The sequence below is a fragment of the Chrysemys picta genome, chromosome 13 (assembly GCF_011386835.1).
Source record: "Chrysemys picta bellii isolate R12L10 chromosome 13, ASM1138683v2, whole genome shotgun sequence".
Lineage (NCBI taxonomy): Eukaryota > Metazoa > Chordata > Testudines > Emydidae > Chrysemys > Chrysemys picta.
In genome coordinates, this window is record NC_088803.1 from 18334172 (window position 1) to 18406260 (window position 72089).

General features: G+C 48.7%; 1 long non-coding RNA gene across 1 annotated transcript; it reads left to right on the plus strand.

Annotated features, from left to right (window-relative positions):
* The first annotated feature begins 598 nt into the window (after positions 1-598).
* LOC135975273 (uncharacterized) lies at positions 599-19244 on the plus strand. The gene is made up of 2 exons (XR_010592199.1): positions 599-1011; positions 17224-19244. It is a non-coding gene; the product is annotated as an uncharacterized LOC135975273 (long non-coding RNA).
* Positions 19245-72089: the final 52845 nt, after the last annotated feature.

The following is a 72089-nucleotide window of genomic DNA, read 5'->3' on the forward strand; positions in this document are numbered from 1 at the left end:
GCTGTCCCAGCCCTGGGCTCTGTGGCAGTCAATGAGATGTATTCACATGGGCCCAAAGAGTCAGCAGTGTTAACATGAACCTGTTGCTGCCCAAGACTAAACATTGTTAAACAAGGTTTATGGTTTGATATCCAGAGCCCTTGGCCCGCTCAGTCCCATGGCAAACACACCATTGTTGACGTCACTAGGCATAACCCTAGGTAACTTGGGAGGGTGGAAGGCCACTAAGTGTCAATGAAGCCTTCCTGCACTAGGCCTAAGTGAACCAAACTCTATCCTTCCATGTTTAAACTCTAATCAACCTCAAAAGCCAGGTGCAATTGGAATATGTAAGCAACCAGTTATCTGTGTGCAACCCCCTGCTCGAGCAGTAATAATGAGGCCTGCATGTTTCTGGCTGAAGGGAAAAAGGACAAGATAACGGTTTAAAGAAGTTACTAACAAGCTAGGCTTATAGCTGCCAAGAATGACTTAACTATTACCAGGGACGGGAGGGGCAGAGGGAGGAATGGGGGGGAGAAAGGGAGGGCTAGAGGGGAAAGGGGGGGGTGAGGCTTAACTGCAAAATGTATAAAAGAAGAAAAACTGTTCCTGTTAATGTGCTTGATTTGAGACTTGTCTGTCTCCTTGCACCGCTTTGGGATCCCAAATAAACTTTGTTTGCTTCTCCCCCTGGTGTGTTTATTGACGCGAAGCACACCGGGCAACGAACCCACTGTTGCTGTCCTCGAGCACACCTGTGCTGGCAACAGTTTTGGCGCCCAACGTGGGGCTCGAGGCTGAAATTTAGCCTTGCCCGGACCCCTCTCGGAGGTCGACAGATTGCGGTGACGACCGACGCCCAGCGCGCACCGGTGACTTTACCGGGGGCCTCGGCGAAGACGTGGTTTGGTCGACCCCAGAGGGCACAACGGTGCAATGCGCTCGAGTAGTGGAGAAGCAGCTGCGGGCGACGGTGGGGAACCGGTCCCATGGATAGGGCGACGGTGCAGAACCGGACCCTTGGATAAGGTAGGAACAGTCCAGTGGGGACTTTATCTGTCTTGACCTGGGGACGCCCAGTGTCTACCTGTTATGACCTGGGGACGCCCAGTGTCTCCCTACGGGGCAGGGACAGAGTATGGCAGGCAGGGCAAGGTGTACACCCTTGGAATGCATTCTGGTGAATTGGAAAGTGTTTGGATCGGATCCGTTGATTAAAAGTAAACTGAAAAGGTTCTGTACAGTAGACTGGCCTCAATATCAGCTAGAGGACCAGGAAAGGTGGCCACCGGAAGGATCACTTAATTATAACATGATCCTTCAATTACTTCTGTTTTATCAGCAAACGGGTAAATGGAATGAACATATGTATGTACAGTTGTTTATGTTGCTAAGAGATAGGTTAGATATTTTGCAAAAGTGTAATTTGACTCCGACAGGTTCGGTAGTAGCTACTGTTAGTCCCCAGAACCCCCCCACAGCTGTAATGGCAGGTCCGGTGTCCCCTTCGGCTATCACACCCCCACCATATAAAGACAAGGTGTCTCAGGTCCCAGAGATTGCCCCCTCGGTGGAATTTTATCCGTTGATCACTGAGACCGTGGTGTCCAGACATGGCTCAGATAGGAATCAGGCCACTACTGTGCAGGTCTATACGCATGTGCCTTTTAACCCGGTGGACCTAGGAGCCTTTAAGGCACAGGCAGGGGAATTCTCTACGAACCCAAGCAAGTTTATCTCGGTCTTTGAAGGGTGCCTGGCTAGCTGTAACCCTGACTGGGATGATTGTAATGTCCTTATGCGGACCCTGCTGTCTGAGGTGGAGCATAATCAGGTTGTGTCTTAAGAAAAGGAAAAGAGGCAAGCGAAAATGATGGTCACAGCAGTACAGGCCGGTGGCAGGGGAAAATTCCAGGAAGGTGGAAGGGGCCGGGGAATAAGAGGACGTGGGCGCCCTGGCTCACAGGAAAGGTGTCTGGGTCGCAACCAGTGTGCCATATGCCGGAAGGAGGGACATTGGAAAAATGAGTGCCCCGAAAGGGAAGCTACCCCTATAATGACAGCGAAGGATCAAGAATAGGGGTGTCAGGGAAGATGGACTATCCTGCCCCTGGAACCCCGAGTAAACATGAGGGTGGGAGACTTGGACATCAACGTTTTAATAGACTCTGGAGCTGCACGAACCGCCGTAAACCAACCCCTGCAGCTGCCTGTGTCAGAGTCCCTCACTGTGGTGGGTGCCACAGGGAAAGGAACCAAGTGCCCAGTATATGCCCCAGCGGAATGTGCTTTGGGAAACAGAACTCTATCTCACAAACTGGTTTACCTCCCTGATTGTCCAACGCTTCTACTAGGACGGGACCTGCTTTGTCGCTTAGGAGCCACCCTGCATTTCACCCAAGATGAAATAACCCTCACCTTACCCCCAGAGAATGCCTGGATAATGACCCTTGCAATTGAGCCCTCAGCCATGCAAGCCCCAGAGTGGAGCAAGTGGGAAGACAAAAGGAGGGTTAAAAAGCAGCTTTGCTGGACAGTGTTGGCCCAGGGATTTAAAAATTCCCCCACTCTGTTTGGCCAGGCCCTGGCCAGAGACTTGGAGGAGTGGGACAATGAGGACAGGGTCCTCCTCCTGCAATATGTGGATGACTTGTTAATGGCTGCTGTGGGTCTCATCCCTTGCCTTAAAGCCACTGTGAGCCTCGTGAACTTTGTTGGACTCCTTAAAAGTGGGTGTGCTCGTCCTGGTTTGTTGCTCCAAAGCTCTGTATAGAAGTTATTTTACTGGAAGGGTGTATAATGGCAATGTGTATGTGTTCATTGTTGGGAAAAGGTGTATAAGTGAAGAGTGGAAGTTTCCTTTGTAAGTTAAAAGAAGCCAAGAAGGAGAGAAGGAAAAAGAACAGAATGAGTTAACTGAGGGAAAAAATATAGCTAGCAAGCTCAGTCCAAAGATAAGATGCTGGCACCATCCAAGGACACTGCCCAGAGCTAAGACTTGGCCGACAGCCAAGAAAAGGGGGGGCCTGAATGGGCCCAAGCAACTATGAGATCTGCAAAACACTGTCAGGCATTAATGAAATGTGTTAGGTTTCTTTTCGCACAGATAAAAGAAGTGCTAACCAAAGACCCTAGCAGCCCTGCCATTCATTGAAACAAGGAGACTGAGTCTACGTAAAGTCCATCAACGAAAAACTGCTTTGGCTCCACAGTGGAAAGGCCCTTTCCAAGTCCTGTTAACCACCAACACCGCTGTGAAGTACCAAGGACTGCCCATCTGGACCCAGGCTTCTCACTGTAAAAAGACCCCTCCACCTCGGGAGGATTCTCCAACTGATGATAAGCCTATTTAAAGACAGGGTGATGTGCTAGTAACCTCTCCCCTGTATGATGCTGAACCACACTGTTTCAGGAAAAGAGAAGAAGGAACACTTGCTTCACTGAAACCACAAAGTCCAGGAATTCCTGACTACAAAAGACATTAAGAACTGACCCTGGTGAAGAAACAAAGAATTATACGCTGGCAGGGAGGCTCTTAGACCCCTGGCCTCCCAGGTACAGGCTGAATGTCTAGTCTGCCAAAAGAACAACCCTCGACCAGGAGTGTCAGTGCCACCAGCCACTCTGGAACCTACCCCAGGCCCAGGGCTGGTTTGGCAAATAGACTTTACTGAGTTCCCCCAGACCCAAGGATTCAAATACCTTTTCGTCTTGGTGGATCGATTCAGCGGATGGCCTGAAGCCTTCCCACGCCATAACAACACTGCCAAGACGGTGGCTCTGAAATTTGTCAAGGAGATCATTCCCCGCTTCGGACTCCCCCAGTGGATGGTGTGAAAGTGAAATGAATTATATTAAAGAAATAGAATGAATTAAAGAATGCTGTATGTACCTTTTAGTAGAAATGAGAAATGCTGCAAGCCAGGGGGGCAGGAAAGCAGACATTAACTGCTTAACTTGCCACTTAAGGGCAATTGGTGAAGCATTAGCCTTAGATCGATAAGAGTTAACAAGGAAGCAGGATATGCATATTATGCTCCATGCATATTTTACAATTTTGCTCTCTCTGTCCCTTTGTTTAGTTCGCACCCTTTTATCTGTATAAATAAGACTGTTTGAATCTTGCATGGAGGCTCACATTATCTGAATGTATTAGCAGAGCGCTGTGCTAATAAAACAGAGTGGTCTGACAAACTATGAGTCCTGAGTCTAACTTTGACAATTTGGAGGTTCCACCGAGATGGCAACCGTCTTCACTGGGGCTGTGTGATTCCTGACCGTTTTTGTAGGACGACCGTGGTAGCCGGCACCTGGGCATTTGGCCCGAGCGGTCCTCCTCCTGAACGGAAGGGTGCACGACCACAGTGAGGTCTACGCCATCGAACCTGTTGGTTCCCACTCTGTTCTGGTAGGGATCCCGGGATCTGACATCAGGAATCTGGTCAGGTAATTATTTCTGTGTTTTGTCCGGACTGAGGACTGTTCTGTCTGTGTCTATCCGTCCTCCTGTGGAGTGTTTGAGTCTGGGTGCCATCTCCGTCCGGGGATCGGCCGACCAAGGGGTTCCTGTCCCCGCGGTCTGAGTGAGTGAAATCTGCACAATCGCAGCCGCACCGCACCTTGGGTAAAACCCTTGGTGTGAAAGCAAGGGCGACTGAGGCAGTAGCCTGTGGGCTCCTTTTGTGTGTTGCACCGGGCATCGCTCTGACGAACCCGAATTTCCTTCTTGTGTGATTGGTGTGTGTAAAGTCCTCCTGTATTGGTAACCAGACGTCTAAGTCGGGACAGTTCCCTAAAGGAACGCCGGCTCAGTTTTAGGAAGGGTCCGGACTCCTATAAATTTCTGGAAAAATGGTCTAGGCTAACTCAGGGAGATCCCAAAACTCAGTGGCCACTGTTAAAACCTTGGAACAAGGACCGAGTGGACATCTTAAAAAAAACAAACTCGGTCAGCCTAAAACTAAATTGGCTAAAGGAGAGGTTAATTGTTTCATGCAGTGGTGGGAAGAGGCAAATCGTAGGTGGACAAAATCAAAACTCACCTCTCTCAAATATTCAAATAATAAATTAAAAGCTTTATTAAAAGCCTCCTCTCCCACCACCAGACTGAGCGCTCCCCTTCACCCTGTTCTCTGACAAAAAAAAAAAAAAAAAACAACAACAACCCCGGATCGATCCCAACTCCCTTCATACTCCCCTCTCATTGTAAAAAGGATAAAATGCCCCTTGTTCTGTTCCCCTTCGTTGTCTGCCTCAGAAACTGATTCTTTAGTGTTCCATTACCAATTCAGCAAGGAGGGTGGGCTCCTCAACTAGCCCCCACCCTTCCTGGGCCCTTTCCTTAAGCATTTCTTTCAAAATTGTGAAATGACCACAATATCACTCACAAAAATGGTTCATTGGAAAAAGCAGGATTGGGCCCAGACAAGCAGGCAAGCAACAGATAAAGAAACTAAAAAAAACAAAACAAACAAACAAAAAAAAACAGGTTGGAAGCCCTAAGGGCATAGTGTCAGGAGTAAGTGCAAGTATGAACCCCTGGAACAATACTTACAATGGTGAAATCTGAGTTGACAAAGGTGTCATTTTGGGAAATAAACAAGTGATTTAAGGAAAGAGAGTGAAAAGTTAACTCTGCAGAGACTGGAGAGAATTAAACAGTTAAACTTTGTGAAAATGTTAAAAAGGATCTTGTTAAAAGAATTCTTGGTTTCTTTGCAGCCATTCTAAAGGAAAAATGGGCCCTTTTCCAGAGGAATGTCTGTAAATAATCCAGGTAAAGAGACTATCGAATTAAAATCATTTGACTACGGACAATTGAGTCAAATTTGCTAAAAGAACATAAGGGGGGTTCTATTGGAACTTAACTGCCCCAAATGTATAAAGGTAATGTCATCTATGTACAGCTATGTAAAAACAAAGCAGTGTAAGAGGGATGTTAAGGGAGAGAAAATGTGTATGTATCTGTCTGTCTGTGGGAATATGTGAGGTTTGTAAAACTCCTGTTTTGTAAGTTTAAGATAAATTGGTTTTGTTTTGTTTATAATGCCACTAAAAATCCATTTGACTCTTTAATTCAAAGCTGCAAAACTGACAGACCTTTTTGCCAGACACAGGTAATCAGTGTTGGTTGACTTTGAGATTTGGTATTTAACCCTTAAGGGGTAACTTGATTCTTTACAAAATTTAAATGTTCTCAAATAAAGACCAAGTCATGACTGCAGCAGGACAGTCAAAATCAGAAAAATAGGGAGAGATTCTGGATTCTGTTTTTGTAACAAAATAGCAAATGAAAGCTGTAGGAAAAGAATAAAATCAGTGGCCCTCTGAAGCAACAGCAGGGGTGAGGTGCACAAAACAAAAGGAAGAAATGTTAGAAACACTGAGCCTTAAAATGGCTCTGTGTAATCAGACTGTCACTTTGATAAGGGTAAATAAAACTCTGTAAGAACAAAAGAAACAGTTACACTTATGTAAAAATTAATATGGCTAATGTTTTAAAAGTTAAAGTATAGAAGGAATGTGCAGACATGTGCAGTGTATATTATAGAGGGGGTAAAAGAAATGCAAACGAAACATGCTACTTAATTAAAATCCTATTCGGGCTCCAAAGGAGCCACAATAGACTGTGTTCTTTTTCAGATCTATGTGTGTTTTGGAAGCAAGAGTTAAAAGTAATCAAAACTCTGGTAAAAGTTAATTGTGTTCCTTTTAAGACAGAGTCTCTGAGCTCTGCTAATGGTTTTGAATCCAAAAGCCAAGCCTGTGTGGATGCAAATTATCTAACTGATAAAGGAAGTGAGAGAACTGCCAGCACAAAGAAGTTGCAGATAAAGAACATACCTGGTCAGCAAACAAATTGTCTAAATAAAAGGCACGGTATAACACGATACCTTTAATTAAAATAAATTTAATGTTACTACATACCCCTGTAACAATGTATAGTGTGTATGATTTTTGAAGAAAAAAAATCCTTTATGGTAATGATGCTTTTCAGCTGTTACCTGTGAACAAACTTAAAGCTTAATACAGCAGGAAAGACATTGTAACCTTGGTCTGCTGTAAAGGGAAAACTGAGGTACACCACCTCATGGATTTAATGACTGAACAGTGGGATAATTTCCCCATAACTCTTAAAAGATAGAAGCCATTGAAACCTGGCCTGCCTATAGAACAAAAACACAGGAAAATATGGAGGTAATTCCTCTTGTTTTGCCTGCAATCAGCAAGGGTATTTGTAAAAGAAAGGAATATTTTAAGCAATAATGAATGCCACCCCAAAAAGGGTAGAAAAAATATTATTTTTGTCTTTCAGGAAAAGCTAATATCAGCTACAGGACAACCTAATAAGAAACAAATAAAAGTGGGTATGCTTATCCATCCATACCTGTTGCTCCAAAGCCCTGTAGTAAAGACATCTCACTAGGATCCTGTATGTGGGATAAAATGAATAATGAGACCAAAGTACTGTATAATGGGCTATGTGTATGTGTTAATTCTTGGGGGGGAAAGTGTTTTAAAAGAATGGAAGTGTTAGCAACCTTCCAATAGACAAATGTAAATGTAATGTAAGTACTGTGTTTACAAAAGATAAAAAGGTAACATAGTTCCTAAAACTAACAAAAGGGCAATGTGGGAAACCGAACCATTCATATTATACATGCAAATGGCAGCATGTTAAGAATTGCCACTGCAGAAAGACATAACAGCTTACCATTGGTAGAGTGTATTTTCTGAATGGTCTCCCACAACTACTGGCGTACTAATGTTACTAACCCTAATTGTTTTTGATTTTAAATTGTATGTGTTTAATTGTAACGTTGAAAATGTGCTGTTGGATAAAACAAATGTATGCAAAGCTAGAGCCACAGGCCCAAATCACCTCCCAGTATTTTCTATTACGTGGACTAAATAAGAAGTGACACTGGCGATTAATAATCTTGGTGTCAAAAGGGGGATATGTAGGAGCAGGATCTTATAATGTCCCATAGGAATTAATGTATGATTTGATTTCATCCCTGTCAGCCACCCTTTTTGAATAGCAGAAAGGAATGACAGACCAGAACAATCCTTATGACTGATTATGGTCACCCTTTTGTTTTAGAATAAGTTATAGTGTCTACTATGGTTTCCTATATGTATTACAAAGTAGGCCTCTAGTTAAATATACATATTGTGTCTATGTTAAGTAGATTAGAGGAACATTGAAGGCCTGGGTCTCAATGTAAATTGTCTTGGTTATTGACTGTAAAACTTAGCAAGGTTTAATTTGCAATGCCTTTTTTGCTCCATATAAAATACTACTGTTTGTATTCTCAATCTGTGTGAATAAGGAATGTCTGCATCAGGAAAAGATAAGGTGTGAAGGCCATTGTTATAGCCAGAGTCAAGGAAGAAGAAGTAAAGAGACTTAAAGGACATCAAAGAATCATCAGGTACTGCTTACTATCCAGATGGCTGTTAAACTGTCTGGCATCACAGCGTGGATACATGCTTCGCAGTGTAAGAAGGCACCCCCCAGCAAACCAATCACCTCAGGACCACGCAGAGTCAATTTTGACTCCAGAAGAAGATGTAGAGGAACAGCCTGCAATACCTTACCATCTACGCTCTCGTAAGGGTTGCCAGAAGCAGACGAGGACCTAAAGCAAGGCCCAAAAAGAAGCAGTAGTGAGCCTAGCGCCTGCTGCCTGGTGGATGTAAAACCGTGACTGCGGTTCCCTCAGTTGAGGTTGTCAGAACCGGAAGGGCCTTGCCTGCAACATGTGCCTCTGGTGGCGCCTGTTCCTCGGCTGCTGGTGTCTTAAGGTCTGGGGAGTCCACAATGACAATTCTTTTATCCAGCAGCAAGTGTGGATAGCTCAGACTCTTAATATTTCTAATTGCTGGGTCTGCAGCCACATCCCAGCCCACTCTCAAGCTGGTGTTCCTGTCCTGGCAATCCCACTCAATTCCCCAGACCTCACTGGAGGACCTCGTCCGTTTAACAGAACATGGAACAATAATGACACTTGGGAAGCAGTGGGAATAAATGTATCTAAATGGATAAGTGTGGTGGAGGGAAAAGGTCATTGGTGTTGGGTGTGTAATGGGACAGGGCTGGATCTGGGAAAAAGTCATTGCCTTCAGCATATTGTGGTCAATGGTGTATGGGATTATTCAAACAAAACTAAAGAGTGGTGGGCCGGGTATGGGGATATGAATTTTTTTCTCAACCTGGGATCAAACAGAAAAATCAAGCTCATGTTCCCCCTACAGTAACCTTAGTGAAAACAATACAATCTTTCAATGCCATGCAAATAACACCACTCCTCGTAAGGAGAATTACCCTGTGCCCTTCGGAGGATATTACTCCTCCTTTGTAGGCACCTATGTGACAAATGGGTGCAACCGACCCTTCCCAGCCTTAATAGGCCATCATTGGGTTTGTGGGACCAAAGCTTATACTGTGTTACCAGCTAACTGGTCAGGTATCTGTTATCCCGCCCGACTCTTCCCACAATTCCGAGTGCTAGGGTCCTTCCCACGAGAACGCCTCCGTAATTTCAGGCGAAGAAGAAGGGACTTATCAGATGCCCAATGGTATGTAAATAACATAAGCCCCTTGACCTGGGAAGAGGCCATTGGCGGTTCCCTTATCCCACTTGGGGGAGTAATACATCATGCAAAAAGGCTCCTAAGGTTACAAACAGTAGTTGAAATAATGGCAAAAGAAACCGGAGAGAGTTTAAAGACCCTGGCCAAAGAAACAGGGGTGATCCGACAGATGGCCCTCCAAAACCGTCAGGCATTGGACATAGTGCTGGCGGCCAAAGGAGGGACCTGTGCTCTCATTGGAAAGAATGTTGTGTGTTTATACCTGACGACACCAATGAGGTAATAGATCGTGCTAATCACTTAGAACAAATTGCATATCTTCCCCATGAAGAGCCAAGTTCTTTATGGAAGTGGCTAAGTAACCTATTCAATTTCTCTGGCACAGGAAAAAGACGGTTACTCACCGTTGTAACTGTTGTTCTTCGAGATGTGTTGCTCATATCCATTCCATTAGGTGTGTGCGCGCCGCGTGCACGATCGTCGGAAGATTTTTACCCTAGCAACACCGGCGGGTCGGCTGTGGAGCCCCCTAGAGTGGCGCCTTCATGGCGCTGAATATATACCCCAGCCGACCCGGCGCCCCCTCAGTTCCTTCTTGCCGGCTACTCCGACAGTGGGGACGGAGGGCGGGTTTGGAATGGATATGAGCAACACATCTCGAAGAACAACAGTTACAACGGTGAGTAACCGTCTTTTCTTCTTCGAGTGCTTGCTCATATCCATTCCATTAGGTGACTCCCAAGCCCAACTTAGGTGGTGGGGTCGGAGTGAGACATTGCTGTGTGCAAAACCGCTGATCCGAAGGCAGCATCGTCCCTGGACTGCTGCACTAGTGCATAGTGTTCTGTAAACGTGTGGACTGACGACCAAACCGCAGCTCTACAAATGTCCTGGATCGGAACTTGCGCCAGGAAAGCCGTCGAGGAAGCTTGGGCCCTCGTGGAGTGAGCGGTGAGGTGTGGTGCTGAGACACCTGCCAGGTCGTAGCAAGTCCGGATGCAAGACGTAATCCAGGAGGATAGGCGTTGTGAGGAGACCGGTGAGCCTTTCATTCGGTCGGCCACTGCAACGAAGAGTTGCGTCGTCTTTCTAAAGTGCCTTGTGCGGTCAATATAGAAGGCCAGGGCCCTGCGTACGTCCAGAGAATGCAAACGTTGATCCTGGCGAGTAGCATGTGGTTTAGGGTGAAAGACCGGGAGAAATATATCTTGGTTGATATGAAATGGAGAAACCACCTTAGGGAGAAAGGCAGGATGTGGACGAAGCTGCACTTTATCCTTATGGAAAACTGTGTAAGGGGGCTCGGATGTAAGCGCCCTGAGTTCAGAAACGCGCCTTGCTGAGGTGATGGCTACGAGGAAGGCTGTCTTCCAGGATAGGTACAAAAGTGAACAGGTGGCCAGTGGCTCGAATGGATGACCTGTGAGCTTGGAAAGAACCAGGTTGAGGTCCCACGTCGGAACGGGCTGACGTTGTTGTGGGTACATCCGGTCTAAGCCCTTGAGGAATCTAACGACCATCGGGTTAGAGAATACCGAGGACGCGAGTTCCCCTGGATGAAAGGCCGATATAGCGGCCAGGTGAACTCTAATTGAAGATATCGCCAACCCTTGCTGTTTTAGGGAGAGGAGATATTCCAAAATGAGAGGAATAGGTGCGTGCAACGGGGACGTGGCTCGCTGTTCGCACCAACAGGAGAATCGCTTCCACTTGGCCAAGTAAGTGGTCCGAGTTGAGGGCTTCCTACTGCTCAGCAGAATCTGTTGGACAGAGTGTGAACACTGTTGCTCTGCCTGGGTGAACCATGGAGCAGCCACGCCGTGAGGTGGAGTGATTGCAGGTCGGGGTGACGCAGCCGGCCGTGGTTCTGCGTGATGAGATCCGGATACAACGGAAGCGGGATCGGTGTCTGAACCGAGAGTTCCAACAGCGTGGTGTACCAATGTTGTCTCGGCCACGCTGGAGTGACCAGAATTACCTGTGCCTGGTCTCTGCGCAATTTGAGCAGTACCTTGTGGACCAGAGGAAACGGAGGGAAGGCATAAAACAGGTGGTCTTTCCAGGGAAGGAGAAATGCATCCGAGAGGGAGCCCGGAGCTCGACCTTGCAGGGAGCAGAACAGGTGGCACTTCCTGTTGTCTCGGGATGCAAACAGGTCTATCTGGGGAAACCCCCACCTCTGGAAGATGGAATGTATGATGTCCGGACGGATAGACCACTCGTGCGTCTGGAAGGACCTGCTGAGTCAATCCGCTAGAGTGTTCTGGACTCCAGGGAGGAACGATGCCGTGAGATGGATTGAGTGGGCGATGCAGAAGTCCCACAGGCGAATGGCCTCTTGGCATAGAATTGACGAGCGAGCCCCTCCTTGCTTGTTGATGTAGAACATGGCCGTGGTGTTGTCGATGAGAACTAACACACAGCGACCACGTAGGAGGTTGAGAAATGCCTGACACGCCAGGCGCACCGCCATCAGTTCCCGAACATTGATGTGCAGGGCTAGCTGGGGTGCAGTCCACAGGCCCTGGGTATGGTGTTCGTTGAGATGGGCGCCCCAACCCAGGGATGAAGCGTCTGTGACCAGGTGCAGAGAGGGTTGTGGGGCGTGAAACGGCATCCCTTCGCAAACCACCTTGTGATCTAGCCACCATGTGAGGGAGGTCAGGACCGAATTCGGGATTGTGACCACCATATTCAGGCTGTCCCGATGTGGGCGGTATATTGATGACACCCAGGTCTGTAGTGGGCGAAGCCGGAGTCTGGCATGCCTGGTTACGTACGTGCAGGAAGCCATGTGACCCAGCAGGGTAAGGCACGACCTCACCGTGGTAGTTGGGAAGGCCTTGAGTCCTTGAATGAGGCTCGTGATGGTGCCAAAGCGGTTGTCTGGCAGGATGGCTTGTGCACGTCTGGAGTCTAGAACCGCACCGATGAATTCTATTCTCTGGGTAGGTTCTAGAGTGGATTTGTCCTTGTTGAGTAGGATACCCAACCCGTTGAATGTGTGCACTATTATGTGGACGTGATCGCGAACTTGTTCTTTGGTGCGACCGCGTACCAGCCAGTCGTCTAGGTACGGGAACACCTGTATCCCTTGCCGACGAAGGTACGCTGCCACGACAGCCATACATTTCGTGAACACCCGTGGGGCCGAGGATAGGCCGAAGGGAAGGACTGCAAATTGGTAGTGCACCCTGTTTACCACGAATCGCAGGAAGCGTCTGTGAGGCGGGTAAATAGCAATGTGAAAGTATGCGTCTTTCATGTCGAGGGCGGCGAACCAGTCTCCAGGATCGAGGGAAGGGATAATGGCCCCCAGAGAGACCATGCGGAACTTCAACTTTACTACGAATTTGTTGAGTCCGCGCAAGTCCAAGATGGGTCGCAGACCTCCTTTGGACTTGGGAATGAGGAAGTAACGGGAATAGAATCCCCTGCCCCTTAATTCCACTGGAACCTCCTCTATGGCCCCCATAGCGAGGAGCGTAGAAACTTCCTGTATAAGAAGTTGCTCGTGAGAAGGGTCCCTGAAGAGGGACGGGGAAGGGGGGGAGGAGGGGGGAAATGAAGAAAACTGGATAGCGTATCCCCTCTCCACCGTGCGGAGGACCCAACGGTCCGAAGTTATAAGGGACCAAGCACGGTGGAAGTGGGAGAGGCGATCCCGAAAGGAGGGGGCTGGATCCTGGGGGATGACTGGGGCGCCGTCCTCGACCGCACCTTCAAAAGTTCTGCCTGGGGCCTGAAGGTGGTCTAGGTGGCCCCTGGTTCTGGCCGGGTTGAGGGCCGGTCCACCTTCTTCTACCACCTCGCCCTCGCCTCCGGGCCGAGTCCTGTCTCTGACGAGGCGGGGGGGGGTAGAAGCGCTGAGGCTGCGGCCTAAATGGCCTGCGCTGGGGGCCCACAACATGCATCCCCAGGGAGCGCATGATTGTTCTCGAGTCCTTGAGGCTCTGCAGGCGAGAGTCCGTCTTATCTGAGAACAATCCATGACCCTCAAAAGGCAGATCTTGTAGGGTTTGCTGCAGCTCCGGAGGCAAACCCGAAACCTGAAGCCAGGAGATCCTGCGCATAGCGATACCCGAAGCCAGGGTCCTCGCCGCTGAGTCTGCAATGTCCAAGGAGGCCTGCAAGGAGGTCCGAGCCACCTTCTTGCCCTCCTCTACCATGGCTCCAAACTCTTCCCTGGACTCTTGGGGAATCAACTCCTTAAACTTCCCCATAGAGTTCCAGGAGTTGAAATTGTAGCGGCTCAGTAGCGCCTGTTGGTTCGCCGCTCTAAGTTGTAGCCCTCCGGCTGAGTAAACCTTACGGCCAAACAGATCGAGCCGCTTAGCCTCTTTTGATTTAGGCGCTGCAGCCTGCTGGCCGTGGCGCTCTCGTGCATTCACTGATTCCACCACCAGTGAACACGGTTGGGGGTGGGTATACAAGTACCCATAGTCCTTAGACGGGACAAAGTATTTTCTTTCCACCCCTCTCGCTGTGGGTGGAATGGAGGCAGGAGTTTGCCATATCGTATCCGCATTCGTTTGGATCGTGCGGATCAGAGGTAACGCCACCCTCGATGGGGCATCTGCTCCAAGGATATTCACGATCGGGTCGTGCACCTCCACTATCTCCTCCGCCTGCAGGTCCATATTACGGGCCATCCTACGCAGGAGATCCTGGTGAGCCCGAAGATCTATCGGAGGGGGACCCGTACATGAAGTGCCCGCCACTGCCTCATCCGGAGAGGAGGAAGAGGATGCCTCCGGTGGCACTGGATCCAAGGGGGGGTCCTGATCCCCCTGCTCTTGGGCCGGGGCATCACCTGCACTTGGGTCCATGGTGTCAGGTGGCGTGGACACGGAAGACTCCATGCCTCCTGGCGGAGGCCGAGAGATGGTGGATTCTGGGGCCCTTCTGACCGAGTGACCCGAGCGAGAGGTCGATGGTATTGGAGCCCCTTGCTCCTGGTGGTACGCCCACGGGGTCCAAAACGACCAGTGAGATGGTCCATGAGAGTGGTCCTCTGCCATCTCCTGCCAATGGCCCAAGTTTCGTTCCTCGGCTTGCCCTTGAGGGGGGTATGCCGATCTCGACAGGTCCTCCGAGGAGCGAGACACCGATCTTGACGGCCATGGCGGTGCCGAGAGCGTCGAGACAATCCCCGTGGGCTGCGGTGCCGCACGGTGCCGGTCCGGAGATGATCTATCTCTGTGCGGTGCCGGCGATCGGTGCCGGGACCGCGACCGGTGCCGATGACCTCGTCGGTGCCGGGAGTCGGATCTGGACCTCGACGAGGACCTGGAGTATGCCCGGTGCCGGGAGCGGCCCCTCGACGTCGAGCGTCGACCGTAGCGGTGCCGAGAACTACGTCTGGATGTCGAACGGTGCCGACGATCATATCGGTGCCGAGACGTAGAGCGGCGCCGCGAAGAAGATCTTGGCCGCGAGTACGACCGGTGCCGAGACGATATTCGGTGCCGGGACTGCGAGCGGCGTGGGGACCTGCTTCGGGACCTGGATCGGTGCCGAGGTTCCAGCCCTTGTGATGGAGGGCGCATCAAGGCAGGTTTCCCTCTCGACTGGACCGGGCGAGTCAACGGTGCAGTCGGTGCCGGTTGTTGAGGCGGTGCCGGCTCCGTGAGAGCTATTAAGTCTCTCGCCGCCGCGAAGGTCTCTGGCGTCGACGGGAGACACTGTATCACCGCCGGCCTCGGTGGAGACGCTATTTGCACCGGACTCAACGGCCTCGGCGCCGGAGTCGACGGTGCTGGAGGCACCTGTTTTCGTTGCTCCACCGGCGGACGCGGCTCTACCCCCGGCACTGGGGGAGCCGGCGTCTTCGGCACGGACGTCCCCGTCTTATGGGCTTTTTTATGCCCTGGGGATAATGACCGGCGCCGAGGCACTTGCTGTGCTTGCGGTGCCGACGAGGTCCGGTGCCGGGGAGGCTTGTCTGACGCCACTCGCGTGGTCGTCATAGCCGGTGCCGCCGGGGCACTGCGCACCGAGGTGCTAGGCGCCGGAGCCTGGCCCGTAGAAGGAGTGTCCGGGCTAAGTGCCGCCTCCATCAGGAGTTGCCTGAGCCGAAAGTCCCGCTCCTTCTTGGTCCTTGGTTTGAAGGCCTTACAGATCTTGCATTTATCTGTTTGGTGGGACTCTCCCAGGCACTTCAAACAGGAGTCGTGCGGGTCGCTCGTGGGCATAGGCTTAGCGCAGGAGGCGCACTGCTTGAAGCCGGGAGCGTTGGGCATGAGCCCGGCCCCGCGGCCGGGGGAGAAAGGGGGAGACGACCCCCTTAATCCCCTGAACTGCAATAACAACTAGAACAACTTTAAGACTATTTAACTATTTAACTAGAACTACAACTATAACTATAACTGCGAATGACTAACTAAGCTAGGGAGAGTGGAGAACAGCTAAGCAGCGCTCCACAGTTCCAACGACCGTCAGGGGCGGTAAGAAGGAACTGAGGGGGCGCCGGGTCGGCTGGGGTATATATTCAGCGCCATGAAGGCGCCACTCTAGGGGGCTCCACAGCCGACCCGCCGGTGTTGCTAGGGTAAAAATCTTCCGACGATCGTGCACGCGGCGCGCACACACCTAATGGAATGGATATGAGCAAGCACTCGAAGAAGAACTGGTTGTTTCAGGGAGCCCTGACTATCCTGTGTGGAATCCCAGTGATTTTTGTATGTTTTCAGTTAATCTCCTGTTGTATCCAGAATTGTGTAAGGTATGCCACCCAGGTGACTACCCCAAAACAGAGTGCTAATATGATGATGTTAAATATCACTGATGAATGAAGAGATAAAGAACTATTAATATGTGGAACCCAGTAATTGTTGGTCTTTGCGTAAGCTTGACCAAAAGGAGGGATTGTGAAAGTGAAATGAATTATATTAAAGAAATAGAATGAATTAAAGAATGCTGTATGTACCTTTTAGTAGAAATGAGAAATGCTGCAAGCCAGGGGGGCAGGAAAGCAGACATTAACTGCTTAACTTGCCACTTAAGGGCAATTGGTGAAGCATTAGCCTTAGATCGATAAGAGTTAACAAGGAAGCAGGATATGCATATTATGCTCCATGCATATTTTACAATTTTGCTCTCTCTGTCCCTTTGTTTAGTTCGCACCCTTTTATCTGTATAAATAAGACTGTTTGTTTGAATCTTGCATGGAGGCTCACATTATCTGAATGTATTAGCAGAGCGCTGTGCTAATAAAACAGAGTGGTCTGACAAACTATGAGTCCTGAGTCTAACTTTGACAATGGAATCTGACAATGGAACACACTTCACATCCCAAGTTGTTCAAAAGATATCGGATGCCCTGCAAATCCCCTGGAAGCTCCACACTCCATGGCGACTGCAGGCCAGTGGAGTAGTGGAACGCACAAATCAGACACTTAAGCGGCACCTCTCAAAGGTGTGACAAGAGGCTTCCCTTAAGTGGCCTGATGCCTTACCCCTTGTTTTGCTCCACATGCGTGCTCTCCCAAAGGGCAGGTTAGGGCTCAGTCCCTTCGAGATTATGTTTGGAAGGGCATGGCCTATGAACGGTACACCGGTTCTGGCAGGGAAGTGGGAAATGGGGTGTGGCTTTTTATCTCAGTACATGTGCTCTCTGTCTGCTGTTCTCTGTTCTCTCCACAGGTATACCAGAGATTTGCAGCCTCTCCTGCTGGATGCCCCTGTCCATTCCTTGCAGCCAGGCGATTCCGTTCTCGTTTGGACCTGGAAGGACAAGCCTCTCCAAGAGAAGTGGAAGGGACCCCACACCGTCCTGCTGGTCTCCCACACAGCAGCAAAGGTCAAGGGACACAAGAACTGGATTCAATCACTCCCGTCTGAAGGCAGTGCCCGCTCCTGAACGGTGGACCGTCCAGCCTACGGAAAAGGACTACCAGCGACGATCTGGGACTTAAACTGTTATTCAAAAAAGACAATAAGGCCTGCTGGGAATGCCCTGTGGTCTCTTTGGACAGTCGCAGCGCACTCCCCGTGAAAACTCTAAGCATTGGTTGTGTTTATTTTCACAGGGCCGGCCTAACCTGGTGGTCTGGTCCCTTTTGTTTTTAATCTGCCTACTATTGGTAATTGATATTTTGTGGGTATTTGGGGAATTGTAATTGTTAGGCCCTAGGGTCACCTGCCCAGCATGAGTTCAGGTCCAGGGTCTGCCACAGTGGTACTCTTTGCCATAGGGACACTCCTTTCGTTACCTCCCGTTTCCCCCCAGGCACATGTGGGTTGGAAAGGGATCCCTACTAACTTGGAAACAAACACATATGAGTCCTTGAAGGTTTGCTTTGCCCAAGAGTTTAACCTCTCTAACTGCTGAGTATGCTCCCAAATCCTGCACCACGCAGCAGGGTTACCCTGGAGGGTGGTCCCCCCAAATTGGTCAGATATCTGTTGGGGATGGTTCAGTAGGGGAAGAAATACCTCGGGTACCCCCTTGTGACAAAACTGTACCATTAAATCCCAGTATGCATTAAGGGACAACCCCTGGCCGCCCCAGGCAGCGTAAATCTTTGTATGCCACCTCAGAGCCCATTAAGGAAGGAGACAGGTTGGGTATGATCCTCCTCCCATCCTATGGGGGTGGAACGGCTAACCCAATTTTATCATAGGCTCTCTGTGTTTCTCACCACATTCGCCAATGAAACCTTGGCCATAGAGAAGAGCCTTAACTCAGAGCTTTACCAGCTCCGGTTGCTGTCCCTGCAAAACAGACAGGCCTTAGATTATGTTTTAGCCTCCAGGGCGGGGTGTGTGCCCTTATTGGGAATGAATGTTGTACTTATGTCCCAGAAAACTCACAGGACATTAACAAGCACGTCCTGTCGGCCAAACAGGCTTTCAAGCAGTGGAAGGCCCAGGAAAGGAAACCCACAGTTTTCGATTCCCTTTGAAGTTGGTTGCCCAACCTAGGAGGACTGGGGGGTGGCCTTGTGCGTCTCCTCCTCACTGGTGTGGTACTGTGCCTGGTCACCCTCCTCCTAATTGCTTGTTTTAAAATGCTCCTCCGTAAGCTTTGTGCCCCCCCCCGTTCCTCAAAAATCCCGGCATACCCTCTCATTGAAAACCCCAGCTTCATAGCACTTAATCATATCTTGTCCACAGAATATGAGAAAACTCAGCCAAAAGCTTGTTGAGTATTCTCAAAGGAGGGAGTTGTTGACGTCACTAGGCATAACCCTAGGTAACTTGGGAGGGTGGAAGGCCACTAAGTGTCAATGAAGCCTTCCTGCACTAGGCCTAAGTGAACCAAACTCTATCCTTCCATGTTTAAACTCTAATCAACCTCAAAAGCCAGGTGCAATTGGAATATGTAAGCAACCAGTTATCTGTGTGCAACCCCCTGCTCGAGCAGTAATAATGAGGCCTGCATGTTTCTGGCTGAAGGGAAAAAGGACAAGATAACAGTTTAAAGAAGTTACTAACAAGCTAGGCTTATAGCTGCCAAGAATGACTTAACTATTACCAGGGACGGGAGGGGCAGAGGGAGGAATGGGGGGGAGAAAGGGAGGGCTAGAGGGGAAAGGGGGGGGTGAGGCTTAACTGCAAAATGTATAAAAGAAGAAAAACTGTTCCTGTTAATGTGCTTGATTTGAGACTTGTCTGTCTCCTTGCACCGCTTTGGGATCCCAAATAAACTTTGTTTGCTTCTCCCCCTGGTGTGTTTATTGACGCGAAGCACACCGGGCAACGAACCCACTGTTGCTGTCCTCGAGCACACCTGTGCTGGCAACACCATTAACAATCCTTTCCACCTTTCATTAAAAATACAGAAAAGAAGGAAAAACCCCTCCAATGTTTTATTAAGGGTACAGAAAACTTGGACAAACAGCTCACCCCTTTGAACTGTAAATTATTCAGGCTTTTATTTTAACTACATCCCTTGCTCCCTTTCCTTGTAGTTGGGGAGAGGTTTCAGAAGGAAACCCTCTAGGTGTGACAGTCTCATAAATGCTATTAAAGATGGTAATAACTATCCTTTGGGGACAAAGAGAAGCAGTTAATTATGACAGGCTGAAGCTGTTGTTGTTACAGTCTGATCCTCTTTCCTTGAAGACAAAACACAACAGACACACACACGAGAGGGGAAAGAGAAGAACAGCAAAGAGAAAATGCAGCTTCTGTCTCTGGTGTGACTCTCCCTTGCAGTCTCAGAGCTGGAGAAACACAGGCTTGGCCCATGGTTTTACGATTCGCTCCTGAAAAAGAGTGATGGGTGGAATGGCCCAGCCCTTATTATTTTGTTCACCAGTTAGGCCTAATTTCCCACACACTGATTTCGGTCCTTTGATTTCCTGCTGCACACTTCTCCTGTTGTGGCCACAAGGATCATTGCCATGAGCATTCTTGGCTGGTATAATTGATGAAGCCACCAAAAGCTGGAAATAAGGCCACCAGATGTTATTACCATGTAAACGGAGAGCCTCAAAAAGACTTCTGAACTAACTAATGTCCTACTTTTGTCCAGCAGGTCCCTATTACAATCGTGCACGTCTTCTGTTTAAATTTGTCATCTCATCTTCTCCCTTTTGGTGGGGATTTGGGATGGAGCAGGTAGGCTGGGAATCAGGACTCCTGGGTGCCTTCTCCTGTTCTGGGAGGGGAGTGTGGTCTAGTGTGTCAGAGCAGTGAGGCTAGGAGTCAGGATTCATGAGTTCTATTCCTGGCTCTCAGAGGGGGTGACTATAGTGCTTTGAGCAAGGGGAACTGGGAGCCAGGACTCCTGGGTTCTTTCTCCATTGCCACAGTTGACTGTGTATTGAGGGATCAGCTTGAAGGGTCCCTCCAGAATACAGTCAAGCACTAAACATGTGGGCTGGATCCAGCTGACTTCAGAGTGAAGGGGTAGTATTGTGCTAGATTAGCTCAGTGGGTTCATCCCTGGCCTTATAAACAATGTGTTATGAGTTCAAATTTCCCTAGGTCTTTGGGTAACCATTTCTTCCATACTGTCTTCAGCCCAATGGCTAGCAGTGGGATGGGAGAAATCTGCTCATGCTAGGGTATGCTCTATTGTCCACATGGGGTCAGATCCAGCTCTCAAGTGTCATACACAGAGTCTTCTTGAGCTGAGCTCCCTTCCTCAAGGTTGATGGGATATTCGGAGGTAGAAGAAAGGTAGTATTGGACCAAAGTTCTTCAAACTCTGTCAACCTCAGAGGAGTTGTAGATACTCAAGAAACCCCATTAGGTACCAAATGCACACTGTTTCATTGATAACAATATAAATTGACAGATAGGAAAAATAAGAAAAATGCTCCCTGAGAACTTATTAGAGTTAGGTTTAAGGATATGTACTTTGTATATTTTGACATGTGATGTCGACAGAGTGTATTTTAATGGTTATAAAGATGTACTTTTTTGAACGTTATCAACTACTATCATTAAATAATTATTGGCTGACCCCTATTGGCTGACTCCCTCAGAATTTCCCACAACTGTGAAAATTAAAACTGAAAAATTGCTTACAAATAAATATTGACATTATCTTTCTGCAGGATACGCTCCATCTGCTCCTGCCTTGCAGGGCTGGTAGCGCTGGGGCAGGGTCTCGCTAGCTTTGAGTCTCCAGCCAATGCTCCAGGAGAAGACCGCGTCTTGGCAGTGGGGACTCTGGAGTCCAATTGCCCAGGCCCTGAAACTAGTGCTGGTTCTCTGGAGTTTCCCCGTGATCCTAGAGTCCCACTCTAGCTTTGGGTCTGTAGTGAGGTGGAGTGGCGTCCCACTGAGCCAGAGGGAGAGAGATCCCCTGCTTGCCCCTCCCACCAGAAGTTAGGAGGTGGGAAAAAATGTGTAAAGATGGGTCCTGGAGCTCAGTTGGGCTGCAGCCTCTGGAGGAGACAGATGCCTCCTACCCACTCCCAAGCCAGGAGACCGTAGCAGAGCCTGGATGAGCTGAGGACTGGCCAGAGCTGCTGGAGCTGCCTGCTGACCAAGGCTCTGAGGAGTCTCTGGGACTGCTGCTGGCCTTCTACCCCAAGGAAATTGAGGACCCTCATGGAACCTGGTACACCCCAAGGGGTGGTAGGAAATGGCTCAGGGACAGATGACCCTAATCTGACTGCATTGCTACCAGAAACCCGGTCAGCATGTTGCATCTGGATTCCCTCCTGACCCAGTGGTGGAACACTCTGCCACTGTCAGGGCCCTACGCTAGGACCTGATAGAGTCGGGTGGGCCCGGCTCCTCCCACCCCAGGGTGGCAGCCTCCCCTCTCTAGCCCAAGATGCCTGCTTTTGTTGGAGTTAGGATGCCCAACCCTTTTGTTGCTCTGTCCTGATTTCAGGTCAGAGCCATAGACTGTTTGTTGCCCCGCCCTAATTGAAGGCCTGGGCTTAGAAACTCTTTTTGCTGCTCTGCCTTGATTGCAGCCCAGAGACCCTAACTATTTGCTGCTCTGCCTTGACTGCAGGCTGGAGTCATAGATTGGTTGGTGCCTCACCCTGCTGGAGGGCCTGGGGTCCAGAGACTTATTTGTGGATCGGCCTGGGCTGTGGGCCAGAGCCATAGACTGTTCAGCGCTCTGCTAGTTCCCTGACTGTGGGCTATGCCCAGTGACCTCCACTGACCCGGAGCGGGAGGAACCGCCGCTAATCCACTACAGGGACTCTCTGGTTTCTTGTTTCCCTCTTCAGGGACACTGTAAGCAAATAACATACAGTCTCTGCAAAGGAATTTCCAACACACACACTTTACTTATAGGGGAATCACAAGAGACACAAAGCTACATAAAAACAACAAAACCTGCGCCAAAACCCCTCCCTCTAGTGCCCTCACCCCTCGGAGGGCTCTTTGGGGTTTGGACTGTAGTTTGAGGGTCCCTGGTCCTTCCTCCACCTATCTCCTCCAACTCAGCCTTCTGATTCTACTCAGGGTCTTTCTCTCTCCATCTAGCTTGTTCAGGGCTGGTGATCAAGATATTCTGCTGTTCACAGAACGTCAGAGCATGTCCCTTTTTAATAGCACCTCCTAACATCTCTGTCTTTGTTCCTTCTGTTGTGCTGGGGATTTTCCATTGATTCAACCCACCCACCCTCATCCTGCAGACAACCTGGGAGAACCAGCTTGCTTTAGCTTATAGCTTCATAGATTCCAAGGCCAGCAGGGACCATTGTGATCATCTGGTCTGGCCTTTTGCATAGCACAGGCCAGAGAACCTTCCCAAAGAAATTCATAGAATCATAGAATATCAGGGTTGGAAGGGACCTCAGGAGGTCATCTAGTCCAACCCCCTGCTCAAAGCAGGACCAATCCACAACTAAATCATCCCAGCCAGGGCTTTGTCAAGCAGGGCCTTAAAAACCTCTAAGGATGGAGATTCCACCAGCTCCCTAGGTAACCCATTCCACAATTCCAGTGCTTCTCTGGAGTCTGGGACTGTCATAACTATAAAGGGAAGGGTAATAGCTGTCCTGTGTACAGTACTATAAATCCCTCCTGGCCAGAGACTCCAAAATCCTTTTCCCTGTAAAGGGTTAAGAAGCTCAGGTAACCTGGCTGGCATCTGACCTAAAGGACCAATAAGGGGACAAGATACTTTCAAATCTTGGGGGGGGGAAGGCTTTTGTTTGTGTTCTTTGTTTGGGAGAGTGTTCGTTCTCCGGGAATGAGAGGGACCAGACATCAATCCAGGTTCTCCACATCTTTCTAAGCAAGTCTCTCCTATTTCAAACTTGTAAGTAAATAGCCAGGCAAGGCGTGTTAGTTTTCCTTTGTTTTCTCAACTTGTAAATGTACCTTTTACTAGAGTGTTTCTCTTTGTTTGCTGTACTTTGAACCTGAGACTAGAGGGGAGTCCTCTGAGCTCTTTAAGTTTGATTACCCTGTAAGGTTGATTTCCATACTGATTTTACAGAGGTGATTTTTACCTTTTTCTTTAATTAAAAACCTTCTTTTTAAGAACCTGATTGATTTTTTCCTTGTTTTAGATCCAAAGGGGTTTTGGATCTTGATTCACCAGGAGTTGGTGGGAGGAAGGAGGGGAATGGTTAATTTCCCCTTGTTTTAAATCCAAGGGGTTGGATTTGTTTTCACCAGGGATTTGGTGAAGGTTTTTCAAGGTTTCCCAGGGAGGGAATCCATTGAAAATGGTGGCAGCCGAACCAGAGCTAAGCTGGTAATTAAGCTTAGAAGTTTTTATGCAGGCCCCTACATTTGTACCCTAAAGTTCAAAGTGGGGATCTCAGTCCTGACATGGTGAATAGCGGTGGGTTCATTTTAAACCCAAAAGCCAGTGAGATTTTTTTTTTCCTTCTAGCTGCTTGGAAAGCCGAGCTGGAAGTAGATAGATGCATATCTTATCTCTCCTTGCCTGAAGGCAGAGGTGTTAAGTTTTTTTTACAGGTCCTTTGTTAAGAGAAGGGTTCAATTAGCAAATGACTGGTAAAAGGTATTTACAAGCTGAATTGTTTTTTTTTTTCTTTTTACATCCTCGGGAGTAGCTAGTTAGAAAGTTACTGTTAACTCTGCAGCAGCCAGAGCTGAGAGCTTCCCAGTTTGTCAACTGCAAAGGGGGTGACCCAGCACAAGAAAACAGGAAAATGACTACCAAAGAAGAAAAAGCCAAAGAGGAGGCCCACAAGAGAGAGATAGAGCTGAGAGACAGAGAGGAGAAAGCCAAAGAGGAGGCCCACAGGAGAGAGATGGAGCTAAAAGAAAGAGAAGAAAAAGCCAAAAAGGAGGCCCATGAAAGAGAGATGGAGCTGGAAAAAGCCAAAGAGGAGGCTCACAAGAGAACTATGGAGCTGAAAGAAAAAGAGATGGAGGAGAGAGAAAAAGAAAGGAAGCATGAACTGGAAGTGGCAAAAGCTAAGCAGGATGCACCAGCCAATGCTAACAACCCCCCTCCAGGTACCACTTCCCATCCCAGAAAATTCCCCATCTACAAGGCAGGCGATGATACTGAGGCCTTCTTAGAAAATTTTGAAAGGGCCTGCCTTGGATACAGCATCGCTACAGACCAGTACATGGTAGAGCTGAGGCCGCAGCTCAGTGGACCCTTAGCAGAGGTGGCGGCTGAAATGCCTAAGGAACACATGAACAGTTATGAACTTTTTAAAAACAAGGCCAGACTCAGAATGGGGCTAACACCCGAGCATGCCCGTCGGCGGTTCAGAGCCCTAAAGTGGAAACCCGATGTGTCATTTACCCGTCATGCCTACCACATTGACAAAAATTGTGATGCCTGGGTATCAGGAGCAAATGTTCAATCTCTGGAAGATCTACTTTCCCTAGTAAAAATGGAGCAGTTTTTAGAGGGTGTTCCTGAGGAAATAGAAAGGTACATCCTAGATAGGAAGCCCAAAACTGTAACTGAGGCGGGGGAGATTGGAGCCCAATGGGTGGAGGTGGCAGAAAAGAAAAAAACTAGTAGCAGTTGGAGCGAATATCAGAAGGGGCAAGCCGAAACAAAACCTTACCACCGGGGACAACCCAAGGCCCCACCCACATCCCAAGGGAAACACCAGACGCCTTCTCACCCCACCACAGCAGTATCCACCAACCAACATCGTCCCAGTGATACCTTAGCAGGGCGATGTTTTAAATGTAATGAACTGGGACATATAAAGGCTCACTGCCCCAAGAACCCCAACCGATTACAGTTCATTACACCCCAATCACACCAAAGATCCCCAAACCCAGATGCCTCTCTCATACCCTCGGAGCGAAGGGAAACCTTGAGAGTGGGCGGAAAGAAAGTTACCGCTTGGAGGGACACTGGGGCTCAAGTGTCAACTATCCACCAATCCCTAGTGGACCCCAAACTCATCAACCCAGAGGCTACAGTGACAATTCAACCCTTCGTGTCACAATCTGTAACCTTGCCTACAGCCACGTTGCATGTCCAGTACAAGGGCTGGTCAGGAATGTGGACTTTTGCAGTCTATGACAATTATCCCATTCCCATGCTGCTGGGAGAAGACTTGGCCAACCATGTGAAGGTAGCCAAGAGGGTGGGAATAGTCACCCGCAGCCAGGCTAAGCAAGCTTTCACCCCCATCCCTGTTCCTGAGCCGTCCACCAGGGCCCCGTCTGTGTTACCGGAGACCCAGACAAAGGTGGTGGAACTGGATCCCCTGCCAACGACTGCAACAGCCGTAGTGGATCCAATCCCAGAGACCCAGCCAAAGCCAGTCCCAGAACCGGAACTGGCAACGCAACCAGCACCAGAACCATTGCCAGCCCTGAGTCCAGCGCTTGCAAACCCGTCTACAACTCCAACGCCAGAGGGCACCAGCGAGCCTGAATTGGCAGAAGCAGCAGATAACCCTACCCAAGAGGCTCAGCCAGAGCCTGAGTTACCACATAGTGCTCCAGCGGACAGCGGTTCACAGTCAATGGAAACAGCCCCAGCACCTGCATCGCTTCCAGAGGGACCAAGCCCCAGTCCACAGTCCAAGGAGGAACTGATGTCTCCAGCATCAAGGGAACAGTTCCAGGCCGAGCAGGAAGCAGATGACAGCCTTCAGAAAGCTTGGGCGGCGGCGCGGAGCACCCCACCGCCTCTCAGCTCTTCTAACCGATCCCGGTTTGTTGTAGAACAAGGACTTTTATACAAGGAGACTATTTCTGGTGGGCACCAGGAAGACTGGCATCCTCAAAGGCAGTTGGTAGTTCCCACTAAGTATCGGGTAAAGCTCTTGAGCTTAGCCCATGATCATCCCAGTGGCCATTCTGGGGTGAACAGAACCAAAGACCGGTTGGGGAAGTCCTTCCACTGGGAGGGAATGGGCAAGGACGTTGCTAATTATGTCCGGTCTTGTGAGGTGTGCCAACGAGTGGGAAAACCCCAAGACCAGGTTAAAGCCCCTCTCCAGCCACTACCCATAATTGAGGTCCCATTTCAGCGCGTAGCTGTGGATATTCTGGGTCCTTTCCCAAAGAAGACACCCAGAGGAAAGCAGTACGTACTGACTTTCATGGATTTTGCTACCCGATGGCCGGAAGCAGTACCCTTAAGCAACACCAGGGCTAAAAGTGTGTGCCAGGCATTAACAGACATTTTTGCCAGGGTAGGTTGGCCCTCCGACATCCTTACAGATTCGGGAACTAACTTCCTGGCAGGAACCATGGAAAACCTGTGGGAAGCTCATGGGGTGAATCACTTGGTTGCCACCCCTTACCACCATGAAACCAATGGCCTGGTGGAGAGGTTTAATGGAACTTTGGGGGCCATGATACGTAAATTTGTAAATGAACACTCCAATGATTGGGACCTCGTGTTGCAGCAGTTGCTTTTTGCCTACAGGGCTGTACCACATCCCAGTTTAGGGTTTTCACCATTTGAACTTGTGTATGGCCGTGAAGTTAAGGGGCCATTACAGTTGGTGAAGCAGCAATGGGAGGGGTTTACGCCTTCTCCAGGAACAAACATTCTAGACTTTGTAAGCAACCTACAAAACACCCTCCGACATTCTTTGGCCCTTGCTAAAGAAAACCTAAAGGATGCTCAGGAAGAGCAAAAGGCCTGGTATGATAAACATTCCAGAGAACGGTCCTTCAAAGTAGGAGACCAAGTCATGGTCTTAAAGGCAATCCAGGCCCATAAAATGGAAGCGTCGTGGGAAGGACCATTCACGGTCCAGGAGCGCCTAGGAGCTGTTAACTATCTCATAGCCTTCCCCACCTCCAACATAAAGCCTAAGGTATACCATGTTAATTCTCTTAAGCCCTTTTATTCCAGAGAATTAAACGTTTGCCAGTTTACCGCCCAGGAAACAGATGACGCGGAGTGGCCTGAAGGTGTCTACTACGAAGGAAAAAAGGATGGTGGCGTGGAAGAGGTGAACCTCTCCATGACCCTTGGACGTCTGCAGCGACAGCAGATCAAGGAGCTGTGCACAAGCTTTGCACCAATTTTCTCAGCCACTCCAGGATGGACCGAACGGGCATACCACTCCATTGACACAGGTAATGCTCACCCTATTAGAACCCCACCCTACCGGGAGTCACCTCATGCCAAAACTGCTATACAAAGGGAGATCCAGGACATGCTACAGATGGGTATAATCCGCCCCTCTAAGAGTGCATGGGCATCTCCAGTGGTTCTAGTTCCCAAACCAGATGGGGAAATACGCTTTTGCGTGGACTACCGTAAGCTAAATGCTGTAACTCGTCCTGACAACTATCCAATGCCACGCACAGATGAGCTATTGGAGAAATTGGGACATGCCCAATTCATCTCTACTTTAGACTTAACCAAGGGGTACTGGCAAGTACCACTAGATGAACCCGCTAAGGAAAGGTCAGCCTTCGTCACCCAGGCAGGGGTGTATGAATTCAATGTACTCCCTTTCGGGTTGCGAAATGCACCCGCCACCTTCCAAAGACTTGTAGATGGTCTCCTAGCGGGATTGGGAGAATCTGCAGTTGCCTACCTCGATGATGTGGCCATTTTTTCTGATTCATGGGCAGAGCACATGGAGCACCTGGAAAAAGTTTTCGAGCGCATCCAGCAGGCAGGACTAACTGTTAAGGCTAAAAAGTGTCAAATAGGCCAAAACAGAGTGACTTACCTGGGGCACCAGGTGGGTCAAGGAACTATAAATCCCCTACAGGCCAAAGTGGATGCTATCCAAAAGTGGCCGGTTCCAAAGTCTAAGAAACAGGTCCAATCCTTCTTAGGGTTGGCTGGATATTATAGGCGATTTGTACCCCACTACAGCCAAATCGCCGCCCCGCTGACAGACCTAACCAGAAAGAAACAGCCAAATGCAGTTCAGTGGACTGATAAGTGTCAAAAGGCCTTTAACCAGCTTAAGGCAATACTCATGTCTGACCCTGTGCTAAGGGCCCCAGACTTTGACAAACCGTTCCTAGTAACCACAGATGCGTCCGAGCGAGGCGTGGGAGCAGTTTTAATGCAGGAAGGACCGGATCAAGAATTCCATCCTGTCGTGTTTCTCAGTAAGAAACTGTCTGAGAGGGAAAGCCATTGGTCAATCAGTGAAAAGGAATGCTACGCCATTGTGTACGCGCTGGAAAAGCTACGCCCATATGTTTGGGGACGGCGTTTCCAACTACAAACAGACCATGCTGCGCTACAGTGGCTTCATACCGCCAAGGGAAATAACAAAAAACTTCTTCGGTGGAGTTTAGCTCTCCAAGATTTTGATTTTGAAATACAACACATTTCGGGAGCTTCTAACAAAGTGGCTGATGCACTCTCCCGGGAAAGTTTCCCAGAGTTAACTGGTTAACAATTGTTTTTGGAATGAAACATATTGTTAGTTTTTATATAATCAGTAGTATGTCTAAAGGTACATGTGTCTTATTAACTCTGTTTTCTCCTAGAACTCCAGGAAGAAATCACAGCAGTGTGGAACCGAACATCCAACACTATCTGTGATTTGGGGGGCGTGTCATAACTATAAAGGGAAGGGTAATAGCTGTCCTGTGTACAGTACTATAAATCCCTCCTGGCCAGAGACTCCAAAATCCTTTTCCCTGTAAAGGGTTAAGAAGCTCAGGTAACCTGGCTGGCATCTGACCTAAAGGACCAATAAGGGGACAAGATACTTTCAAATCTTGGGGGGGGGAAGGCTTTTGTTTGTGTTCTTTGTTTGGGAGAGTGTTCGTTCTCCGGGAATGAGAGGGACCAGACATCAATCCAGGTTCTCCACATCTTTCTAAGCAAGTCTCTCCTATTTCAAACTTGTAAGTAAATAGCCAGGCAAGGCGTGTTAGTTTTCCTTTGTTTTCTCAACTTGTAAATGTACCTTTTACTAGAGTGTTTCTCTTTGTTTGCTGTACTTTGAACCTGAGACTAGAGGGGAGTCCTCTGAGCTCTTTAAGTTTGATTACCCTGTAAGGTTGATTTCCATACTGATTTTACAGAGGTGATTTTTACCTTTTTCTTTAATTAAAAACCTTCTTTTTAAGAACCTGATTGATTTTTTCCTTGTTTTAGATCCAAAGGGGTTTTGGATCTTGATTCACCAGGAGTTGGTGGGAGGAAGGAGGGGAATGGTTAATTTCCCCTTGTTTTAAATCCAAGGGGTTGGATTTGTTTTCACCAGGGATTTGGTGAAGGTTTTTCAAGGTTTCCCAGGGAGGGAATCCATTGAAAATGGTGGCAGCCGAACCAGAGCTAAGCTGGTAATTAAGCTTAGAAGTTTTTATGCAGGCCCCTACATTTGTACCCTAAAGTTCAAAGTGGGGATCTCAGTCCTGACATGGTGAATAGCGGTGGGTTCATTTTAAACCCAAAAGCCAGTGAGATTTTTTTTTTCCTTCTAGCTGCTTGGAAAGCCGAGCTGGAAGTAGATAGATGCATATCTTATCTCTCCTTGCCTGAAGGCAGAGGTGTTAAGTTTTTTTTACAGGTCCTTTGTTAAGAGAAGGGTTCAATTAGCAAATGACTGGTAAAAGGTATTTACAAGCTGAATTGTTTTTTTTTTCTTTTTACATCCTCGGGAGTAGCTAGTTAGAAAGTTACTGTTAACTCTGCAGCAGCCAGAGCTGAGAGCTTCCCAGTTTGTCAACTGCAAAGGGGGTGACCCAGCACAAGAAAACAGGAAAATGACTACCAAAGAAGAAAAAGCCAAAGAGGAGGCCCACAAGAGAGAGATAGAGCTGAGAGACAGAGAGGAGAAAGCCAAAGAGGAGGCCCACAGGAGAGAGATGGAGCTAAAAGAAAGAGAAGAAAAAGCCAAAAAGGAGGCCCATGAAAGAGAGATGGAGCTGGAAAAAGCCAAAGAGGAGGCTCACAAGAGAACTATGGAGCTGAAAGAAAAAGAGATGGAGGAGAGAGAAAAAGAAAGGAAGCATGAACTGGAAGTGGCAAAAGCTAAGCAGGATGCACCAGCCAATGCTAACAACCCCCCTCCAGGTACCACTTCCCATCCCAGAAAATTCCCCATCTACAAGGCAGGCGATGATACTGAGGCCTTCTTAGAAAATTTTGAAAGGGCCTGCCTTGGATACAGCATCGCTACAGACCAGTACATGGTAGAGCTGAGGCCGCAGCTCAGTGGACCCTTAGCAGAGGTGGCGGCTGAAATGCCTAAGGAACACATGAACAGTTATGAACTTTTTAAAAACAAGGCCAGACTCAGAATGGGGCTAACACCCGAGCATGCCCGTCGGCGGTTCAGAGCCCTAAAGTGGAAACCCGATGTGTCATTTACCCGTCATGCCTACCACATTGACAAAAATTGTGATGCCTGGGTATCAGGAGCAAATGTTCAATCTCTGGAAGATCTACTTTCCCTAGTAAAAATGGAGCAGTTTTTAGAGGGTGTTCCTGAGGAAATAGAAAGGTACATCCTAGATAGGAAGCCCAAAACTGTAACTGAGGCGGGGGAGATTGGAGCCCAATGGGTGGAGGTGGCAGAAAAGAAAAAAACTAGTAGCAGTTGGAGCGAATATCAGAAGGGGCAAGCCGAAACAAAACCTTACCACCGGGGACAACCCAAGGCCCCACCCACATCCCAAGGGAAACACCAGACGCCTTCTCACCCCACCACAGCAGTATCCACCAACCAACATCGTCCCAGTGATACCTTAGCAGGGCGATGTTTTAAATGTAATGAACTGGGACATATAAAGGCTCACTGCCCCAAGAACCCCAACCGATTACAGTTCATTACACCCCAATCACACCAAAGATCCCCAAACCCAGATGCCTCTCTCATACCCTCGGAGCGAAGGGAAACCTTGAGAGTGGGCGGAAAGAAAGTTACCGCTTGGAGGGACACTGGGGCTCAAGTGTCAACTATCCACCAATCCCTAGTGGACCCCAAACTCATCAACCCAGAGGCTACAGTGACAATTCAACCCTTCGTGTCACAATCTGTAACCTTGCCTACAGCCACGTTGCATGTCCAGTACAAGGGCTGGTCAGGAATGTGGACTTTTGCAGTCTATGACAATTATCCCATTCCCATGCTGCTGGGAGAAGACTTGGCCAACCATGTGAAGGTAGCCAAGAGGGTGGGAATAGTCACCCGCAGCCAGGCTAAGCAAGCTTTCACCCCCATCCCTGTTCCTGAGCCGTCCACCAGGGCCCCGTCTGTGTTACCGGAGACCCAGACAAAGGTGGTGGAACTGGATCCCCTGCCAACGACTGCAACAGCCGTAGTGGATCCAATCCCAGAGACCCAGCCAAAGCCAGTCCCAGAACCGGAACTGGCAACGCAACCAGCACCAGAACCATTGCCAGCCCTGAGTCCAGCGCTTGCAAACCCGTCTACAACTCCAACGCCAGAGGGCACCAGCGAGCCTGAATTGGCAGAAGCAGCAGATAACCCTACCCAAGAGGCTCAGCCAGAGCCTGAGTTACCACATAGTGCTCCAGCGGACAGCGGTTCACAGTCAATGGAAACAGCCCCAGCACCTGCATCGCTTCCAGAGGGACCAAGCCCCAGTCCACAGTCCAAGGAGGAACTGATGTCTCCAGCATCAAGGGAACAGTTCCAGGCCGAGCAGGAAGCAGATGACAGCCTTCAGAAAGCTTGGGCGGCGGCGCGGAGCACCCCACCGCCTCTCAGCTCTTCTAACCGATCCCGGTTTGTTGTAGAACAAGGACTTTTATACAAGGAGACTATTTCTGGTGGGCACCAGGAAGACTGGCATCCTCAAAGGCAGTTGGTAGTTCCCACTAAGTATCGGGTAAAGCTCTTGAGCTTAGCCCATGATCATCCCAGTGGCCATTCTGGGGTGAACAGAACCAAAGACCGGTTGGGGAAGTCCTTCCACTGGGAGGGAATGGGCAAGGACGTTGCTAATTATGTCCGGTCTTGTGAGGTGTGCCAACGAGTGGGAAAACCCCAAGACCAGGTTAAAGCCCCTCTCCAGCCACTACCCATAATTGAGGTCCCATTTCAGCGCGTAGCTGTGGATATTCTGGGTCCTTTCCCAAAGAAGACACCCAGAGGAAAGCAGTACGTACTGACTTTCATGGATTTTGCTACCCGATGGCCGGAAGCAGTACCCTTAAGCAACACCAGGGCTAAAAGTGTGTGCCAGGCATTAACAGACATTTTTGCCAGGGTAGGTTGGCCCTCCGACATCCTTACAGATTCGGGAACTAACTTCCTGGCAGGAACCATGGAAAACCTGTGGGAAGCTCATGGGGTGAATCACTTGGTTGCCACCCCTTACCACCATGAAACCAATGGCCTGGTGGAGAGGTTTAATGGAACTTTGGGGGCCATGATACGTAAATTTGTAAATGAACACTCCAATGATTGGGACCTCGTGTTGCAGCAGTTGCTTTTTGCCTACAGGGCTGTACCACATCCCAGTTTAGGGTTTTCACCATTTGAACTTGTGTATGGCCGTGAAGTTAAGGGGCCATTACAGTTGGTGAAGCAGCAATGGGAGGGGTTTACGCCTTCTCCAGGAACAAACATTCTAGACTTTGTAAGCAACCTACAAAACACCCTCCGACATTCTTTGGCCCTTGCTAAAGAAAACCTAAAGGATGCTCAGGAAGAGCAAAAGGCCTGGTATGATAAACATTCCAGAGAACGGTCCTTCAAAGTAGGAGACCAAGTCATGGTCTTAAAGGCAATCCAGGCCCATAAAATGGAAGCGTCGTGGGAAGGACCATTCACGGTCCAGGAGCGCCTAGGAGCTGTTAACTATCTCATAGCCTTCCCCACCTCCAACATAAAGCCTAAGGTATACCATGTTAATTCTCTTAAGCCCTTTTATTCCAGAGAATTAAACGTTTGCCAGTTTACCGCCCAGGAAACAGATGACGCGGAGTGGCCTGAAGGTGTCTACTACGAAGGAAAAAAGGATGGTGGCGTGGAAGAGGTGAACCTCTCCATGACCCTTGGACGTCTGCAGCGACAGCAGATCAAGGAGCTGTGCACAAGCTTTGCACCAATTTTCTCAGCCACTCCAGGATGGACCGAACGGGCATACCACTCCATTGACACAGGTAATGCTCACCCTATTAGAACCCCACCCTACCGGGAGTCACCTCATGCCAAAACTGCTATACAAAGGGAGATCCAGGACATGCTACAGATGGGTATAATCCGCCCCTCTAAGAGTGCATGGGCATCTCCAGTGGTTCTAGTTCCCAAACCAGATGGGGAAATACGCTTTTGCGTGGACTACCGTAAGCTAAATGCTGTAACTCGTCCTGACAACTATCCAATGCCACGCACAGATGAGCTATTGGAGAAATTGGGACATGCCCAATTCATCTCTACTTTAGACTTAACCAAGGGGTACTGGCAAGTACCACTAGATGAACCCGCTAAGGAAAGGTCAGCCTTCGTCACCCAGGCAGGGGTGTATGAATTCAATGTACTCCCTTTCGGGTTGCGAAATGCACCCGCCACCTTCCAAAGACTTGTAGATGGTCTCCTAGCGGGATTGGGAGAATCTGCAGTTGCCTACCTCGATGATGTGGCCATTTTTTCTGATTCATGGGCAGAGCACATGGAGCACCTGGAAAAAGTTTTCGAGCGCATCCAGCAGGCAGGACTAACTGTTAAGGCTAAAAAGTGTCAAATAGGCCAAAACAGAGTGACTTACCTGGGGCACCAGGTGGGTCAAGGAACTATAAATCCCCTACAGGCCAAAGTGGATGCTATCCAAAAGTGGCCGGTTCCAAAGTCTAAGAAACAGGTCCAATCCTTCTTAGGGTTGGCTGGATATTATAGGCGATTTGTACCCCACTACAGCCAAATCGCCGCCCCGCTGACAGACCTAACCAGAAAGAAACAGCCAAATGCAGTTCAGTGGACTGATAAGTGTCAAAAGGCCTTTAACCAGCTTAAGGCAATACTCATGTCTGACCCTGTGCTAAGGGCCCCAGACTTTGACAAACCGTTCCTAGTAACCACAGATGCGTCCGAGCGAGGCGTGGGAGCAGTTTTAATGCAGGAAGGACCGGATCAAGAATTCCATCCTGTCGTGTTTCTCAGTAAGAAACTGTCTGAGAGGGAAAGCCATTGGTCAATCAGTGAAAAGGAATGCTACGCCATTGTGTACGCGCTGGAAAAGCTACGCCCATATGTTTGGGGACGGCGTTTCCAACTACAAACAGACCATGCTGCGCTACAGTGGCTTCATACCGCCAAGGGAAATAACAAAAAACTTCTTCGGTGGAGTTTAGCTCTCCAAGATTTTGATTTTGAAATACAACACATTTCGGGAGCTTCTAACAAAGTGGCTGATGCACTCTCCCGGGAAAGTTTCCCAGAGTTAACTGGTTAACAATTGTTTTTGGAATGAAACATATTGTTAGTTTTTATATAATCAGTAGTATGTCTAAAGGTACATGTGTCTTATTAACTCTGTTTTCTCCTAGAACTCCAGGAAGAAATCACAGCAGTGTGGAACCGAACATCCAACACTATCTGTGATTTGGGGGGCGTGTCATAACTATAAAGGGAAGGGTAATAGCTGTCCTGTGTACAGTACTATAAATCCCTCCTGGCCAGAGACTCCAAAATCCTTTTCCCTGTAAAGGGTTAAGAAGCTCAGGTAACCTGGCTGGCATCTGACCTAAAGGACCAATAAGGGGACAAGATACTTTCAAATCTTGGGGGGGGGAAGGCTTTTGTTTGTGTTCTTTGTTTGGGAGAGTGTTCGTTCTCCGGGAATGAGAGGGACCAGACATCAATCCAGGTTCTCCACATCTTTCTAAGCAAGTCTCTCCTATTTCAAACTTGTAAGTAAATAGCCAGGCAAGGCGTGTTAGTTTTCCTTTGTTTTCTCAACTTGTAAATGTACCTTTTACTAGAGTGTTTCTCTTTGTTTGCTGTACTTTGAACCTGAGACTAGAGGGGAGTCCTCTGAGCTCTTTAAGTTTGATTACCCTGTAAGGTTGATTTCCATACTGATTTTACAGAGGTGATTTTTACCTTTTTCTTTAATTAAAAACCTTCTTTTTAAGAACCTGATTGATTTTTTCCTTGTTTTAGATCCAAAGGGGTTTTGGATCTTGATTCACCAGGAGTTGGTGGGAGGAAGGAGGGGAATGGTTAATTTCCCCTTGTTTTAAATCCAAGGGGTTGGATTTGTTTTCACCAGGGATTTGGTGAAGGTTTTTCAAGGTTTCCCAGGGAGGGAATCCATTGAAAATGGTGGCAGCCGAACCAGAGCTAAGCTGGTAATTAAGCTTAGAAGTTTTTATGCAGGCCCCTACATTTGTACCCTAAAGTTCAAAGTGGGGATCTCAGTCCTGACAGGGACTGTCACTGGCCTTCTACCCAAAGGAAACTGAGGCCCTCACTGGAATCCAGTACACCCCAAGAGGTGGTAGGAAGTGACCCAGGGACAGCTGACCCCAGTATGACTGCATTGCTACCAGAAACCCGGTCAGCTTGTTGAGCTGGAGAAGAGCTCAATTCCTTGAGCAGATCTTTTAGAAATTCTTTCAATCTTGATTTCAGAATCACCATGATGGTGAATCCATCACAATCCTTGATAAATTGTTCCAGTGATTAATTACCCTCACTGTTCTTTTTGTTAAAAATTGTTGCCTTATTTGCTCTATAAATGCCATATTCATCTGACTTCAACTGCCAGCTATTGGATTGTGTTACAACTTTCTCTGCTAGATGGATATACTTACACCCACACCATCCCTTAATCTTCTCTTTGTTAAATTAAATAAATTGAGCTCCCTGCAGCTATAACCTCATGATTTCTAATCCGTTAATCATTCTTTTGACTCCTCTCTGAACCCTCTCTCATTTATCAACATCCTTCCTGAATTGTAGACTCCAGAACTGAACGCAGGATTCCACCATAGGTATCTCTCCACTCCTATTCCAGATTCTCCTGTTTATGAATTCAAGGATCACATTAGCATTTTTGGCCACAGCATCACACTGGGAGCTCACGTTCATCTGATTATGGAATGCAGCCCACACCCCTTAGCATATGCATTGCTCTACAAGTACCGAGTCAATCAGTAATAATGAATTGTTGTCCTGCTTCCAGACAGGGAGTGGGAGGTACATGACCAGTCATTGCTGGATAATGCAGAGGTAGTCAATTATTTTTTGTCAAGGTCCAAATTTCTTGGTCAAGGTATAGTCAAAGTCCAGGCTCCACAGAAGCATTTTAAACACTGCAATAACAATAATGATAATAAGTAAATAAAAAGATTTCATGGTCTATTCAAAAGCATCTGGCAATCTGCATTTGGCCCGTGATCCGCCTATTGACTACCCATGGGCTAATGGCTGATTCAATACACACTTGGTGCTGAAACTGTACTTAGAGTTAATGCAATCAGACAGAATTCATACGGTTTACATGGACAGATTCCACAAATGGTCAGCTGTGCACAGGGGTGAAAGCTAGGGTTACCATTCGTCCGGATTTTCCCGGACATGTCTGGCTTTTTGGGTTAAAAATAGCGTCCGGGGAGAATTTGTAAATAGCTACAAATGTCTGGGATTTCCCCCCCATGCAGAGCACGGCAGGGCTGCAGGAAATTCAGCTGCTCGCATGGGGCTCCGGCAGCCAAAGCCCTTCCCCCACCGCTTCAGATCAGCTGCCGGAGTCCAGCCCGGCCAATGTAGAGCTACTCCCCTCCCCTCCCTCCCTGCATTCTCAGATCGCCGGCCAGCCAGGCCGTTCGCATCAGGCCTCAGCAGCAACTCCTCCTCCCACCATTCTCCTCCTCCCCTGCTCCCCCTCCCCTGCTGCCCAGCGCCCCGCTCCGGCAGCACTGTGCAGGGGCAGGGACCGGGTTGTGTGTTGCGCTGGGGAGCGCAGCCACTTGTCGGGCTCCGTAAGGAGCCCGACATGCTGTTCTGAGCGGCAGGGTAAGGGGGCCAGGGGGCTGGAGAAGGGGCAGGGGGGTTCTGGAGAGGGCAGTCAAGGGACAGAGTAGGGGGGATTGGATGGGTCAGGGGTTCGGGGGGGGCTGTCGGGGCAGAGGTGTGGAGAGGGGTCGAGACAGGCAGGGAACAGAGGGGGTTGGCTGGGTCGGGAGTTCTGGGGGTCCTGTCAGAGGGCGGGGAGCCGTTGGATAGGGCGTGGGAGTCCCGGGGTCTGTCTGGGGGTGGGGGTGTGAATATGGGGTGAGGGTGTGGATAAGGGTTGGGGCAATTAGGGTTGGGGGTTCTCAGGAGGGGTCAGTCAGGGGACAAGAAGCAGGGAGGCTTAGATGGGGGGGCAGTTAGTGGCAGGGGTCCCAGGAGGGGGCAGTCAGGGGACAAGGAGCGGGGGGGGGGTTGGGAGTTCTGAGGGGGGCAGTCAGGGGGTGGGAAGTGGGAGGGAGTGGATGGGGTGGGGCGGGGCTAGAGCGGGGCTCCCCCACCAGTGTCCTCTTTTTTGATTGTGGAAATATGGTAACCCTAGTGAAAGTAGAAATAGGGACTGGGTTGGGGCTGGCTCTGGCCCCTGGAAGGGGCGGGGCCTTGGGCGGAACGGGCCTGTACTGGTAAGTGCCATCCCCCGTCAGGGTAGCAGCGGCCGCCGGGGGCTCCGGCAGCAGTTTAAAGGGCCCTGGGCTTGGCCGCCGCTACCACCCCGGGCCATTTAAACCACTGCCAGAGCACCCGGCTGCTGCTGCTACCCCAGGGCTCTGGCAGCAGGGCTCCAGGGGCTAATTAAAGGGCCGGGGGCTCCCCTGCCTCTACTGCCCCGGGCCCTTTAAATAGCCGCTGGAGCCCCGCTGTTACTTCAGGGCTCTGGGGGCTATTTAAAGGCCCAGGACTCCCCTGCTTCTACTGCCCCGGCCCTTTAAATAGCCCCCGGAGCCCTGGGGTAGCGGCAATGGGGCTCCGGTGGCTATTTAAATGGCCCAGGGCAGTAGAGGCAGCGGGAGCCCCGGCCCTTTAAATAACCCCAGGAGCCCCGCTGCTGCTACCCCAAGGCTCCAGCAGTGGGGCTCTGGCAGCAGTTTAAAGGGCCTGGGGCTCCAGCCGCTGCTGGGAGCTCCAGGCCCTTTAAATTGCCACCTGGGGAATCCGGGCCGCCCTGGTACGGCACACTGGCTCTTGCCGGTACACTGTACTGGGGCATACCGGCTTACTTTCACCTCTGGCTGTGCAATTATGAAATAACTTTCCCCTACCAGGAAGTTTCTGACAGTTAGAGACTGCCTTTTGTATTGAAGCAGCATAATGGGCTGGGTGTTAGATTAATATATTTCAAGGCTACAAGGACCATATTGATGCTTTATTCTGATCTCCTGCATAAAAAAGACCAGAGACCCTCACCCAGTGATTCTGCATCAAGCCCAGAGCTTCTGGCTGAGCCTGAGAATAGCTTTTAGAAAGATATCAAGTGTTGCTCCAAAGTCTTCAAGTAATGCAGAATCTACCATATGCCTTGGTAAGTTGTTCCCATGGCTAATTCCGTTCCCTGTTTAAAAAAAAATTGTGCCTTTCTTTCTACTGGGAATGTATCTAACTTTCTCTCCCAGCCATTGGATCTCACCTTGCCTTTGTGAGTCCTCTACTATCAGAAATCTCTTCATGTAGCTACTTACAGACAGTGATCAAGTCCCGCCCCTCAACCTTCTCTTTGTTAAGCCAGGAGGACAGAACAAGCTGCTCCTTAAACATCTAACTACACTGTGTACAAAGAAGTCTAGGAGGAATTGCAGCTGGGGGACCAAATGACGGAGGTCTCAGGCTGCCTCTAGCAAAATGTCATGGAAGTTTCTTACAGTTATACAAGACAATTTTCCAAAAGAAAAATCATCACACTCTGTGTATGACAATTCTATATTCTACGTCGGTATTCTGATGAATGGAAATGAAGTTGGTCTCCAAACTAAAACAGAAGAGCTGCAGTTTGATGCAGGTAAGCTACATCTAGGTTAGGAAGAGAGCTGCTGGGGAAATGTTCATTTGTTCCATGCCAAATTTCAACTTTTCAGCTAAAAATGAACATGTCACAAAACACAAAGGAAAGAATCACTTCTCTGGAAATGATCGTACTGACCTGCTTGTGCAGACTCGAAGCTGTGTCAGTTCCCTTCAGTCCTGACCCACAGCCCATTGGTATCCTAGCTTCAGGCCCCGACCCCCAGCATGTCCGTGCCCCTCAGTCTTCACCTGATGCCACGCTAACCTGTCTGCCAGAAGCAACGCTGCAACCTAGTGATGGTCCATACCACCTCTGAAGCCAGGTTAACAGGCTCAGGTGAGGTGTGGCTTTCTGTGACAAGACCAACTCTCCCTAGGGCATCCAGGGACACACACTCTGCATTAGTGCTACTGTGGAGGATGCTGCTCCAGTGCAGGATGGTTGCTTTTCTTCGTCTGGGGCTCCCCATAGCTGTTCTCCAGCTGAATATCCCTGATCCAAAAGTATTGACTGTCTCCAGGCTATATAGCTGATTTCCTAATCTGGCCTTGCTTGTTTGATGCACATGCCATTTCTACATATATACATATAGATAGATATAGATGATGAAAACTGCTTCTTCTGTTATGACGAGCAGATGATTGTGTTTTTGAAAGCAGAGCGGAAAGAGGGAGAGAGAGATATACATCCAAGCACACCAAAGACTCAGAATTTGCAAGGCGCCTGCCTGAAGAATTTGGATGCCATGAAAATTAGTTGAAAACTGGGTGTCTAAATCCCTTTGGTGACTTGAAGGTGGCAGTCGCAGCACATGTATCCCTGGGGCTGCAGTGCTGTCAGTACAGGAAGAGAGGAGATTAGTCAGCTTCCAGTGGATTAGACTTCCCCAACACAAATTAAAAGTGAATAAGGAAGTGTTATTTATCCCTTCATAAAACACAAGAAATGGGGGTCACCCAACAAAATTAAGACACAGCAGGTTTAAAACAAAAATAAGGAAGAACTTTTTCACAGAGCACACTGTCAACCTGTGGAACTGCCAGGGGATGTTGTGGATACCAAACGTATAACTGGGTTCAAAAAATAATTAGTTAAGTTCAAAGACAATAAAGCCATAAATGTCTTTTAGCCAAGATGGGCAGAAATGCAACCCTATGCTCTGGGTGTCCTTAAACCTCCAACTGCTAGAAGCTGGGGCTGGTTGACAGGGGATGGATCACTCTATGATTGCCCTGATCTGTTCATTCTCTCTGGGGCACCTGGCATTGGCCTCTGTCAGAAGACAGGATACTGGGTTAGATGGACCTTTGGTCCGACCCAGCACAGCCATCCATATGTTCTTATGTTCTTAAAAATGACACCAGTAAGATTTAAGCTCCCAACACCTGATTGCCAAGACTAGTACTTTGAGTATTGGAGCCATATCTTAGCACTAAAATAACGTCAGGGGGTGATGGGCTGACATACATTCCACATCCTGGCATCTCTCCCATTACTTCATAGCTAGTTGAGAAGATGTGTTCCAGAAATTTGTGGATTTGAAATGACAAAATATCTTTTCTATTGTAAGATGGCAGCCAGAATGGAACAGACTAAGAATTGTTGATTTAGAAGAAACCTTCAATGATGATACAGCATTGTCAAGACCTACACTGGAATACTTTGTCCATTGCTGGTGTCCACATTTTTTAAGGATGTTGAAAAATTGGAGTGGGTACAGAAAAGAGCCACAAAAATAATTCAAAGGGTGGAGAAAATGCTGGCGAAAATGCTTGACAGTGAGAGACTTCAAGAATTTGATCAGTTTAGCTTATCAAAGAAAAGATCAGGGCAGGAGTTGATAAACCACATCAGTATCTTCATGGGGAGAAAATGCTAGCTACTAAAGAGTTCTTTAATCTAGTGGAGAAAGACAGAACAAGAATGAAGAGCTCGAAGCTTAAACCAGACACACTCAAGTTAGAAATAAGACACATTTTTATTAGTGAAGGTGATTAACTGGAATAAATGTGCAAGGGAAGTGATGGGTTTTTCATCTCTTGAAATACTGTCTTAGGGTAGCCTTTGAACATTGGAGAACCTGGCACAATGATCTGAGACCTGGCTTGATCTCTACCTGTGAGCAAAAATAGGTCACCTCAGTCGGTCATGTGTAATGAGACAGAGCCAGATCCAGGCTGGAGGGTGGAACGGAATATTTGTGGAATGACTGTTAATTTTAAACTAGATTTGGGTAAGGGTGTAACAGTCATATCAGCAGGGACTTATAATCAGCAGATAGGGTCATACTTAGCCTCAGAAGTGTTGTGAACTGCATGCCTTTAATTTTAATACATATGGGATTAGGGGATGGGAGGCAGACAACCTCCTCAGTTGCAGTGTGATTGCCATGATGAGAAAAGTGGATAAATGAGAAAAGTGGATAAAGACGATAGAATATTTGGTGATACTGGACTTTTAGAAGGAGATCCAGCAGAAAAAATCTTAAGAGCCAATGCTACCATATTGTGTACATATGCCCCACATAATTCCTATCCTGTTACTTCCTAAAGTAGAAACTGAGTTAAAGAGAATGGAAAAGAATGGCGTTATTGAGAAAATCTCTGAGCAAACTGCATGATGTGCCCCAGTGGTACCTGTTATAAAAAAAAAAGGGAAAATACAGATTTGTGTGGATCTTGATTCTCAGTGGTCACTTCCTGTACTGCCTTTGTGTGTCAGACAGCACCAAAATGTCCACATTTTCTGCATTTATGACATTTGGCTCCACATTTGGTACATCTAGTTGGAAAAGCGTTCTCTTCTGCCTGGGGCTTACTCCATATTGCCTTGCGGGATTTACTGCAATTGGGTTTGGAAGCTGTGCTGTATCTCCTAATGTGACTCTGTAAGTCACTTCCGATGTGTTCATTTTGGCAGTCATTGGTCTCTATTTTGTTTTTTAATCATCTCCAATTGTTTTGCCGTTTCTATTGTTGTCTGAGGGTTCAGTCCCTCTTCATTTGCAGCTCCTCTGACAGCTCTCTGTCAAAAATGCCCATCACTACTCTGTCTCTAATGTGCTCTTCCTTTTTGTCTTCAAAATCAGTTTTGTGCCAGACTCCCCAGGCATTGAGCTTTGCTGGGAAAAGCACACTCAGTCACAAACCACATTACACTGAGGTATAAATTTATAAACTTATCCAGCCCCACAGCAAAATTGTTCTTGTGGCTCTCCTCTCCAAAGGCAAAGGATTCAAAGATATGTTCAGCTTCCCTGCCCATGGCATAGACTACTGGACTAACTTGCACCTTCCCACGCTCCTCATGGAGTTTAGTTGCAATGGGGAAATGTGTAAACTGCTCCTTCCATTCAGGCATGTCTGTGGTCTGTCAAAGCTGAAGCTCTCTGGGGCATGAAACTTTGGCATTTTGATGAAATTCTGACATTTCTGTTCTTTTTTTTGTAACACTATGACAGGTTAGTCACACAAAAAGAGAGGCAAAATGGACGTCAGCAACAACCACAACTTAGTTGTAATAAGGAATGTAGACTGTCTCCAGCACTTGGCAAATATATGCTGTGGTATTATTTGCACAGTGCCACCTAGTGACTAAAGTTCATATACAGCTTAAGCTTTCCTGCTTGCAGGCGAAGGGCTCTGGGGGAAAGCTATCTGGGTCTTCAGCACAGTCAGGCTGCAGAGACCCATCCTAGAGTAAGATGGGGTGAGTTGTACCTTGGGGAGCAGCCTGCTTTGTCTCTCTCTGCTTTTGGGTTTTTGTGTGTTAGGATTCTGAATTCTAATATGTGAAGTTGTGTACCACAGCAACCTTCCATCAAGAGTACTGTATGTTCCTTATCTAACATCTCTGTGTCTATGCTGAGAACATAAGATAGAAAGTGAAATCCTCCTGCAATTTCTTTAATTAACCCGAGCAACCAAAAACATAAGCATGTAAGTTATTATATTCTACATGCATCATGGATAAAAATAATTGTGAATATCTCTCAAATTCAATAAAGCTGCAGACAAATTTGTTATGACTTAACATTCTAAATAATCCATAATTTTATTGCTAACCATTTTTGTCTCAATATTGAGGTTGCTATACTTCCCTTGGTATTCCTGCTGGGGTTTGGTTCAAAGGGAAATTTGCTGCTCTGGCTGCAATGGAAGATTTTATTGCAATTGAAAACTGGCTGTGAATTTGTTTCTGGTGTCCTGATGTGCAGGATTTATGTATCTCTCTCACACACATGCCCCAGAAAAGCCTAGGGTCAGGGCAAGGCTGGTGCTCAGAACAGGTCAGCTCCTTTAATAACTTGTTTCAGCAGCTATCTTGGAGATCTGGAGAGGAACAATTCATAACTGTAAACACAGAACTCTGCGTGGGAGCAGGGTCACCCTGACAGGAATGCACATGGACCAAGACACTGTAAGAGCAGACCACTACAAATTCTTCAGACAAGCTAGATTGATTAATTACAACAGATGGGTAAGTCCAGCTTTCTATTTAAACCTGAACTCTTCTAAGTGCTCTAAAATCCACTCATGTACTTGGATTGCCTTGAAATATTGTGTGCCTGGTGTGGGCATGGGGTTCTATTAGGAGTCCAAATTTTGGGTCATTAAGGGGTTCCCAAGACACAGCCCCCTGCCAGAGTCCCCTTCCTGAGTCAGGAGGGGTAGGGGCTTTTGTGGGGGCGCCCCGCCTTGATAAAGTGAGCTGTTCTCCTATTTCATTTTATTACTTCGTAACCTCAATAATGTCTTAATCTTAAAATAATGTTTCGATTTTGAATTCTGGAATTATATTGGTATGTGGCCTGAGAGCTGCCCAAAAAAACTAGCATCCCTCCTACAACTCTACAAAGCTTGGTCCACCCCAACTCATGGGTGTATCCCAATTTGTCTCTCTATCTGCAAACCTCTTCCCCATCACACAAAAAGGTACCTGAGTCTGTTTATTGTATCTCTCCATCCACTGAGGTTGTTGTGTGTTGCTCAAATATATTGTGGTGGGCTAATGGCCAGCAGAGATGAATAAGGGTTGCCACAATGGAATAGACCATGGGGACATAGAATCATAGAATCATAGAATATCAGAGTTGGAAGGGACCTCAAGAGGTCATCTAGTCCAACCCCCTGCTCAAAGCAGGACCAATTCCCAGCTAAATCATCCCAGCCAGGGCTTTGTCAAGCCGGGCCTTAAAAACCTCCAAGGAAGGAGACTCCACCACCTCCCTAGGTAACGCATTCCAGTGTTTCACCACCCTCCTAGTGAAATAGTTTTTCCTGATATCCAACCTGGACCTCCCCCATTGCAACTTGAGACCATTGCTCCTTGTTCTGTCATCTGCCACCACTGAGAACAGCCGAGCTCCATCCTCTTTGGAACCCCCCTTCAGGTAGTTGAAGGCTGCTATCAAATCCCCCCTCATTCTTCTCTTCTGGAGACTAAACAATCCCAGTTCCCTCAGCCTCTCCTCATAAGTCATGTGTTCCAGACCCCTAATCATTTTTGTTGCCCTCCGTTGGACTCTTTCCAATTCTTCCACATCCTTCTTGTAGTGTGGGGCCCAAAACTGGACACAGTATTCCAGATGAGGCCTCACCAATGTCGAATAAAGGGGAACGATCACGTTCCTCGATCTGCTGGAAATGCCCCTACTTATACAGCCCAAAATGCCGTTAGCCTTCTTGGCAACAAGAGCACACTGTTGACTCATATCCAGCTTCTCGTCCACTGTGACCCCTAGGTCCTTTTCTGCAGAACTGCTACCTAGCTATTCGGTCCCTAGTCTGTAGCAGTGCATGGGATTCTTCCGTCCTAAGTGCAGGACTCTGCACTTGTCCTTGTTGAACCTCATCAGGTTTTTTTACATCTAGCTTGGGACTGCACCATGCCTGGCTCTAGCTACCTCGCAGGAAGATGCCAGGGCACCACCTAGTTGAAGTTCTGGGAGAAGTTGCCAGTGGGGTGGTTTATCTCTAAGCACTATAACTTAATGGTAGAGCAAGGAGAAATTAGATCACTTCTGCATCATTTTGAATGCCACTCATTATTATCCATATATAAGGTTCTGCGGCTCTGGAACCCAGGTCCATGGGCAGGGGGTGGAGCCTGGGAGTCATCATACACCAATCCTCCACCTTGCAGCTTGCAAACAGCAGCTGGGACTGGGCTCCAAGAACCCCAATTGGGGCACAAGTCCCACCCCTACGCTCTGATTGGGAGAGATCCAAGGCTTCTGATTGGTGAGCAGCCCCCTTTTAAGACAGAGGAGGAAACAAGCAGTTGTCTCTACAAAAGGGTTTTGCCTGTCATGGATAGCTGGTCCTGTCTTCTAGTCCTGCCCTCCTGGTATCTTGGTTCTCGGTAGCTGCCTCTTGGTTCCTGCCCTCTGGTTTGTCCCTTGATTCTGATATCCTGGCACTCAAACCCAGTCTGATTCCTGGTAAGTGGCTTCTGAGCCTCAACCCTTGCCTGACGCTAACCCTGAGGACAGACTGCCCACGTCCCTGCCCTGCCACTGTGTAAATATGAACACACTTTCCTGAACTGAGCTAAGTTCTCTCAGCCTCATTAGCACCCCAGGGCAGAGACAGTCTGCCGGGAGGAAGCAGGTGGCAGTGAGCAAGGGACATCTGACCACAGAGAGACATGTCAAAGAGGAGAGAGAACGCAGAGGTAACACTGGCTCCCAGGCTTACAGCCAGTGTGTGAGGTTCTGGGTTTAAATCCCTGATAGAGTCAATGGTGTTAATGTGACCCTGTCACTGTCCAAGATTCAACAGTGTTAAAGAAGGTTTTGGAGTTTGGTATCCAGTGTCCTTTTGATCCACTGATTTCTGGTCCCACATGTCTATTGTTTACCAGGCATGATCTTAATACAGACCTTGAATGATATCTGGAGGCCTGTTTGTTTGGACAAATTCAGTCTCAGTCTTTGTCTCTCTTTTGCATTTTTCCCAATCAACATTTATATTTATATGTAACTAGAGATTTCATCAACTTTTACTCTTTCCAGGTGACCTTAAAATTCAGGTAAACGTGTAGGTCCATGTAATCGGTCCTAGCCGGGGCTCGACCCTTCCGGGCAGGAGGGGAGCCACACCGACTCACTACTGGGGGAACAAGCAGTCAGCTAGTCCCGAAGCTCCGGCCCTCTGGTGCAGGGTGGAGCAAAGCCGACAGTTAGCTCAGGGCTCAGGCCCTCAGTTGCAGGGGACTGAGCGGGTACATAGTTCAGAGCCCAGGCCCTGGATCAGGGCGGGGCAAACGCAGTTAAGCTCAGGCCCTTGTTGCAGGGGCTGAGCGAGCAAATAGTTCAGAGCCCAGGCCCTGGATTAGGGCGGGGCAAACACAGTTGAGCTCAGGCCCTTGTTGCAGGGGCTGAGCGAGCAAACAGTTCAGAGCCCAGGCCCTGGATCAGGGCGGGGCAAACACAGTTTAGCTCAGGCCCTTGTTGCAGGGGCTGAGCGAGCAAATAGTTCAGAGCCCAGGCCCTGGATCAGGGCGGGGCAAACACAGTTTAGCTCAGGCCCTTGTTGCAGGGGCTGAGCGAGCAAATAGTTCAGAGCCCAGGCCCTGGATCAGGGCGGGGCAAACGCAGTTAAGCTCAGGCCCTTGTTTGCAGGGCTGAGCGAGCAAATAGTTCAGAAGCCCAGGGTATGCCTAGGCTGCTGTAGCCGAACGTTGGCTGAGGGGGAAGCCTGCCACCCGTGAGCGGAGGGTGGCAGGGGGGAACGCAGGCCCACCCACTCCACTGTGTTCCAGCCCGGGGCCCTAGCAGCGGTTACTGCCGCTGCTGGTCAGTGGGGTATCCAGACCGCAACACACTGACATAGGCTCACACTCGGTTGCAGCCGGACTGGGGTCGGCTACCCCCGGGCTACTTCCACGATCCCCCTCAAAGCCTACCTCGTTCATCGCGCCGGGCTCGGGCCAGTCCATCTGCATGGGCTCCTCTCTGCCAGGGCTCGGTGGCAGGTCCGGTAGCTTTGCCGGGAAGTCAGGCCAACGGTCCTCAGGCGGCTCCTCTGGGTAGCAGCAGGGGCGGAGGGATTCGGGTCCAGTCTCACCCTCAGGGTTGCTGGGGTGGGGTTCCCAGGGATTCTCCCAGTGACGGGAGCAGACGGGCTCCGGCGGCTCCTCCTCGTTGCGTGCCCGGGGTAGCTCAGGCCAGCTAAGGTCCAGGCCTCGGTCTTCGGCGGTCTCCTGGCCGGGAGCTCCCGGCCGCACGTCTGCTCCCTGTGGTGGCTGGCCGCCGACTGAGCTCTGGCGGCCGGCCTTTATACTTCCTGTCCCGCCCCTTGACTTCCGGGGGGCGGGGACAGGCGGCGGTGGCTCCACCCACTCTGGTGCCTGCACGTGGGCTCCCTCTTCTGGGCAGGAGGGGAGCCACACCGACTCACTACACACACACCCCCTTAAGACTGGCTCCCGCGTGTCGGGGCCAGGTCCTTCCATCTCCCCAATGCGGGATAGGAAGTCCGCATTCGTATGGTCCTTGCCAGCCTGATGCTGCACCGTAAATGCGTACGGTTGTAAGGCGAGGTACCACCGCATAATGCGGGCGTTATTATCTTTCATCCGCATTAGCCACCGGAGGGGGGCGTGGTCTGTGACGAGGGTGAACGGGGCCCCGAGGAGGTAGAAGCGAAGGGCATCGCAGGCCCACTTCACAGCGAGGGCCTCTTTTTCCACCACTGCGTAGTTCCTCTCGTGGGGGAACAGTTTCCGGCTGAGGTATAATACGGGGTGGTCCTTTCCCTCCACTTCTTGGGACAAGACTGCCCCTAACCCTACCCCGGAGGCGTCGGTCTGCAGGATGAACGGGCGTTTAAAGTCCGGGCTATAGAGAACCGGCTCCTGGCAGAGGCACTTTTGCAGTGTCCGGAAGGCAGCCTCACATTCTGGGGACCATCGTACCTGCCGGGGACTGTCCTTCGTCAGAAGCCCAGTTAAAGGTGCGGCTATGGATGCGAACTGGGGGATGAACCGTCGGTAATACCCAACGAGGCCCAGGAACTGCCAAACGTGCCGTTTGGTCGACGGGGTGGGACAGTCCAGGAGGGCCTGGACTTTCCCGACGAGGGGCTTGACCCGCCCGCCCCCGACGGTATAGCCGAGGTAGGTGGTCTCTTGCCAGGCAATACGGCACTTTTTGGGGTTGGCGGTCAGGCCCGCCTGTCGTAGGGACCTTAGGACCGCCGCAACACGGGGCAGATGGTCCTCCCAGCCGCGGCTATAGATGACCACGTCGTCTAGGTACGCCGCCGCATAGTCCTGATGGGGCTGCAGAAGTTGGTCCATCAGCCGCTGGAAGGTGGCTGGGGCCCCATGGAGACCGAATGGCATCCGCGTGAATTGGTACAGCCCCGTTGGGGTGGCAAAGGCGGTTTTCTCCTTCGAGGTCTCTTCGAGGGGGATCTGCCAATAGCCTTTGCTGAGATCCAGGATGGTGATATACTGGGCCTCCCCCAGGCGGCCCAGTAACTCGTCCACACGGGGCATCGGGTAGGCATCTAAGTGCGAGATGGCGTTTACCCTCCGAAAGTCGATGCAGAAGCGGCGGGTGCCGTCCGGCTTGGGCACCAGGACCACCGGACTACGCCACTCGCTCTGGGACGGCTCAATGACGCCCAGAGCCAGTATGGCTCTTACTTCCTCCTCGACAGCATCACGCATCCGATAGGGCAGGGGCCGGGTCGTCTCTCGAACCACTTTCCCCGGCTCGGTCTGGATTGAGTGTTTGACTAAGGACGTGTAGCCCGGTACGGCCGTGAAGGTTCTCTTGAAGGCCTGCAGAAGGCAGTTGGTTTGCTTACATTGCTCTTCCGTGAGCGATTGTCCTAGCAGGGGTGCCGTGGGGTCATCCGTCGAGGGCACCCGGGGTCCCAATTCCGGCTCGGGCGGGCACGGGTTAATTAAAAGGCCCTCCCGGTCCTGCCACCGTTTCAGCAGGTTTACATGGTACCGTTGGGTCCCCTTATGCTTGTCTGGTTGCCGTACCTCATAGGTGACAGGACCCACTTTACGCACGACGTCGTAAGGCCCCTGCCACCGGGCTAACAATTTGGACTCGCTGGACGGGAGGAGGAGTAGAACACGGTCCCCTGGTTGGAACTCCCGGACTTGGGCTCCTTGATCATAGGTTCGCTTCTGCCGCTCCTGCGCCGTCTTCAAATTCAAACCGCTCCACCAACTCGTCCGTCTGCGGGTAGTAAACGGATGTCCTGAGTTGTTTGATGCCTAAGAGGGCACAGACCTGTCGCAACAATTGGGAAGTGAAGTTCGTTCCCTGGTTGGTTAGGATCTCTCTAGGCAGTCCTACCCGGGCAAAGATTTTCAGCAATTCCCCCGCGATGGTCCGGGCGGTAATGCAAGGGGATGGCTTCCGGGAACCGAGAGGCATAGTCCACCCTAGGGGATGCCCCATCTTCCCACACCCGAAGCAGGGACCGAGTTCAGGTCGTCTGCTCCAGGGCCCCTCTCGGCTTGGGCTCCGGGGGGGGGCTTCGCCGAGCCCTGGGGAGCCCCGGGCCCGGGGCCGTTGGCCCGGTCCGAGGCGCCGGGTCCGGGTGCCGGATCCGGGTCTCGCGGCGGGAGTCGGGCCTAAGTGGACTCACTACAGTCCAGTTATTAAAACAGCTCCCCCACACCCTATAACTCTGCTGGTGCCCCTCAGACCTGCAGTCCCCAGTAAAGCACCTGAAGGACCTGGACCTCATGAAAATGAGTGAGGAACTGGGCATCCTAATCAGCTGGGTGATTTGAAGTTGGCAGTCAGTGCACACAAACCCCTTGGGCTGCAGTGTTATCAGTACAGGGAAGAGAGGAGATTTGGCAGCTTCTGGTAGATCAAACTCTTTCAGGGCAAATTAAAAATAGCCCCAACCTGACTTTCACTCACAGCACCAGAGTGTGACAATTAGTGCTCAGACTACAGAACAACAGAACTGCAGCTGTCAGTGGAACAACATTGCACATTATGGCACATTGCACATTGTGGCATCTAAATGATACATTATTTTTTCCCTGCAGGATCAGAGCAATTCTCTGAAGGAAGAAGAACTCCTGTGGATTCCATTGGGAGTCTGCCCTATTTCTGAGGGGCAAAAAATATGTTATTGGAATTTTAATAATGAAAGAAGGGAAGGGAGATGGGGAAGGACAAACAGAGAGAGAGAGAGAGAGAGAGAGAGAGAGAGAGAGAGAGAGATTGATAAATGAGTGATGTCAATTATTTTCTCTTAGTACCAAAGTTGGCTCTGGAGTTTTGGAGGGAACAGGTTGGGTTGGGTTGGAGATTTGGCTTCCTCCCCCATTGGGTCTAGGCAAGGGAAGGAAGGTGGTAAATGGAAAGAGACACTTGGAGCAATGTACCGATGTATTCACAGGACACACAAACACACACAAGAAACAACCCCGGACACAGAGAAGGTTCTGACTAACAAAAGCAAACAGCGCAACCACACAAACGACAAATGCTCCCAACAAAAGATGCAAACACCCATGAGGAGGAAGAGGAGACATGCAAGAGGCTCACACCCACAAAACAGAAACATACACACAAGAAACATAAGTTGAGACACACAATATTCATTAAACCAAGGGATTCAAACACCCACAACCCATAGCCATGTAGAAATCCAGACATGAGGTAAGGAAAGATGTGATTCACAAAAGCAAGAGTTTGGGGTTTTCCATTTTTGGCAATGAATACCATTAGAAAGGTGCTGTCAATAGTGAGGATTAAAACAAACTGGTGTGAACCGTGGTTCTACTGGTACAGCTGGATCCAGACTCGGGTTTGCACGGGAAATTGGTACAAAAACTGCTTTCTCTCTATCCATCCATTCTCAGACACATTCATTTCTCTCTCTCTCCATCCATCTATCTCCACATATCCATCTCTCTCTATCTATTTATATTTGTGCCTGTCTTGTTCCAGGAGCCTTTGAATATGACAACACATTTCCAGCACATTCCTTAAGTGTTCAGTGGGCGAATGTTCTTGCTATCATCAATGTAACACAAGACAGTGATTGCTTTTCAGTATCAGGCTTTATGGAGTTTAGGGAGCACAGGGAACTGCAGAAAGGGGCAAAATATTGCAGTGTCCAGTAACAATTAACCATGATGAATATGAGGATTCCTCATTGTTAGATTTATGCACAATACTAGAAGTGTCAAATTTATGGATATTTCTTATTTAAACAACTGTTTTTTAGATGGCCATTATATGGCAGCAGGAAGTACAAGATAAGTAAGGGGTGATGATAGTGATATTGTGTAATAGGCACTAGGGGCAGCAGAGGATGGGGCGGGGAAGGGCAGCTATAATGTATAATGGGCACTAGAGGCAGCAGAGGGGGGGAAGGGGCAGCTATAATGTATAATGGGCACTAGAGGCAGCAGAGGGGGGGAAGGGGCAGCTATAATGTATAATGGGCACTAGGGGCAGCAGACCATGAGGGGTGGGGAAGGGGCATCTATACTTTATAATGGACCCTAGGGGGCAGCAGAGGGTGGAGGCAGGGAAGGGGCAGCTATACTGTATAATGGGCCCTAGGGGGTAGCAGAGGGTGGGGTTGGGGAATTAGTGGCTACACTGTTTAATGGGCACTAGGGGCAGCAGAGGATCAGGGGTGAGGTTATATTGTATAGACTAGGCTGAGGAATGGAAAAACCTAAACAATCTGACCAGTGTTCAGAGGCTGGTGAGGAGCAGGGTGCCATGACCGGTGTGTAAGTGACAGAGTGGGCTTAGAGGAAACAGCAGGGTCCTGTAGCTGCCCTCTATACCCTGGGTGGAAGCAAAATCCGCTCCTCATAGTACACGGGGCGCCCCTGGCAGCAGCGGATGAGAATTCTCGAGGAACGGTGTGTCCCAGTATAGGAGCGGGTCGACGAGTTGTATATGCAGGCGGTGATAGCAAAGGAAAGGTTGCTCCAGCGTAGACCACTCGGGAAGGGTGTCCCACCCCCAAAGCAGACATTGTTGATGGATGGGATGGATGCGTGGATGAAGGTGTTGATCAGCTTCCCATAGATTCCCCGTCTCCTCATCATCATGCTGCAGTAGGCTCTGGGATTGGGGGCTGGGGTCCGTGGATTGTTCACATGGTGCCTAATGAACAGTCTGTTCTGCATGACACATGGCTGCCCACTAGTCAGAGCCAGGCAGGCCACCAGCAGGACAAGGGGCAGCAGGAGCAAGGGGCAGGGTCCCCTCATAGCCATGGCTGTGTCTTTCACTAGATCAACCTGCAGTGTGGAGAGGGGGATGGATGGAGACAGTGCGGGGTCGGGATCTGCCTCCTCCATAGCACCTCCTGGCTCAACCTCGTCCCATCCCACCCCTCTCTGCACCCAAACCCCACCCCTCCTGATATCCACTTTCGGTCCCACTCTGCCCAGAGCCCCTCCCATTCTTCCAGACATTCTTCTTGTGCTGAGGCCTTCTCAGAACCTGGCTCATCAGGGACTCCATTGTGCCAGGTGCTGCCCTGACCCCCACCAAGATTGGGGCCTGCTCCTCTAACCCACTGCTCCCCATTCCCCTCCCAGAGCCAGGGATAGAACCCAGGTGTTTGGTGTCTCAGACTGTGACAGGGGGGGACCCCCGCCCCTTGTGCCAGCTGCTGCACAGACTCCAACTGAAATCATCTCCCGCCTCCTCTAACCCTCTGTTGTCCACCCAGAGGTGGAGAGTGAACACAGGAGTCGTGACTCCCAGCCCCCATGCTGTGACCACTAGAACAGTGGTACTCAGACCTCAGTAGCTGAGGAGCCAAATTAGCGATCGACATTACCCAAATGAGCCCCAGCAGTGTGAATTCATTGTTTCATTGACTATAGTACTAGTCATATTTAAACAGTGTGACAGGCAAATATTTAGTTTAGATAGATGGATAGATTAGATTAAATACTTGCCTGTTATACATATACACATATATATATTATTCTCACATATATATATATTATTCTCACAGCAAATAAGTTAATAATAATAACTTAGTGCAAGTTGATAATTTAATTGGTTAATAATACAGTAAAAGCCTGGTTAATAACTGAGATTGTTTAATAATTAAATCACACTGCGTTTTAATATCATGTGCTGCAAAAAGCTGCAGGAGACACATTAAAGAGCCATTTGCAGCTCGCGACCTTCAGTCTGAGTATCATTGAACTAGATCATGCTGCCGCCCAGAAATAAACCCTGCAGTTGCAGCCCCATGTGACACTGTTCTCTGCTCTCTCCCGGCTGGTGGAATCTCCTGCAACTTACCCAAGTCCTTGTTCCTTCGCTGTCGTCAGAGTGATGGATCCCAGCCTCTGCTGAGCTGAAACTCACCCATATCCTCCGTCCTGTCTTGGAGAGCGTTATATAGAGCCCAGCCAGACATGGAGGGAGAGGAGTGGGAGGGGAAATCCAGTAAGCTATTGGGTAAGGACGATTTTCTGACATCTGGCAATTAAAATCAGTGGCCCAGCAGGCAGGGCGTGGGTGAGGAACAAACAGCACATGTCCTGCTGGAGACCTGGGCTCCACAGAAACATCTAAGGGTGTGTCTACCCAGCAAGCGAAGGTGCGGTTGTAGGTTAGGTGGGTGTAGCAGGTGGCACAGACTTTACCTTGGGTAGCTGCCCCAGTACAAGCCCTCCAGGGACTCTGTTACAAACTCTGCTCACCAGCCTGTGCTGCTGTCCAGGCCACCATGTCCCCACTGCTATTGTTACCCGGGCTAGCTAGATTAAAGCCAGGGTAGGAACACCCACCCATGCTGTAATCACACCTTCATTTGCTGTGCAGATGGATCCAGAGTCTGGACCCCTTCCTAATCCAGTTCTAGCCTGGAAACTCACAGCTCTGCCGGTGCCCCCCAATCCTGACCTATAGCCTCTGCTGTCCCAGCCGTGTTACAGTAATTTAGGTGGAATATATAGACCCAGAGATTTAATGGTGTGATTGTGACCCTGTCACTGTTCAAGATTAAACAATGTTAAACAAGGTTCAGGGTTTGGTATCCAGAGCCCTCGGCCTGCTCAGTCCCATGGCAAACACACCGTTAACAACCCTTTCCACTTTTCATTAAAGATACAGAAAAGCAGGGAAAGCAGCTCAAGCGTTTGAACTGTAAAGTGTTTCGGCTTTTATTTTAACTATTTCCCTTTCCCTGTGGTTGGGGAGAGGTTTCTGAAGGAAACCCGTCTGTGTGACAGTCCCAGAAATGGTATTAAAGATGGTAATAACTGTCCCATGGGGACAAAGAGAAGCTTTTAGCTGAGATGGGCTGGAGCTGTTGTTGCTGTTGTATTTACAGTCCCATCCTGTTTCCTAGAAGACAAAACACGACAAACACATACACAAGAGGGAAAGAGAAGAACAGGAAATAGAAAAAATGCAGCGTCTGTCTCTAGTGTGACTCTTCCTTGCAGCCTCAGTGCTGGAGCAACCCAGGCTCGGCACATGCTCTTACCAGCTGCTCTGAGACTTGGCAACTTGTACTAGCCCAAGGTGTTCAGGGCACTGCTTTTAATGGCCTTTTTGATCGCAGCCTTACAGCCGTGCTGTGAAATATCCATCTTGGCCGGCTAAACCAAATACTTATTAGATGAAAATAAAAAGGTAGATAACAGTAAAAATATGTTGGGGAGGAAAAAGGACACACGGAGCAGTGGGGAGGCAAACTCCCCCATCCCAGAATTTAGCTGGAACCGGTGGAGGTGGCCATATCAGCTGGTTCTCTCTCTGGCCTGGTCTAGTCAGGACGTCTCTTGGGATTAAGATGAAGGTGCCCAGGGTTGTCATGCTGGATCCTGGGATGGCAGCCATGATGATAATGCTCACTCTTTCCCCTTTCTTTCGGTCAGGAAGTGTTGCATTCACTTCCCCTCCTCTGTCAGTTTTTCACCCAAATTCCCCTTTTTTGATCACAAAAGTTTAGGGAGTCCTCAGAGTTAGACTTAATTTCCAGTGAAGCCTAATTTCCCTCACACCAATTCTGGCCTGTGTAGAACCAATGTGAATGAAATTGTTTTTAAGTTATCCACTGTACCATTGTAACTCCTGTTACTACATTGTAACTTTCATTACACTTGCCATTTTGCTACATTGTAACTTTCATTACACTTGCCATGTTGCCTACATTGTAACTTCTGTGCCATATTGTAATTCAAACCCCATTTTAAAAATGCTTACTCCATTTTGTAAGGGTTTGCTGCAACCTTCATTTTTGCAAACCCTGCTGTAACCTTATTAGTCTAGTTAAGATGTGTGAATGAGGGATGTATGGGTGATAGAATCAACCTCCAGCACCAGCCCGTCCTGATGAGATAAAGTTCAAATACCAACGGCTGAAGAACTAGACAACAGCCCTAACTCAAGCAAGAAGCATCCACCTTAAAAAGAAACAACAGAAGGAAGATCAAAGCCAGGTCCCAGGCTGACAGTCACGCCTGCAATTGACGGGTGATCAAGTCAAACCCAGAGGCGGCGTGACACAGCGAGACCTAGAGACTTTGAATCCAAAAACTCCTATAAAAAAGGAAGGGTGAGATGAGAGACTTTGGGTAACGTTCTGCTATCAACATCAAGGAGCATCGGTGCGCGCCCGACAGAGACCCGGCTCCCCCTCGTGCTCAGCTCTCCTGGCCAGTTAGCTGTCACGAGCTACGATCCCAAGCTGCGAACTCAAACTACACTCAGGACTGGTAACTATCCAGCAGCTGCAGAACATTTTGGTGTGTGTGTGTGTGTGTGTGTGACTGTATGTGTATAAGCATTGAGGTATTTGTTAATAGTTACAGATTAATAATAAATGTGGCATCTTTGCCTTGACCCCTAAAACGATCCTGTATAAGTTTGTGGGACAACATTATTGGTGGAGAATGCAAAAGGGGGAGCAAGCATAGAATCCACAGTTATTATAAAACTGGTGTGCACACCGCCAGCTTTAGCAAGCCTGGCACTATAGGAAAAAGAGCGTAAACTTTCAGTTGATTAACCAAACTCTGAAGGATATAGGAGTTTAGGTTTAAATTGTGTTTCTCACTGTGATCCGGGGAAGGATCTTACCAAACTCTGAAGGATATAGGAGTTTAAGTTTAAATTGTGTTTCTCACTGTGATCCGGGGAAGGATCTAACCAAACTCTGAAGGATATAGGAGTTTAGGTTTAAATTGTGTTTCTCACTGTGATCCGGGGAAGGATCTAACCAAACTCTGAAGGATATAGGAGTTTAGGTTTCAATTGTGTTGTAGAGGTACATACACCCTCAGCCGTAGCAAGACTGAGCTAAAGAGGAGAACTTAGTGTTTCTCACTCTGATCCGAGGAAGGATCTAATCCGGGGAAGGATTTGTATAATTGGTGTATGAACCCTCAGTGGTAGCAGGCAGAGTAATACAGAGGGAGACTTGGTGTCTCTTCCTCTGGCCCAGAAAGGGTTAAGTTGTTCCTTCAGGAGTTAAAAAGGGAAAATTGTTATTTGTAAGTCACTCCTTTAGGAATTGGAGGTTAGAGTATTCGGATATTTATCAGCTTGGTTTCCTGTGTTGTACCTGGCTATGGCACACTTGTTAGGGAAAATGTTTAGGAAGACACAGTCTAAAGACATCTTTAGAGAAAAACAGGGAACGCTGTCTTTTGTCCAAGAGCCCACACCCTTTAAACAAGTACTACAGAGGTTTGGACACAGCCCGTGGACTGAAGGGGGGCTGGGAGATGTGTGTACTATTTCAGATTTGGAGGATAGGCTGGCAAGGTATATAATCCTGTACAAGCCTACTCCAACTAAAAGGGATTCAGCAGCAATCTGGCTTTTGTGGGACGCATGCAGGGATTTATACTCCCGCCTGGCATCCTGCCAGGAGGAGAATACCTCCCTGCATGAAAAACTCACTCATATGGAGAAAGAGGCAGACAGATGGAAAGTGGTAGCGACAGGGGTGCAAAGCCAGTTAGACCCTCTCCGGGAGGCAATCAGGGAGGGCAAACAAAGAGAAAAGAAGTTAGAGGAACAGGTCGGGGAAAAGGAAAAAATAGAAAAAGAGAATCAAGTATTGCAAGGCATGGTAAAGAGGTTAACCATAGAACAAAGTAAAGCTCTCCCCGCTAATCACAGCCGATGCGAGTCCCTTATCCAGCACCTTAAACAAAGGCTGGGATTCGCAAACCGCCAGATAGCAGCGGTGACGGCAGGAGAGTGGGACTTTGATCCCCAGAGTGACATCCCTGACTGGGAAGATGCCCCGAGGGAATCTAGCGAGGTGTGGGAAAGAGAGCTACGGAGCAGCAATCCTGAGCCCCAGGGGCCGATTGCAGCCATTAACAGAATTACCGTAACAAGAACAGACACAGCTGCAGGGACTAGCACAGCTACTACAACCGTCCCCGTATCAGCAGCTGATCTCCAAGCAATGGCAAAAATGCTTGGACCCCTTAACCGGGAAAATTTTTCAAAATGGACTCTGCGTGCGCTGCAATTGGCAGGCAGAGAAGATTTAACAGTCCCTGAGCTTAAACGCCTCATGACCGCCTGTGCAGCACCCGAATTACAGGGAGTCATTGATCGGGTGATAAGAGAAAACAGGGAGAACAATACTTTCCTACCCCTGTTTGCAAGCCTAGGGGAACAAATGGGTCGCCGACATCTAATGATACAGGCGGCTAGCATGATGCAGGAACCTAATGAAGACCCCGAAGGGTACCTATCCCGCTGGGGACTTATGCAGGTCATGGCAGGCATCACCCGCCCTGAAGATGCCCAAGGAGCCCCTGCAAATAACCCTGACACTGTAGCATACGGCACAGACGCCCTGAGGGACTGTGCTGCGGCTCTTCTCCCTTACTATGCTAATAAGCTCAGCGTCTGGGCACTTAACCAGCCCGCAAGCATGACTGAGCTCCGGGATCTGATCAAACAGATCACCACTCATTCTGGCCCCGCACTCCAAATAAAAAAAGAAAGGGCTCCCTTTGTGGCCGCACTTGAGCAAATAACTTACTCCAATGAGAGTGGTAATATGGGAATAGGGGGCTCCCGAGGTCGCTACCGCGGACGGGGAAATCATAAGCCCCGGGGACATTATTCATGCTCAAACCCTCGCCCTTCTGAAAGAAATAATAATTTCCAAAGAGCTGAAGGTGAGGGAGAGAATACCTATGACTCCACGATCCGTCGATTGGCCTGGCGGGCAGTAATGCGACAGGGAGGTAATTGGGAGCACTGGGACAAAGCCCCAACTCGAGCTCTAGTCCAAGAAGCCCTACAAGCACAAGAGAATCAGGAGCATGTAACTAGCATAGCTACAAATGCCCCCCCGAGCAACCGGGACTAGGGGGGCCTGCTGGACATGAGCACCCCACATAATACAGGAGCGCAGCAATGGGGGCTCATTGGTAAAATGTTCTGGGACTCTGGAGGGAGACCGCACATTTATGTCCAGCAGGAGAACCGCGCTCCTGCACTAGCTTTGATTGATACTGGGGCTGCTGTCTCTTTAATTAAAACCGCTCCACAGGCAGGGGAGAGAGTAAAGCAAGTCACTTTAAAATCTTTTCAGGGAAAGCCAAGCACAGGCTGGGAATGGGCACAGGTCCCATTCTCAATACAGGGGTTTAAAACAAAAGGGAACTTAATTCAGACTCCTGACATGACTGACGAAATTATTTTAGGAGCGGATTGGCTGTATCAAAACAACATAATAATCGATTTACCTGGAGGTATATTATGGAAATTAGAAATCCCCTCCAACTGCTCTCACCAGGAAAAGCAGGATCTCATTGTAACCAAAGGGGGAGGTAAACTCGCTGCTGCTCTCACTATATAGCAAGCTGAGGAGTGGCGCTTAAAATTCCCCACAGTCTGGACTCAAAGTAAAACAGACTGTGGAAAGATCAATGCCTGTGTTAAGATCGTAGGTGAACTAGTACCCCCTCAAAAACAATACCCCTACCCAAAAGAAGCAGAAGTCCAACTGATACAGACTGTACAGGACTTGGAACAACAGGGAGTTATTAGAAAAACTAACTCTCCTTTTAACTCTCCCGTATGGCCAGTTCTAAAGGCAGACGGAAAGTCCTGGCGGTTAACTATAGACTATAGGAGGATTAATAAAGGGTCTGTACCCATGGCCCCAATTGTAGCAGACATGACACAGGTTATACAGAAAGTGCAAGCCACCTCCAAATACTTCTCAGTGATCGATTTGGCTAACTGCTTTTTTGCTATACCCCTACACCCAGAGTCCCAAGATAGGTTTGCATTCACCATAAACCACCAACAATTTACGTTTTGCCGACTACCACAGGGTTTTCAAGATTCCCCCACTATTGCACACAGACATGTGGTAGATATGTTGGATCGTCTGAGCCAACAGGAAAGATCATTTGTCTTCTCCTATGTTGATGATATTCTGATTTTTGGGGACACCAGGGAACAAGTACAAAAACTTACTGAAAATGTTTTGGCATTAATCCAAGAAACAGGGTTTAAGGTAAACTTAGAAAAAGCACAATTGGTGCAACCACAGGTCACTTACTTAGGTATAGTGATTGGGAAGGAGGGGAGGCAAGTGGATCAGCGCAAGGTGAAAGCATTACTGGATATGCCTGCCCCTACAGATGTGCATTCTTTACGAGTTCTGCTGGGTGGGTTCAATTTCCTACGGCCACATATCCATAAATATGCAGAAATTACACTTCCCTTATGGAAGTTATTAAAGAAAAAGACACAATGGGAATGGGGACCAGAACAAGAGTCCGCCTTAAATACCTTAAAACGAAAGGCTGTGTCAGCCCCGGCTTTACGCTTCCCTGATGAATCAAAACCCTTCGTTATCAGACTAGCTGCAAATGAGTTTGCATTGGCAGCTACCCTCTTACAAAACAATGAGGAAGGCAAACTAGTGCCTGTAGCATACGATTCTAAAAAACTTCAAGGTGCTGAGCTGAATTTTGACCCTTGTGAGCGTGAATGTTTAGCAGCCGTTTGGGCAATCCAGTCCTTTGAACCTCTCACAAGCACAGCACCTATCACAATTCAAAGTACTCATACTCCTCTCAAATATATCTTATCTGGCAAATTGATCGGGAGTAAGGTTTCCAATACTCGCATGGCTCAATGGACCCTCATCCTGGTCAATAGAGGGGTTGTTACCGAAACAGTATCTAAACCTGATTTATTGACTCATGCTTTAATTGAAAAAGGGACTAAGCATGAATGTCCCGAAATTACTTTAGAACAGAGAATTGCACTGGTGGAGGCACCCCCCTTAAGGGATTTAGACACAGTAGGGCAGGAAAAGCATATCTGGTTTACTGATGGCAGCTCAGTAGTAATTAAAGGGAAACGGTATATTAAGTATGCTGCTATAAACTTAGAGGAGGAAGTGATCCAAGGGTATTTGAATCATGGCTCAGCCCAACATGCAGAGCTCCATGCCATATATCAAGTGTTAAAGTTATATGAAACCTCTCCCAGACCAATCTATATCTATGCAGACAGTGATTTTTGTGTGAAAGGCATACAGTATTGGATGTTTGACTGGCAACGGAATAATTGGCAGGGAGCAGATGGGAAGGAGATAACGTACCTAGACAAATGGAAATGGATCCATGCTTGGGTGACAAGGAATCCCAATCAGTTAAAAATCCGGCACGTTAAAGCGCACAGCAGAGAGCTCAGTGCTGAAGCCACGTGGAACAGCCGAGCCGATGCTCTCGCCCGGCAGCAGAACGTGGCGGTCGCAACTAGGAGTCAGAACCGCGCTAGAGAGCGCATGTCTGACACTCTGCTGCCATCTAGCGATGTGGATAATTATTGCAGCCGGACTCCGGGAAAGACGGAACGGCAGGAGCTAATCAGCGTGGCACATCAGTTCATGCATGAGGGGACAGAAGGGACCTTAAGGAGGCTAAGGCAGGTAGCAGACTGGGAAGGGGTGGAGGATGATGTAAAAACGTGGGTGCAAAATTGTGTGCGCTGTGCAAAGGACAAAGCCCGTCCCCCACACTGGCAACCAATGATGCACCAGAGACGGTTGGGACCATGGCACAGAATACAGATGGATTTTATTGATAAGTTGCCTAGAAGTAAAGAAGGATTCCAATATTTGCTGGTTATTATAGATTCATTTTCAGGATGGGTGGAAGCATTCCCCACTAGGGATAACAGTGCTAGAACTGCAGCTAAAAAGCTCTTCACTGAAGTGGTGTGCAGATATGGAACCCCTGAGGTCATAGACTCAGATAATGGAAGTGCATTTGTGGGACAAATTTTCACAATGATGTTACAAGCCCTAGGGATCACCCAAAAATTCCACATTCCATACCGACCCCAGTCCTCTGGCCAGGTGGAAAGGATGAATCGCACAATTAAAGAGGCGCTGCGAAAAGTAGTAAACCATACTGGTAAGGACTGGCCTGAGAAACTACCTCTGATCTTAGCTGCCATTCGCAGTAGTGACAGGCTGAGAACTAAGATCCAGCCATACCAAATTCTTTTTGGGCAACCAATGAAGTTAATGATTGATCCTGAACATTTTACTGTACACCCAGAGGATCATCCTACAGCCAACCAGAATGATTATTTCCAATGGCTAAAACAATTACAAGAGGATAAAACCACATTGCAGTACAGAATCAATCAGGCTATTGAACAGATGAATGAGAAAATGCAAAAACAAAGAACCAATGAACCCTCTTTATGGGAAGTTGGAGATCAAGTAATGTATTTAAAATTGGGTAAGAAGGATCACACCTTAGAATCTAAATGGGTGGGTCCATATTCCATAATTGACCGTCTCAGTCCTCTGGTATATCGCATTGAGAAAGATGGTAAACTCAAATGGGTCCATGTATCCCAGATAAAACTGTTTTCTTAATAGTATGTGCTTCATCCCTTTGTAGGTATCACTGGCATCGAATCCCTTATAAGGAATCTAGAGGGCTTCAGCTGATTGCCTCCAACTGGAATACTGGTATTATAAACTAATCAACAATTTTATTTCCCTCTCACAAACTGCGCAAGCGTTTACAGGAGAACTCCGCTGGAAGCAAAAATGTTACTATTTTGGGGATTTCTGACACAATTGTTCACTTTGGGGATATCCAATGCGCATTGGGGGATCCAGTGGTTCAATTTTACCGCTGGAAACCAGATCCAAATTGTACCAATATCTAACCATACATTACATGGACCCTTTGAACTACTTACATTACATGTCTGGGTAAATATCACACCTTATGACCATGATTGTATATTTGAGGTTAGCTCACCTACCCAGCCTATAGTGGACCACAATCATCATTGTCACCCCGTCCTCCCTGGATACCATACATTCCCACCCTTTAAACCAGGACCCCTAGAGACCCGGACAATAACAGTATGGGTAAATGAAACCAAATTAGTAGGAAGTACAACAGTACTGTTTTTAAATGGTCCACAACCCATAAAAATACCCTGCCCTCATTTGCTTAAAATGCAGCCTCCCATAGAGGCACAAGTGGCCCCATTAATTGTAACCCTACACCTTTCAATAAACTGGACCAGAAATAATTTAACTCTAAGTCGGCCAGAATGTGCACACTATAGCTCCCCCCTCTTTGAAGCATGGTTCAAATCCTTACAACCAGAACATCCCCTCCCTCGTCAGCGACGAGGGATAACAGATACCTTGTTAGGAGGTATAGGAGCAGGGACCGGAATTCTAAATTCGGTAGATCTAGAAGCACTGAAAAATAAGGCCAGTGTGGTGGAAACATTGCATCGTACTATTGCCCAGGGACAAGAGCACCAGATTGCTGAATTGGTGCAAACTGGGGTAGACACAATGAACTTGCAATGGCATACTTGGAAACATGTTAATCAGGCGTTCTGGGCTCAATATGCCACCATGAGGGACATAACGAACAAAACAGCATTAGCATTGTGGTGTTCTGAACAACAAATATTAGCTATTATGCTGACAGAAAGGGAAATGGACTGGGTACGAGCTAAAGATATGACAGTCTTAACTCCTCTGCTGACAAAACATAAAAATAACCTTTTCCTCCCTTATGTTTCTGGATGGTACAAGGCCCTGGAATCAAACGTGTACACATCAACCCTCATGGGGCACATCACTATACAAGTAATACGGGTCCAACCACACAAATATAAAGTTACTCTGTGGCCCTTCATAGCCCTCCCAGTTCTTCAGGGCAGACATCTTTGGGCTCCTCGATTGGTGGGAACGTATTTAAATGAACAAGGGGAAATCATAGACCATCGCTTGTGTTCCAAGTGGACTGCACAACAATGGATATGTCCCACCTTACCAAAATTAGAAGAGCCCTGCTCCTTACAACATAAAAGCTTGGCAACTTGTTACTGGGATGAACTAAATAACGGTACCACAAAAGTGTATTTTGATAGAAAAAGTTGTGCCTGTGCCATTGGATTAGAGAGGCTTGTATGGCAAGACAAATACATCTCAGAACCGCCTGTAAAACAGTGTATGTGTAATATCACTATGTTAAAAACTCCCACCCTAACCTATTACTTCCCAACTCATGAGGATAAAGGAACTAACACGCTGGATACCAGTAATATTCTAAACTTTAACTTCACTTTGGGAGTCAATTGGACAAGTCTGTACAAACTAATACAGGAAAATAGACAAATTAGCCAACTGACTGAAGCCACACGGACCCAGGTTCAAACACGCAGTTTGGCTATTTTACATCAGGGATCTGAAATATTAAGAGTATCTGCACAAGCAGAGCAAATCATGACGCACCATTGGTATGATATTTTAAAGGGATGGTCCCCATCCTGGTCTTCAACTGTAACAATTATGCTACATCCAATTGTTGTTTTCTTTATTCTGATAAGCTTAATGTTAATCATAATGTGTGGTATGTGCTGCTGGATGAAAAGGCTGTACTTTAAGCTAAAACCACAAGCTCACATTGTTTCCCAATATATAGCCTTAAAACAATTGCATAAAGTGTGACCCATTCAATACCCCTGGATTGAAGGGTCAAAAGGGGGACAATGTAGAACCAATGTGAATGAAATTGTTTTTAAGTTATCCACTGTACCATTGTAACTCCTGTTACTACATTGTAACTTTCATTACACTTGCCATTTTGCTACATTGTAACTTTCATTACACTTGCCATTTTGCTACATTGTAACTTCTGTGCCATATTGTAATTCAAACCCCATTTTAAAAATGCTTACTCCATTTTGTAAGGGTTTGCTGCAACCTTCATTTTTGCAAACCCTGCTGTAACCTTATTAGTCTAGTTAAGATGTGTGAATGAGGGATGTATGGGTGATAGAATCAACCTCCAGCACCAGCCCGTCCTGATGAGATAAAGTTCAAATACCAACGGCTGAAGAACTAGACAACAGCCCTAACTCAAGCAAGAAGCATCCACCTTAAAAAGAAACAACAGAAGGAAGATCAAAGCCAGGTCCCAGGCTGACAGTCACGCCTGCAATTGACGGGTGATCAAGTCAAACCCAGAGGCGGCGTGACACAGCGAGACCTAGAGACTTTGAATCCAAAAACTCCTATAAAAAAGGAAGGGTGAGATGAGAGACTTTGGGTAACGTTCTGCTATCAACATCAAGGAGCATCGGTGCGCGCCCGACAGAGACCCGGCTCCCCCTCGTGCTCAGCTCTCCTGGCCAGTTAGCTGTCACGAGCTACGATCCCAAGCTGCGAACTCAAACTACACTCAGGACTGGTAACTATCCAGCAGCTGCAGAACATTTTGGTGTGTGTGTGTGTGTGTGTGTGACTGTATGTGTATAAGCATTGAGGTATTTGTTAATAGTTACAGATTAATAATAAATGTGGCATCTTTGCCTTGACCCCTAAAACGATCCTGTATAAGTTTGTGGGACAACACCTGTTGATTTCCGGTTCCACATTTTTCTTGTTTATCAGGCATGATCTTAATACAGGCCTTGAGTGATAACAGGGGTCTGTCTGTTTGGACTAATTCAGTCTCAGTCTCATTTGTGCACCTTTCCCCATCAACATTTATTGCTATTTGTAATTGGAGTTTTTGTCAAATTTTACTCTTTCTGGTTGACCTTAAAATTCAGGTAAGCTTGTAGGCCTAGTTATTACAATAGCTCCCAAACCTCCACAGTTCTGCCAGTGATCCTCAGACCCCAGCCAAATGTAAGGCACCTTAAGGACTGGATGCCATGAAAATTAGTGAGAAACTGGGTGTCCTAATCTCTTGGGTGACTTGAAAGAGGAAGTCAGAGCACATGGACCCCTTGGGCTGCAGAGCTGTCAGTACAGGAAGAGAGGATAGTAGCCAGCTTCACCTGGATCAAATTCTGCCAGCAGAAATTAGAAATGGCCCCAACCAGACTTCAACTTGCAATGCTTGATGGTGAAGATTAGTGCTCCGACCTTTCCACAGCAGAACTGCAGTGGCCAGTGGACCAGCATGAAAGGGGTGACGTGACAACATTGCACCACCCAGCACAGCTACTTTCTTTGTTGGTCTAAGGGTGGGTTTCTCACCTAGCACATATGCAATTATTGGTTCAAACCCCACTAGCACCCCACTTTGACAATGACTCAGTTTCATTCTCTTCCTCTTGTGCAGGGATCAGGGGGTGGCACCTGGACTGATCCAGCCTTCAGCAATGATTTTTGGGATGCCACAAACCAGGGTCCCTCCAGCTCAGTTTCTGACACTAGCCCATCCCAGTGGCTTCACAGGAAGGAATGTTGCAAAAGAAGAATTATAAAAACAAACTTGCTCAGAGAGAAAGTTTGTTCCTGACCTTCCTCAGTTAGTGAATGGCTCAGGCCCTGAAGCATGAAGATTTATAACTATGTGTCAGTACCAATTTTGGGAAGGAAGTGGGGCCTAGTGGTTTAGCTCAAGGAAGGCTGAGAATAAGGACTCCTGGTTTCTAACCCTAACCTGGTAAAGGAGTGGGGTCCATTGGATTAGAACAGGGCAGATGAAAACTCAGGACTCCTGGGTTTCCCCCCCTGCTTTTAGAGGGGAAATGGGTTTAGTGGTTAGAGGAGGGCCAGCAGTAGCACTCAGGACTCCAGGATTCTATTCCCCAAACTAGGGAACAGGTTGTTAGTGGCCTTTAAATCACAAGACAGCCTCACTGGAAAAACACAACACATTTCCAGCACAGTCCTTAAGTGTTCAAAGGCTTATGTTCTTCTTCTCCCCAATGTGACACAACAAGCCAGGGATTACTATGCAGACAGGGGGAAATATTTTTTAAAAGAAAATAATGACCAATAACGCTTAATAATAATGAATATGAGGATTCTCCATTATGAGACTAACAAGAAAATACCAGAACTGTGAAACTGAATATTTCTAAAAGGATTGGTTTTAGATGGCTCCTATGTGGCAGCAAGGAGAACAAGATAGTAAAGTGAGGGACAGGGAAGGCGCGGCTATACTGTATAATGGGCACTAGGGGCAGCAGAGGGTGGGGGTGTGGAAGGAGCGGCTGTACTGTATAATGGGCACTAGGGGCAGCAGAGGGTGGGGGTGGGGAAGGGGCGGCTGTACTGTATAATGGGCACTAGGGGCAGCAGAAGGTGGGGGTGGGGAAGGGGCGGCTATACTGTATAATGGGCATGAGGGGAAAGCAGGGGATGGGGGTGGGGAAGGGGCGGCTATACTGTATAATGGGCATGAGGGGAAAGCAGGGGATGGGGGTGGGGAAGGGGCGGCTATACTGTATAATTGGCACAAGGGGAAAGCAGGGGACGGGGGTGGGGAAGGGGCGGCTATACTGTATAATTGGCACAAGGGGAAAGCAGGGGACGGGGGTGGGGAAGGGGCGGCTATACTGTATAATGGGCACTAGGGGCAGCAGAGGGTGGGGGTGGGGAAGGGGTGGCTATACTGTATAATGGGCATCAGGGGAAAGCAGGGGACGGGGGTGGGGAAGGGGCGGCTATACTGTATAATGGGCACTAGTGGCAGCAGAGGGTGGGGGGTGCAAATGCCCAGATAATCTGACCAGTGCTCAGACGCAGGTGAGGAGCCGAGTGCCGTGGGTCGTGTGGGAGGGACAGAGCATGGTTAGAGGAAGCAGCAGGGTCCCCTGCCTGTCCAAGCTGTGCCCTACATCTACCCCACAAGGAGTACAGGAAGCCCTTGACAGCAGCAAATGACAATTTTCTGGGACATCGGTGTCCCTGTGTAAGCGTGGCTCGGTGGGTTGTATCAGCATTGGGTGGTGGGGAAGACAGCTTTGCTCCTGTGTAGCCCACCCATGATGGGTATCCCTCCACCAAAGCAGATGTTGTTGACATTTGGGATGGGCGCGTGGATGAAAGTGTTGAGAATCTTCCCAAAAATTCCTTGTTTCTTCATCATCATGTTGCAGTAGGCTCTGGGGTTTGGGGCTGGGTCCGTGGATACTCCACGTGGTGCATATTGAATATTCTGTTCTATGTGACACATGGCTGCCTGTTGGCCATGGCCAGCCCGACGGCTAGAAGGACAAGGGGCAGCAGGAGCACGGGGTCGGGTCCCCTTGGAGCCATGGCTGTGCCTGTCCCTGGATCGACCTGTGGTGGGAAGAGGGGGGGAGATGGATGGAGATCTGCCTCCTCCATGGAATTTCCTGGGCCCAAACTCCTCCCACCCCACTCTGCCCCCAAAGCCCCACCCTTCCTGATATTCCTGCCAGCCCCACTCTTCCCAGAGCCCCTCCCATTGTCACAGCCCCATTGTGCTGGGGGATTCCCAGAAACTGGCCTCCTCTAACCCACTGTTCTCCACCCAGAGGTGAAGATTGAACCCAGGAGTCCTGACTCCCAGAACCTCTGCTCTAACCACTAGCTCACATTGCCTTCCACAAATAAACCCTGCAGTTGCAACCCCATGTGTCACTGTTCTCTCCTCTCTCCAGGCTGGCGGAATCTCCTGCAACTTACCCAAGCCCTTGTTCCTTCGCTGTCATCGGAGCGACGGATCCCAGCCTCTGCTGAGCTGAACCTCGCCCTGATCCTCCTGCCTGTCTTGGCGCAGGTTACATAGAGCCCAGCCAGACGTGGAGGTGGAGGAGTGGGAGGGGAAATCCAGGAAGCCATTGTGTAAGCACGATTTCCCTGTATCTGGCATTTAAAAGCAGTGGCCCAGCAGGCTGGGCGTGAGTGAGGAAGAAGCAGCAGATGTCCTGCCAGAGACCTGGGCTCCACAGAAACATCTAAGAAGCATCTTCCCAGCAAGCAAAGGTGTGATTGTAGTGCTGATAGATTTAGCTATGCCAGATTTAACCTAGCTAGTGGGGGTAATAATACCAGGTGACATAGACTTCGCCCCGGGGAAGCTGCCCTCATGCCAGCCCACCAGGGACCCTGGGTACTTACTCTGCTTGCCAGCCTGTGCTAAAGTCCAAGCCAGCATGTCCCCACTGCTGTTGTTTCCCATGCTAGCTAGATTAACGCTACCACAGGATCGCCCACCCATGCTGCAATCACACCTTCGTTTGCTGTATAGATGCACCCTGCGTCCTGACCCACTGGCACCTTCCCAATCCAGTCCTAGCCTAGAAACTCACAGCTCTGCTGGTGCCCCCCAATCCTGACCCACAGCCCCTGCTATCCCAGCCCTGGGCTCTGTTGCAGTAAATTAGGTGGAATATATAGACTCAAAGATTCAATGGTGTTAACCTGGCCCTGTCACTGTCCAAGATTCAACAATGTTAAACAAGGTTTGGGATTTGGTTTCCAGAGCCCTCGGCCTGCTCAGTCCCATGGCAAACGCACCTTTAACAAACTTTTCCACCTCTCATTAAAGACAGAAAAGAAGGAAAAACAACTCAAACACTGGAAATGTAAAGTATAAAGGCTTTTATTTTAACGGCATCCATTGTTTTCTTTCTGGTTAGTTGAGAGAGTTTTTAGACAGAAGCCTCCCTGTGTGACAGTCTTATAAATGGTATTAAAGATGGTAATAACTGTCCTTTGTGGACAAAAGCCAGGGCCAGCTCTAGGTTTTTTGCTGCCCCAAGCAAAAAAAATTTTGGCTGCCCCCCGTCCCAGCCCTGGGCTCCTCGCCGCACCCCACTGCTGCCCCAACCCTGGGCTCTCCCCCCCCCCCCCCGCACTCCCCACCCTGGGTTCTCCCCCCCCGACCCGCACCCACCTGCCGCCCCAACCCTAGGCTCTCCCCCCCCACACCTCCTGCCGCCCCAGCCCTGGGCTCTCCCCCCCCGGCCCTGCACCCTCCTTCCGCCGCAGCCCTGGGTCACTGGTAACTCGCTCCCAGGACAGGTCATTCAGCAGGAATTTTGGATGTGCACAGAACACAGACATGATTGGTTCCCATATGGTTACAGAACTGCAGTAAAGTGGAACAATTTTCAGCTGCAAATGGGCTGCCCCAAGCACATGCTTGCTTTGCTGGTGCCTAGAGCCGCCCCTGGACAAAAGGAAGAATTTAGTTGTGATGGGCTGTAGTTCTCCTTGTTACAGTCCAATCCTGTCTCCAAGAAGACAAAACCCGACAGACATATACACGAGAAGGGAAAGAGATGAAAGACAAAGAGAGAAAATGCAGCTTCTGTCTCTGGTGTGACTCTCCCTCGCAGCTGGAGAAACAGACATGGAACACAATATTACCAGCCGCTCTGAGACTCGGCAACTTGTATTAGTCTGGGGGCATTCAGGGCATTGCTTTTAGCTGCGTCTTTGATCACAGGGCCACAGCAGTCCTGTGAAATATCCAGTCTTGGCCGGCTAGAACAGATTTTTGTTAGATAGAAGGAAAAAGGAGAGGGACAGGAAAGGGGAAAAATAAGCTGGGAAAGAAAAAGGCACATGGTGGGGTGGGGAGACAAACTCTCCCATCCAAGGGGGTGGCTGCAATTTAGCCAGAGCAGGTGGAAGTGGCCATGTCAGCTGGGTTCCCCTGTCTCTTGGTATTAGGAGGAAGGAGGCCCAGGGTGTCATGCTGCATACTGTGTTCCCAGGAGATGCCAGGGTCAGGGCCGACGCAACCCATTAGGCGACCTAGGCGGTCACCTAGGGCGCTACAATTTGGGGGGTGGCGACCGCGGTGATATTTCAGTGGCGGGACCTTCCGCCGCCTCTGTGGGGGGGGGCGCCATTTCGGGGTGGGACCTTCCGCCACCTAGGGAGGCAGAAAAGCTGGCGGCACTCCTAGCCAGGGTGCAGCCTTGATGATAATCCTCGCTTCTTTCCCTGAGTGCAGTCAGACATTTTGTGTTTGCTTCCTTTCCTCTGTAATTTTTTCTCCCAAACTCCCTGCCCCTTTTTGAGGACCCCCAAAGGAAGAGATGGCTGGAATACCCCTCCCTTCATTATAGAAGTCTCCAGTTTGGCCTAATTTCCCACACATTAATTTTGATCCATTGATTTCTGGTCCCAAGCTTCTCTTGTTTACCAGGGATGATTTTTATGCAGGCTTTAAGTGCAATCAGGGGTCCTGTCTGTTTGGACTAATTCAGTCTCTGTCTCACTTTTGTATCTTTCCCAATCAATATTTATTGCTATGTGTGATTGGAGATTTCGTCAACTTTTACACTTTCTAGTTGATCTTAAAATTCAGGTAAACTTGTAGGCCCAGTTATTACAACAGCTTCCCCACCCCCCACAACTCTGCCGGTGCCCCTTCAACCTGCAGCCAAATGTAAGGCACTGGAAGGTCCCGGAACTCATGAAAATTACTGAGGACCTGGGCGTCCTAATTGCTTGGGTGACTTGAGAGGCAGTCAGAGAACACACACCTGTTGGGCTGCAGTGCTGTCAGTACAGGAAGAGAGGATTGTAGCCAGCTTGAGGTAGATCAAACTCTCCAATGACAAATTTAAAATGGCCCCAACCTGACTTTCCCTCACCACTCCGGATTGTGGCAATTAGTGCTCTGATCCCTAACCCTAACTGCAGTGATCAATGGAACAGCATGACAAAGGGTGACGTGTGATAACATTGCTCATTGTGGCACCTAACTGCTACATTATTCTTTTCCTGCAGATTAAGAGTGATTCTCTGAAGGAAGAAGACCTCCCATTGGATGCCGTTGGGTGTCTGCCCTATCTCTGAGGGGCAGAAATGTGTTCTTCAAATTTCAGCAATGAAAGAAGGAGAGAAAGATGGGGAAGGACACACTGAGAGAGAAAGAGATTGAGAAATGAGTGATGTAAATTATTTTATTTTCTCTTAGCAGCTAAGACGGGTCTGGAGTTTTGGAAGAAACAGGCTGCAGTGGGTTGCAATTTGGCTTCCTCTCCCATTGGCTCCAGGCAGGGGAAGGAAGGCGGGTATGTGGAAAGAGACACTCAGAGGAATGTACCAAGGTATTCATAGGACACAAACACACACAAGAAGCAACCCTGGAGACAGAAATGGCACACAAAAGACAAATGTTCCCAACAAAAGAGGAGGAAGAGGAGACATGCAAGAGGCTCACACCCACAAAACAGAAACATACACACAAGAAACATAACATGATACACACAAGATTAACTTAAGCAAGGGATTCAAACACCCACAACCCAGCCCCACAAAGAAATCCAAACATGAGGTCGGGAAAGATGACAAAAACAAGTTTGGGTTTTTCTGTTTTTGGCAATACCACTAAAAAAGTTGATATGACTAGGGCTAGTTGCCAACCATAGTGAGGATTAACCCATACCGGTGTGAACCATGGTTCTACTGTTATAGATGAATCCAGACTAGGTATTGCACTGGAAATTGGTACAAAAACTGCTTTCTGTCTCTCTCTCC